At 34.2% G+C, this 72,089-nt stretch overlaps 3 protein-coding genes across 3 annotated transcripts; 1 reads left to right on the forward strand and 2 right to left on the reverse strand.

Annotated features, from left to right (window-relative positions):
* The first annotated feature begins 17,385 nt into the window (after positions 1–17,385).
* LOC114280021 (uncharacterized) lies at positions 17,386–18,408 on the forward strand. The gene has a single exon (XM_082923975.1). The coding sequence runs from the start codon at positions 17,386–17,388 to the stop codon at positions 18,406–18,408; it is 1,023 nt and encodes a 340-aa protein (XP_082780101.1).
* A 13,579-nt stretch (positions 18,409–31,987) lies between these two features.
* LOC114270345 (uncharacterized) lies at positions 31,988–37,159 on the reverse strand. Its single transcript, XM_028211815.2, has 6 exons — positions 36,695–37,159; positions 35,988–36,223; positions 35,636–35,894; positions 33,797–33,976; positions 33,567–33,722; positions 31,988–32,339 (listed from the first exon to the last, which is right to left on the reverse strand). The coding sequence occupies exons 1-6, from the start codon at positions 36,833–36,835 to the stop codon at positions 32,172–32,174; spliced, it is 1,140 nt and encodes a 379-aa protein (XP_028067616.2). The 5' UTR covers positions 36,836–37,159; the 3' UTR covers positions 31,988–32,171.
* Positions 37,160–51,961: 14,802 nt separating this feature from the next.
* On the reverse strand, positions 51,962–54,999 carry LOC114270343 (pentatricopeptide repeat-containing protein At4g35130, chloroplastic). The gene is made up of 2 exons (XM_028211814.2): positions 52,936–54,999; positions 51,962–52,464 (listed from the first exon to the last, which is right to left on the reverse strand). The coding sequence occupies exon 1, from the start codon at positions 54,863–54,865 to the stop codon at positions 52,946–52,948; it is 1,920 nt and encodes a 639-aa protein (XP_028067615.1). The 5' UTR covers positions 54,866–54,999; the 3' UTR covers positions 51,962–52,464; positions 52,936–52,945.
* Positions 55,000–72,089: the final 17,090 nt, after the last annotated feature.

Consider the following 72,089-nt stretch of genomic DNA (forward strand, 5'->3'; position numbering starts at 1 on the left):
CAGTGAATTTGTTCTCCAATAGATCTTATCAGAAAAAAATTTCATAAAAAAAAAGTTACTAATTATAAATTTTAGGGATAATTTATAAAAATCATGACAAAAAAAAGTCATTAATTGTCAATTTTTAGTGAAATATATAAAAAATTATCACAAAAAAATTATTTTTAGTGACAATTTTACCAAGACTTATTTCCAATAGTACTTGATGAGAATTAAATCCAATCATTAAGACCTATTAATAATTTACCCAAAAATCTTTCCCGTTGCATTCAAACCCCAACTGTCCAATATCTATTCCATTCTTTTGATATTTTATTATTATTATTATTATTGGATATCTGACCAAAATTCTCTCATAATAAAATTTTAATACATTAAGAACAAATATAAAAAGTTTCGGTAATGCTACATACATCAATTAGTCTACTAACTAGTGTACCAACACTAGTTATGACATTATTATTGACCTCACTCATTAATAACATTACAAATATAAAAAATCTCTTAAATTATGTTACATCATCAATTGATACACTAATTGATGCATTCTTTGAAAAGTCTAACAAATATCACTATTATAAAAAATATTAAACTTTAAAATAATATAACTTTTGATTTAGATGTTATTTTTTAATAAAATTAATATTTTTAGAATTCTTTCATCAAGATCTATTAAATAAGATCTATATTGATTATAAATTTTTTTTAAAAATGTATATATTTTTTACCGTTAAAATTAGTAGCATGTTACTATATTTAACAATTATTTTATTGACAATAACATACTACTCTAATGCACAATAATATGTTACTCTGACAATATTATCTAAAAAAATATATATATATTATAATTTGCCTTTACTCGAGTTTATGAAAAAAATAAATCAAACTGTCCTATTTACTAAATAAAAGTCCAATAAAAAAGTTTTAAAATTTCCCTGGAGATGGAGGATTTTGTTGGGAATACCCATCTAAAAACTCTAATATTACCTACTGAGGAGAATGCTTTCATGTGTCAGCGGATGCATGTTCAAAATGAATTTTGCATAAAACACATACACAAAAGATAAATATACAACATGAGATAAAAAAATATAACCCAGGAGGTTGTAGCATTGTGGTAAGGCTTTGGGGTTTAAGCCCCAAGGTCACAAGTTCAATTCTTTTCTTGGGCCAATTTTTTAGGTGAAACACTGTTGGTTAGGAGGTTGGACCTCAAGTTGTCTAATCAGCACTTGGTGTGCGAGTTGGGAGGTCTGGATAAAAAAATGTTGAACCTCAAGTTGGTCTGGATAAAAAAATGTTGAACCTCAAGTTGTCTGGTTAGGAGGTTGGATCTCAAGTTGTCTAATCAGCACTTGGTGTGCGAGTTGGGAGGTCTGGATAAAAAAATGTTGAACCTCAAGTTGTCTAGTCAGCACTTGGTGTGCGAGTTGGGAGGTCTGGATAAAAAAATGTTGAACCTCAAGTTGTCTGGTTAGGAGGTTGGACCTCAAGTTGTCTAATCAGCAATCAGCACTTGGTGTGCGAGTTGGGAGGTCTGGATAAAAAAATGTTGAACCTCAAGTTGTCTAGTCAGCACTTGGTGTGCGAGTTGGGAGGTCTGGATAAAAAAATGTTGAACCTCAAGTTGTCTAGTCAGCACTTGGTGCGAGTTGGGAGGTCTGCGAAAAAAAAAAAGAGATAAAAAAATACCCAACATTCGATACCATACCAATACCTAAGAGCCCTGCCCAAAGTTAATTGAGTTTTTGAACTCCAAATTCTAGTCTTTTTTTTGCCGTAGTATTTTTATATGCACAATGATACATTCTCTAATTTTAGAGCTTTAATTGAGTTCTACCGATATGGCAGAGGAAAAAAAAAATCACATCAATGAGGGTGCCTATCCCTAAAGTTCCTTTTAGAGCTTTTATTTTAAATCTCTCAAATATTTTTGTTTTTATATATCTCACACCACTCTTCTCTATTACACACCCTTCACAACTCTCCTCATTGGCCTCTTACATCAATCTCACATTCAACAAATCTCACACATTTATTTATATATATATATATATATATACGTGAAAAAGTTGAATAGAAAAATTTAATAGATCCTAGCCCAAAAATAGAGGCCAATATCACAAATTATTTTTAATCATCCATTTATATTTATATGAGATCAAATAAACACTACGCAAATGAATAATTCAGAATGATTTATAAGTAAGAGCTCTAGCTAGCTGGTTAACATCGAGAAGGTTGCAAAAATACAACAAATGGAGGACTTCATGACTGTCTGGATTTCTAGTTGGAAAGCAGATAGTCTGACTCAGACTGAGTGAAAAATATATAATCTTGTTTACATGTGTGAATGTTCTCAGTGGACAACACAAATAAATACCTACTTTTATTCATATATATATATATATATATATATGTTCAATATAAGAATATTCTGTGCCAGTTTCATAAATACCTCTATGTGCAGTTTCCCGCTGGAACTCTGCTACACTGTTATTTGTTTTTTCCTTTTAAAAATTAGAAAATATATATTAAGTTTGACAAATTTTGCATAATTACAATGGTCAATCTTAATTTACATAAAACATAACCTCAATTAAAAATTCGTTATTCATATGAATGAGAAAATGTTGTTATTTGTTTAACACTAAAATGTTTATTTTATCTTATTTATCTTATTTTATCTAAATTTAAGAAGTTAGTGTAATTTACCCATTTCAACAATATTCTTATAAACTCATTCTTATCAACTCAGAATTTATCCAGAAAAAGAAATCAATACCTCAGATTCATTTCATATGTGAACTCCATATTTCATCAATTTAATTTTCACCATACAAACACATTTAGAACAAATTTGGGATCCATAAGGATGGGTTCGTACCATTTTTTCCCATTTCAATAAGGTATGATGACTTCATTTTGTACCATTTCATACATCAAGATTACATTAGAAATTGGTAGCACCCAAATCAATACAGTTATAAATGAGTTGATAAATAAAAAATAATGCTAAATCTCCTAATTTATCATCCCTAATGATGTGACATTGAATTTAGATCTCATATGATAAAATATTTAACAAATCAAAATTTGATACAGATACATCACTAGGTAGTTTTTAGGAGTGCTAAGTGATATCTTAAGAAAATATAAGCATCACAATACTTTTTTGATAGTTTTAGGGATGGGCTTTTGCGAGTTGTTGTTGGGTTTTGTGGGGCTCATATTCCCTTTTGACAATCTGAATTGTTCATTTTATTCTCTTTTGACAATCTGAATTGTTTATTTTGTTCGACTATGAGTATAGATCATCTACAAAAATAAATATAAAAATTAGATTGATCTAATTTTCAAAGCCCATCGTTTTACTCAAATTTGTTTGCAAAAAAAAATAAAAATAAATGAATGGTTGCTATTCTTAAAATTATTTTTCGGTTCATTTTTTTTTAAAAAAGAAAAATATCATCAAAACACATTATTATTATTATTATTATTATTATTATTATTATTATTATTCTTTCTATTTTCATGCCTAGAGATACCTACTTGTTAGTGTATCACAAAGAATCTCCAACTTGTGAGGATCTAAAGCCCCACATGACTTTTTCAGCTCTATAAATAGCCATAGAGATGGAGGGACTCAGTCACCCCTCTCTCTCTCTCTCTCTCTCTCTCTCTCTCTCCATGGCTCAAATTAAGTTATCATCTTCTGCTAGTATTTTACTTATATTCATTTTGTTCCAATGTATTCAATCCAGTGAAGGAAGGAATTTGAAGTTAATAAGAAAAAATGAATCCCCAAAACTCACATCTCACAGTATAATCTTCAACAAGGAAACAAACAAGATAGCTGCTATGAACAACAAATTCCATGGTGAGACCACAAATACAGCACAATATACAGATAAGTCTGTAGCTATGGCTCCACTATTGTCACCACCGCCACCAAGCCAAGGCATAGATAGGGCTCCACTACCACCGCCAGCTCATGTCAACGACTTCAGGCCCACACCCCCTGGTAATAGCCCCGGTGTTGGCCATTCCATTCAAAACTAAAGCTAGGACAACTTTCTTGATCAGAGTTTAAAGTATCAATCGTTATCTATCGAGACTTTGGGCTTCTGATAACATTATTCATCAATATATCGGCCGTTACTGTTCAATATTGGTCGATATATTGTTTGAAACCAAGTCTTAATCATATATATTGTGCATGCCTTTATGTATTTTAGTGGAGTTAATGTTAGGACACAACCACCAAAGGACGCATATGTCTCACATGGAGTGGGGTTCACATGGTATGTGCCTACATGCGAGACTCACCTTATGTGAGACCTATGTGTCTTATTATTCTGTGTTTGGTGATTGTGTTCCTAGACTTATTGATTTTAGTGTGTGTTTATAGTAGTGTGAGTAGCATTCTAGGAATGAATTTGTTTATCTTTAAGTGTGATTATCTAGCTTGATCAAGTAATATTGGATTTCAATTAATGAGTATGTAGCTTTTGTATATATATGATCATTTATGAATGTAATATTCTCATGAAATTCAAGTTTATTATCCAATTTATTTTGCTCCTATAAATATATGGTGATGCATATTAATTTCAACAATAATGTTAGATACTCAGAGAGAAAATTAAAAAAAAAAATCAAAATTATGTTGGGCATGATAACTTTATTCGAAGATCAAATCTACAATATAAATTTAAAGTTATTTATTAATTCATGATACATGTGATAATACTATGTGATATAACTATTGTACCCTATATCTCGTGGAAAAAATAAAAAAGTGTTATCCCATCATTCTTTTGCTCGTTGTCCTAAAACACTTTATTTAATTTTGAGAGAATTTTAAAACATAATTCAACAGTTACAACTACTCTAAGACAAAAAATTGAAGAATTCTGAACAGAACATGCCATGCTCTATTACAACAGGACATGGAGCTTTGACTTCCATGGTAGTTCATTTATTTCCACACTTGTTTAGTATTTTTCTTTTATTTTATTTTCTATATTTTGCATCATTTCAGAATGAGAGTTCTATACACCTTATTTGGTTTTAGGAAATTGAGTTTTTTTTTTATATATATATTTTATTTTTAGTGAGAAAATTTAATATTTTAAGAATTTTTTTTTTAGATGCACCTAATTAACTATTCAAATACAACCTATAAATAAATTAAAAGATATAGAGAATAGTGGTATGAAGGGAACTATTCCTAAACTTACAAACATAGGTAATTTTCACAAAATGATTCACGTGAAATAAAATGTGAGATTTATATGCGAGTTTCACTATGTTTAGAATTACAATTTGTCACACATCTTTGTCTAATTTTATAAATTACCTGCGCACTTAGATCGAGGCCAGCCTTGAGATCATAGGGCCTTAGGCAAATTTTGAAATGGGGCTGCATACATATATTCTTTTTATAAAAAAAAAAAATTATGGATGGAATGATACGTATCAAAAAAACTTATATTTGTTATTAGTTTACTTGCTGATATAATTATTAAAATTATAAACAAAATTACTATAATATATATATATATATATGCACTTTGGCCCAACAACAACTATATATAATTTTGTTTTTTTATTGGGCCCAACACAATTCTTTTTTGGGGTCCTTTAGACTGGCCTCAATCAAAAAAAAAAAAAAAGAAGACCGGATCTCAACGTTAACTAGGCCTATTTGAATTTTTAACATATGCACTAATGAATTTGGAAAGTCTATTTTGGGCCAATTTCTGGGGGCCCAAGTCACAAGCCTAACTACCTTACCACTTGGCATCTCAGCCCGAAACCGTGTTGCGTGGCGTTGCTCAAAATTAAATCCCTACCATAACATAACAGAGAGGTCACGTAGAAATTTGAGAATTTAGATGACTTAATTGAATGCAAATTTTTAGTTTAGGTGGGATGGAATTATGAGTGGTTAGATTGGGTGATGAAGTTAATAGTGTGGTGGTAGGTATTAGATTGAATATATAACATAAAGTCATCAATACATAAGAGGTGGTCATTATTTATTTATTTTTATTTTTTTTTAGGGGGGTATAAAGTGGGGATAAATTGTGTTAGGCTTAGGTTTCCATGATATCAAAAAAAAAAAAAAAAAGTACCCGGATAATTTGTATAAACGTTTCTTCGAATTCCATGTAAGCATATAATATATCAAACTAGAATAAACTTAAAAGGAGATTAATGTTTTAAATATCTACCTGTATTTATCGATATGTATTGATATTTGAAACATTCGATACTTATTATTTATTGATATATGGTTCAATATTATTCGATACGGGCCGATATTTATCCGTATCATCAATATTAATAGGGTAAACTATACTGACACCCCCTGAGGTTTAAAATTTCATTACAGATTCCTTCCTGAGATTTATGTTTATTACAGTTTCCCCCCCTTACCTTTTAAAAATTACATCTCCCCCCCTGAGGTTTAAAATTACATTACAGATTCCTCCCTTCAGCAATTTAATTTTTTAAATACCACTTTTGCCATTATTGGGTAAATTACATTGACACCCCTCACATTTTAGAAATTATAATCTCCTCCCTAAGGTTTAAAGTAGCATTATCAATTACCCTATCGGTTAGTATTAGTTGGAAAAAAAATTATTTGAAACAAAATTAATAGAAAAAAAAATTTTTTAGTAAAGTTTTTAAATTTCTGTTTAAAAACTAACGTAAGCTCATTTTTTGAATTTACATTTTTTTTCTCAAATTTACAAACTAAGACAACTATTTATAAACCAAAAAAATTATCAAACAAGTTTTTATGACATTTTTTAAAATTTTTGTAAATATAAATTAAAAACTGAAAACGAAATGGTTACCAAACAGGCTTGATGGTAAAAATATCATAAAATTAACAAATAATTAAATAAATTAACAACGTAAAAAATGACTTATCAAATGATTCTTAAGCTATGTATGGTTTGATTTTTAGAAAAAAAAATTAAAAATTAAAAAGTAATTTGGTTAAGAAATAAAAAAATAAAAAATAATTATCATTTTTATATAATTTTTATCTTTCGAGTGGTTAGGAATAATTTTTTACAAATTAAATTGAAACAATCATACGTATGTACATAACCTGCCCAAAAGTTAAAATGATAATTATTTTTTACCCTTAAATGATAATTATTTTTTATTTTTTATTTCTTAACCAAATTAATTTTTAATTTTAAATTTTTTTTTTCTAAAAATCAAACAATACATAACCTAAGAATCTTTTGAAAAGTCATTTTTTACGTTGGTAACTTATTTAATTATTTGTTAATTTTACAACATTTTTACCATCGAGCCTGTTTGGTAACCATTTTGTTTTTAGTTTTCAATTTATATTTACAAAAATTAAAAAAATTATCATAAAAACTTGTTTGATAATTTTTTTTAGTTTATAAATGATTGTCTTAGTTTGTAAATTTGAAAAAAAAAACATAAATTTAAAAAATGAGCTTTCGTTGGTTTTTAAACAAAAACTTAAAAACTTTACTAACAAAAAAAATTTTCAAATAATTTTTTTTTCAATGAATTTTTTTTCCAACTAATACTAACCGAGGGGGCAATTGGTAATGCTACTTTAAAACTTAGGGAGGGGATTGTAATTTCTAAAATGTGAGGGGTGTCAATGTAATTTACTCAATAAGGGCAAAATTGGTATTTAAAAAAATTAAATTGCTGAAAGGGAATCTGTAATGAAACTTTAAACTTTAAGAGCAGATGTAATTTTTAAAAAATGAGGAAGGAAAGTATAATAAATATAAACCTTCAGAAAGTGTCATTGTAATTTACCCATATTAATACATTACTTGGTACTGTTATTTAAAACGATAAAAAGAGACCTGTATCAAAAGTTTTCAAACCCATAAATAAGCTACGTAACAATGGAACGTAACATAATTCAAGTACAATCAAAATACTTGCACTAAATTTTTTGTATTCAAACTCAAAGGTTAAAAATCTCACGATTTGCTGTCCTTGCCATTGTCGAAATAGTCAGAACCCCGTCATCTCCATCGCAAAATTATCGTGGATTTTATTGATAATTAACATAAAAACAAAAGTGATTGGTGCTTTAATCAAAACATGAGCAAAGACTAATCATAGAAATCACAAAAGCAATACATAAAAAGAAAAACAAAAAAAATGGCAAAGGCAACATCATCATCACCACCATCAGGGGGTTCGTCCTCCTTCATAATCTGGAATGGCATGACCAACTCCAGGACTAAAACTGGGTTGGTAATCATCAAATAACAGCCTTCGATAATGGCCACCGCGGTGCCTAAGTGCCCCTTTTCTCCGTCATCTTGTATGGGAATTGAATTAAATTCCTCTTTTTCCATGGCTTTTAGATTCCTTCCCTCTGCAAATAGATGAATTCCATTCAACAGAACAATGAGACATACACAGATGGTTCTATAGGCCACAACCAGAGAAGGGAAAAGAGGAATAGCTAGCTAGCTAGAGAGAGAGAGAGAGAGAGAGTGACTTGTGAACACTGATGAGTATTTGCTTGGATATTTATAGAGAAATAGCATTTCAGTGGGCTGACACGGTCGCCACGCCAACCGTTTGAATGTTGATTTGAGAAGAAAATAAGTATGATTCTATATTTTCTGTGTTATAATTTTTTTTTAAAAAATCATAATTAAATATAAAAAAGTTATAATCAAATATCTCAAAATTATATCATAATTAAAAAAAAATTAGTCATAATTATAAATAAAAAAAATAACATAACTAAAAGGGCATACAGTAAGAATGCAGGGATGTAAAAATGGTTCGAGACTCGAAACTCTCCTGAGGCCCGAGGTGGGACCGGCCCTTTTCGACCCATGCCTGAGCCCAATCCAGTACCTTGGGACTAGGCCTTCCATTTGAAGCTCAGCCCATTAACCCAGCCCGACCCCAAAAAAATTTAGGCCTCGGCCTAGCCCTCTTAAGCCAATGCTCACGTTTTAAAAAAATAAATAGATAAAAGGCAAGTTACGACAGTTAAATAATTAAAAAAATAAATTAAATAAAATAAAAGGTCGGTCTTGCAAAAATAAATAAATAAATAAATAAATAAAAACAACGGCCATTTCTTTACCATGAATGAAAAACAAAATAAAATAAAATAATAATTCTGCACCTATGCTAGATTGCTGCCCCCGCCCACCTACCCCTACCCCCTTGCATGCATCACATCACTCTTTACTCACATCAAGTTTCAATCAAAGAAAAAAAAATAAAAAATAAAAATTATGCACCTCGCCCCTACCAGCCTTAGATGTATCTAGGCGTGTGTGGGTCGGTGCGGTTTGAGAGAAAAATAAAAAGTGTATGGTGGGTGGTAAATTGATAAAAGTGTCACTAGAATTTGTCATTTTTTTTATTAAAAATCGGCGATTCAATTGGCAAATAATGGCGGATTTACCTTGACGGTTCGGGCGGATTGGAGGTTTATAAAAAATATAATTCAAATTACAAAACTTAAATCAAAGAGTAAAAAAAAGACGAGAGATACCGTGATGTTAAGCATCTTGCGAAACTTTCTTCTGATGCAATAAGTGTAGCAACAACATGATAATATCAACGACTATGCCATCAGTTCATTACAAGCATCTGTGGAAGCTACAATGATCAAATACAATACATAAAATTAATATTATTCAAGTTTACAATATATTGAAAATGGTTACTGTTGAAAAATATTTAAATTAAAAAGTGAGCTGATGCAAGTTTGCAACATGGCCAGAAAAAAAAAAAAAAGATTGAAAAGTGAATTGGAATCCAACTTTATTTTGGATTACTGACATCTTGAATTCCCCTCGAGCAGTAATGTAATACTATATTCTAAGATATAGAACAATAAGCAAACTTAAATAAAAAAGAATTTTTAGAATCTTATAAAACATGATTTAATAGCGGTGCGGTGCGGGTCGGTGCGATTTGGAAGAAAAATAGAAACCGGCGAATTGATAAAAGTGTCACTAGAATTTGCCATTTTTCTGACCAAAAACCGGCGGTTTGATTGGCAAATAATAACGAATTTGCCTTGGCGGTGCGGTTCAGTGCGGTTTTGGCAATTTCGACGGTATTAAGCACACCCCTATATATATCACATCACTTTTCACTTACATCAAGTCGCAATGAAAAAAAAAAAATATATATATATATATATATGCCTGCACCTTTGCAGACTTTAAAAAAAAAAAAAAATTTAATGGTCATACTACCGTTTAACACAACGGTAATTTTTTTATTTATAAATTTATTTCAATCTTTCAAACTATTGTAAATATTCCTCTTTTTTCAAAATAAATCTCACAAATAATTCTCTCTCTTAAACTCTCTCAATCTTTCTTAAACTCTTAAACTCTCAATCACTCTTAAACTCTCAATCTCTCTCAATTCTCAATTAATTTTGAAGTGTCATCCCTAAGTGGCAATTGTAATTGTGCAACAAAAATTTTTTATCAGAATAAGCTAATTTCTGTATCGCATTTACCAGTTGGTAACATTAATTAGTTTAATTAAATTTATTAGCTACTCATTTTTTTCCATTCATTATTTGTAAACATATATTAATTATTATTTTTACTCATTCTATTTACACATTATTTAAATTAATTGTTAGTTCTTATATATTATTTTACTTACATTACTATGGATCATAATATTCTTAATGTTTATGTCGATATTAATACATATACTACACAACATGAATCTGTTGATTCTCCTTCTAATATCCATTTTTCAACAGTTAGATCATCATCTAAGGGCACAACTAGTAGTGCATGGGAATATTTTGAAAAAATATTTATAAATAATCTTATGGTACAATTACATTTAAAATAAAATGTAAATATTGTACACATTTACTTAGTGTTGCATCTACCGGGGGTACTAGTCATCTAAAAAGACATGTTAGCAAATATTTACAAAATCAACAACCTGATATTAGAAGTCAAATGCAATTAAGGGTTTCATCAACAGGTAATTTGCAAACATTTTCATATGATCCTATACTTACACAAAATTCTGTAGTTGATTATATTATTAAAAAAAAAATCTTTTACTACTAGTGAATGTCTCGATTTTAGCAAAATAATTCACAAAAGTTTTACACCGCTATATCAAAGTTTTTCAAGAAATACTATTGGAAACAAAATTTTAAAAAAATTTAAAGATGTTAAAAGTGAATTATTTGATATTTTTAAAAATTTAAATGGAAGAGTTTATTTAACATCGAATCTGTGGTCAAATAATGGTTTAGAATATCACTGCACATTTTGTTGATAATGATTGGAAATTAAATAAAAGAATTATTTCATTTAAATTAGTTGAACTTCTATACACTGGTCATTTACTTGGTGTAGAAATAAGAAATGTATTATAAGAGTGGGCTTTACAAAATAAAATATTTACAATTAATTTAGGTAATACAGCATATATAATCACATTGTAGCCTATTTAAAACCAACTTTATAATTACTTGTTGATGGTGATTTATTTCATATTCGTTGTTCTACTTATATTTTAAATTTGATTGTTAAAGAAGCTATACATGTATATTCTGTACTTGTAATAAAAAAATAGAATTGTTACTATTATGTCTTCTGCAAGTCAAATTTCGGAATATAGAAAAATTTATCAACAAAAAAGTATGCCATTTAAAAAATTAATTTTAGATATAGATAGTAAGTGAAATTCAACGTATGTGCAATAGATTTTTTTTTTTTTTTTTTGCAACAACATCAATAGGATAATTCTGACTCCCACAGAACTTAATTGGCGCCAAGTAACCTTGTATAAAGATTTTTTTTTAATTTTTGATACTTTAACAAAATTATATATATATATATATATTCTTACTTCACCATTTATTTTACATATGCTAATAGAAATAATTAAAGTTTTCATAAAATATATGAGTAATGAATATTATGTAATCATTATTACTTCAATAAAAGCAAAATTTGATAAATATTTTGATCATTTGCCTCATCTTTTAGGTTTAGCCATAATAATTGATCCTAGGTGTAAACAAATTGGTTTATAAGAATTTTTAGAACGTATTTTCGTTGATCAAACATAGTTTGTCCTATTATGTAAACATGCAATAGATTATTTGAAGAATACAGGATAGTTGCATGTGTAAATGCACCTATACACACTACACTAGCAGTCTCATCTTGAGGCAGGAGATTAAATATTTTTTCAGTAATAAAAAGTAGAAGAATATCTTAACATACAAGCGTAAGTAGTTCTGAATTACAACGTTATTTGAAAAGCCCGTCAATGAATGATATCGATGATTTTGACATTTTAAAATAGTGGAAACAGAATGAAACTATGGGGTGTTTTGGAAAGATGGTTAAAAGCTATTTTTTAACTTTTTTTTGACTTTTTTGTGAGAAAGGGAAGTGGGTTAAAAGCTGGGAAGTGGCTTTTAACCCACTTCGCAAAATAGCCCTATGTAGCATGTGGTTTCATAGATGGCCCGTGATATGCTAACCGTTCATATTTCTACAGTTCATTTGGAAACAACTTTTAGTGCAGGTAGACGGGTGCTGAGCGATTACTGTAGCAGGTTTTCACCCCAAATGGTTGAGGTACTGATGATATCCAGAAATCATATGAATGCGCTTACGAGAAAATAAAATTATAGTGAAAATGAGCAAATTCAAAATGATTTGGATGACATATCCTCGAGCAACGAGATTGAATTTTTATTTTTATTTTTTTTTAAATTATTGAGATGGAGTATAATACAAATGATTGGTAGGCTAATAGGTGTTAACCTAATTGGGATATACTTGACCAATAGTGATGCAATTGTTCTACCATTATCAATAATCTACACCTATTTTATTTAATGATATAAATTTTTACAATATTTTATTTCCTTTTGAAATAAAAATTATTCATTCAATAAATATTATATAATTAATTTAATATTATAATATTGAAAGTTTCATTTTCATATATATAAAATTATTCATTTTAAAAGAAAAAAATTACATAATTACATACTTTTTTAGTTATAAGTTCATAATTAAAAAACACAAGTCATATATAATTAAATTTAAATACCACCATAAAACATAACCAAACAAAACATCTCATTAATCTTAACTAAAATACTCTAGTATAATTGTTCTTTTATTTTTATCGCTAATAAATAATCTACATAGATAATGTATTTATCGTTCATTTTTTTACCCAAAAAAAAAAAGGCCCACCTAGGCCTGGCCCCTTTTTTGACCCATGGGCCAGGCTAGACTGCTAAAAAAGCGAGAGCCTACGAAATCCGCTTAAACTGACCCAAGCCAATGCTCGGATGGGTCGGGCCATTATTAAATCCCAATGAGGATGTATATAATAAAAATATCCTTAACCACTATCTATTACTATAAAGATGTATATAATAAAACAACCGCGCTGCATACTCCCAGTGGGGGTCGCGCCCCCAGTGACGTGGCGCGCCCCCACTGGCTGAAAACTTTAAAAAAAATATAATAATAATAATAATTTTTTTTTTTGGACCAATTCGGGGCCGACACCTCACTGGGGGTCGACCCCCAGTGGGGGTAGGAAGCATTAATCATAATAAAAATATCCTTAACCAATATCTATTAATATTAATAAATTGCTGATGAAATCCGTCCTCTTAGTTTGTTTATTTTTTTGTTTTTTGTTTTTTTTGGGCCCTAAAGCCACGAGTTTGATTATACAATATTAACAAATGTGAAAATGAAGTTCAAATGGCATACATTGAAAAGCCGCTGGTGGCGGAAAATTTATCGAAAAATTTGCCAGAAAGTCATTGGCAACTAATGGTGGCAGCTGCTGGTAATTAAGTGCATAAATAGGTGACATTAAATAAATAAATAAATAAATAGGTGACACGTGTAAATAGTTAGACATTTGAACATATAGTTGGATAAATAAATGATATTTGAACATATAAACAAATTGATAAGCTTTCGATAGTTATCTTGTTAGACATGTAATGTCTTTTTGATCCAAAAAGATTTAAATATGGACTTATTGGTCCAATAGTTTTAAAATTAGACCTCTGACTTGAGTTCTCAATGATAAAGCCTACCGTTAGAGTTTGATTTTGCTCACACTATTAAAACATATTTTTTGATTAGTGAAGAATTAATGGTGGGATCTATGTGATCAATATATTTTTTGGTACAAATGACTCATATTCTCTATCAATTATAAAGTGTGTTTTACTTACAAATATTAGAAGTATGTAAATAAACATGTGAAATTCATACTCAAAATGTAATGACCTCCCTCAAAATAATAAAAAAATTCACCTTTTTGGTAATGCCACTCACTAAAACGATGATTATGTCCGTAGAATTGAATTTGCATGGCAGGAGTTTTTTTTAGGACATGGCATTAACAACATAAATTTATTCACACGCCAGTACACAAAAACATAATTGTCCTAGATACTTGTATAACTAATTTTGTTTAAATATATTTAATAAATATGGAATGAAGAGAAATTATCATCTCAGCGCCACTACTCTCACCACTGCTTGTCATGAAAAAATTAGTTTAGTTGTTTGTAATAATCAACTAGTTGAAGTTAAAAACTATGACAATGACGTTTATGAATGCGACAGAAAAGTTAACGAATCTCTCCACAGTGGTCTTAGACATGAAACCAAATATTGATTATACCCACTTACATATGGTTGTTTATCAATCATAACAATAAGATTATATACAGCGTTGCATATTTAACAAAATTCAAGATGCAAAAGTGAAGGGAAAAAAAAAAAAAAAAAACAAAGACAAAAGAAATTAATAAAATAGTCATTCTCAAACACACCTTGAATAGGTTAGAACTTAGGCCCCGTTTGTTTTGATATGTAGAAGGAGGGATGGGATTAGGAGAGATAGGGTCCATTTAATAGTTTGTTTTTTTGTTTGCAGATTTGGAGAACGGATTGATAAGCCGAAGAGCTTAAGAAGAGCCTTGCATAACAGGATTCATAGTCTGCGCCAACACTTGGTATTGAAAATTTAGTCCGTTAGCATTAGGGAAATGATTACTTATTTACCCATCGTTGCCCTAGCTCATCCTTGGAAGAAGCAGTAGCAGCAGGAAGGAGAGGCAAAGAGAAGCTCTCATCTTCTTCAGATTTTCAATTTGGAAGATTCCAGTCTGCCCTACTCATCCTTGGAAGCAACAGCAGCAAGAAAGAGAGGCAAAAAGTTCTCTCTTAAAATTTCACTTTCTCGGAAAATACTCCCCAGATGCACTCTCTCCTTCTTAGAACTTGGGAAGGTATTGCGCAGTCTCGAAGGTAATAGGATAGCTTCTGAGATGGAGAGAAAAGGGTGGAATCCGGTGATTCGTAGAAAAATGGTAGGCTTGCAAGGAAATCGATCATTGAAGGAAGGTTTGTTTACACTATTTGTGGATGATCTACCAAACTCTATGGATCCTAAGAGCTTGTATTCTTTGTTTGGAAAGTTCGGAGTTGTCAAGGATGTATTCATTCCGTCAAAGCGAAGGAAAAGTTCGGGAACACGATTTGGTTTTGTGAGGTACGATTGTAAGGTCGCCGCTGATATGGCGATTCAAAAGGCGAATGGCCTGTGGTGTAATAACAAGGCATTAAGGGTGAAGCAAGCAAATGTCCAGAAATTAGAGCGAATGGGGGGGAAGGAGCGTCTTATAGGGGATAAGAGGATGATGAGTGGGGTTCAGAAGGTATCTCCTAAAATAGAAATGCAAAGCCATCGGTGGCGATCCTATGCAGAAGTTGTGATGCAGGGTTCTAACTTTTGGAAGGAAAAGTTGGTAGTTCAAGCAAGAGAGGCTGGTAATGGATGGTTGTATGAAAGCCTGTTGGTTAGTCTTAGAGCAATCGTGTCATTTCACGAATTTGAAACAGAGGTTAAGGAGCGCATGAAAGGAGTTAGAGTCAGAAATGGAGGTGGTAAGTTAGCTATCTTAACATTCTCTTCAAAGCAACAAATGAATGAGGAAAGAGCTCGTGTGGATACGTGGATTTCTCGGTGGAGTGACTCTATAACAGAGTGGGGGAAAAGAAAATCCATTTCAACCGACCGATGTGTTTGGATTTCTTGCATGGGTGTACCAATCAATCTATGGAGTACTAATACTTTTCGTGATATTGGCAGCATTTGGGGTGAAGTGGTGCAACTAGAAGAAGACATTAACGATCCTTGCTCCTTTGAGTATGGTAGGGTGAAGATTATTACTTCTTCATTGGAGGTTATTAATACAGTGGTGTTTTTGGAGTGCAATGAATGCAAGTTTCCTATTCGAGTTTGTGAAGATCATCCATTGTTTGATTTGTCCAAAAATTGCAGAAGGGAGGTGAATTCCGAGGTTCTTGCCTCAAGTTCTCTGAGTGTTACCTGTGAACAGAAGTTAATCAATGGTGAAGGAAGCAAAGAAGATGGGGACGATGGGTTTGATAGTTCTAAGGAGGTGGCAAAAGATTTAGCGGATGTGGCAGATAATGATGTGGTGGCAAATTCAGTAGAAGACACGGTGGATAGAGAACATGTGCAAATGGATGGAGTTAATGAGGCGTTGGCAGATACGGTGGTCAATGCAATAGAGCATGGTCTGGGAAGTATACAACGTAATGAAGGTGGTAATGTGGAAGGTCTAGAGCTGGTGATGAGCTCAAGAAATGAGGCGCCAATTGAATTTCAAAAAGAGGTGGGTCGTGTTTGCTCAACTGAATTTGTAAAAAGTGTTAGTGAATCTGATCGTGCTAGGCCCAATATTAATCTCCAAGTTGTTTTAAGTGGAATTCAGTCTAAGGCAGCAGTTGCAGGACCCATTGGGGTAGATTCAAATTTAAGTGAGAGTGCAGCCCAACATCAAATTGGGCCATCTCTTTGTCCAAAACTAGTCCTAGCTCAAACAAAGAATAAGGATATTGTGCCCAGGAAGGGTGCTACTGATAATAAAGGGAAGAAGCAAGGTTCTCAATTGAGAAGAAAAGTCAAGCATCATTGAAGTTTTACGTTACAAAGAGGGGTTCTGCCCAGCCCAAGTCTTAGGAATGGTGCTATTTTTCGAGTTGCTGTGTCTACAATTTCAGCTTCAATTTCACACAGTAATGCTTCAAGAAGGAGGAGGGAGATTCGGGAGGAGGCTCTTGCTACCTTACAAGTTGGGAAGGTTCTTGGGATGGATTGTAAAGATAAGGAGCAGGAGGCTGTCAACCGAATTGTAATGCTGGAACTGAAGGATAGGGAGAGGGTGGAGGAGGCTGAAGGGGCTGTTTAGATTGCTCGATAGGCTGTGGGGGTTTGGTGAGTGTCTGATATTTGTAAATGAAGATTGTTACATGGAATGTTAGGGGATTGGGCAAACTAGAGAAGAGAATGAGCATTAAGAAGCTAGTTAATGATCGAAGGATTGGGGTGTTGCTACTTCAGGAAACTAAGAAAAACAGTGTTGATGTTAGGTTCATCAAGTCTTTGTGGCCAGCAGAGGATGTGGGCTTTTTGGAGGTGGGTGCCGAAGGTAGTGCATGTGGTCTTCTATGCTTATGGAATCCTGAGGTATTTGAGCTTAAAGAGTGTTGTTGCAATAAAAGTTTTGCGTTGTTGGCAGGAATACTTAATCACTCGTTTGAATGTGTAATTGTTAATGTGTATACACCAAACGATGTTAGTGGCCGGAGGATTTTATGGGAATCATTGTCCAAATTGAGAGTAGCATTTTCAAGGCCTTGGTGCATTGGGGGTGACTTCAATGAGATAAGGTTTATGAGTGAGAGGAAAGGGTGCGTAAGAAGAGATAGGGAGATGAAGGACTTTAATGGCTTTATTGACACTATGGAGTTGATGGACTTGCCAATGCTTGGAAGATCATTTACATGGTGCAATGATGTGGAGGGTGAGAGGTGGAGCAGGTTAGATAGATTTCTTCTGGACGTTGGCTGGCTTGAGAAATTCTCCTTTAAGCAGTGGGGATTAAATAGAAGTATTTCTTATCATTGTCTAGTCATCATTATGACTGATGAGAGGGATTGGGGCCCAAAACCATTCAAGTGTATTAATGCTTGGAGCTTACATCCTAATTTTGTGGTTGCAATTAAGACTGCATGGGACAGTTGTCAAGTAAGTAGGTGGGCTAGTTATAGGATTATGAAAAAGTTGGGGCACTTGCAAGGTCAATTACGAAGATGGAATAGTGAAGTGTTTGGTAATGTGGATGAAAATCTGAAAAAAGCTGAGGATGAACTGCATGAGTGGGACCTAAAGGCTGAGTCTAGAGATTTGCAGGAGTTTGAGAAAAGTCGCAGAAGAGAGGTGCTAAGTTCAATTTGGGACCTGAAGAGAAAAAAATAGAACATGTGGCAGCAAAAATCCAGTTTACTTTGGGCTGCAAATGGTGATAAGAATTCAAGGTCTTTTTCACATGATGGCTAGCAGAAGACAGAGGAAAATTTTACTTGATTTTGTGGCAGTGAATGGGTCTTTGGTGGTTCAGCCAGACTTGGTTAAGCAGGCAGTGGTGGATTTTTTCGAGAAGTTGTTTTCAGAGGAGTGAGAGAGTAGGCCTATATTAGTTGGTGTAAGTACTAAAATAAGTGAACAAGCAATAGCTATGTTGGAATCTGAATTTACAGAGGAAGAAATCTGGGTTGCTGTGAAAGAATGTGATGGAAATAAGGCTCCGGGGCCGGACAGGTTCAATCTGGCTTGTTTCCAAAGGTGTTGGTCCATAATGAAGGATGATGTTATTCAGGTGTAGAAGGAATTCCACTTAAATGGGAAGCTGGCTAAAGGTGTAAATAGTTCGTTTATTTCACTCATTCCGAAGAAGGACTGTCCTGTTGGGTTGGCTGATTTTAGGCCTATAAGTTTGGTCAACTCAGTATATAAAATTCTTGCAAAGGTTTTATCTAGACGATTGAGGCAAGTTCTTCCATAGATTATTAGTGAAGCGCAGTCCGATTTTTTGAGTAGTCGATATATTTTTGATGGAATTTTAATTGCTAATGAGGTGGTGCACTGGTGGAAAAAATCCAGAAGAAAGGAGGTGTTCTTAAATTAGATTTCGAGAAGGCATATGACTCAGTGAATTGGGGGTTCTTGTGTTCCATGATGTTTAATTTTGGTTTTGGTGAAAAGTGGGTGGGTTGGATAAAGGCATGTATATCATCAGCTACAGTGTCTGTGTTAGTTAATGGGTCCCTAACTTCAGAATTTTCGCCTCACAAAGGTCTAAGGCAAGGTGATCCTCTCTCACATTTTCTCTTCAACTTGGTGGTGGAAGGTCTGAATATCTTATTAGAAAGAGCAAAAGAGTTTGGCCTCATCAAAGGAGCTTCAGTGGGTTATAGTCAGTTTAAGGTGTCTCATCTTCAATTTGCGGATGATACAATTATTTTTTGTGAGGCAAGTTGGAAGGAAATCCTTACGATGAAGAGAATATTGAGATGCTTTGAAGTAATGTCTAGGTTTAAGATTAATTTTCATAAGAGTAAAGTTTGTGGGATTGGTGTTGAAGATGAATTGGTGCAGGCATTTTCCAAAAAGCTGAATTGTCCTTGAATTACCTTGGTATGCCTCTAGGTGCAAATCCCAGGTGTAAGAGAATGTGGCAACCAGTAGTTGTCAAATTCAAGAAGAAGCTAGCACTATGAAAAATGAGATGCCTATCATTTGCAGGTAGATTAACCTTGATCAAGTCTGTATTATCTGGACTGCCTGTGTATTTTCTGTCTTTATTTAAAATGCCTGTGGGCATTGCTAACAAGTTGGACATAATTTAGTCTACTTTTCTGTGGGGAGGTGATGAGGTGAAGAGAAAAGTACATCTTGTTAAGTGGGAGGAGGTGTGTAAAAATAAGTATCAATGTGGGCTTGGCGTGAGGAAGCGTAGTGAATTTAATAAGTGCTTGTTGATCAAATGGTGATGGAAATTTGGAGTGGAAGACAAGGCCTTATGGAAAAAAGTGTTGTGCAGCAAGTATGGTCAGCATGAAGGAAGGTGGAATCCACTGTCAGTAGAGTTAGGGGGGGTTTCTGTTTTATGGAAGGATATTCTATTCTTAGCTGCTCGAAATCCATCTTTAAGGGAGTTCTTTTTCTCTAGTTTTAAGATTGTGATTGGAAATGGCATTAGGACAAATTTTTGGGTGGATGTGTGGTGTAATAACCAGAGCCTTTCTCTTGTTTTCCCTAGACTTTTTTCCTTATCAATTCATAAAGATAGTTCAGTATCTGATTTTGTGCAAAGGAAAAATGAGGGTGATGATTGGAATCTTATGTTTAGAAGGCAACTGTTTGCTTGGGAAGAGGAGGATCTGGCTGACTTGTGTGAGTACCTTCGTGTTGTACCCAGCTTAAGGAGTAATATGGAGGATCAGTGCACTTGACTGGCTAATCCATCTGGTGTTTTCTCTGTTGCCTCTGTATGGGATTGGATGGCTTCGCATAAAGGGTGTAATCTCAGATTCGTGATGAATATCTGGAAAAATATAGCACCTCCTAGGGTACAATTCATGACTTGGTTAGCCTGGAGAGGTAAGATGAAGTCTGCTACTTTTATGCAAAGGGTTGGGGTGCTTAAGTCTAATGCAAATATTCTTTGTGTTTTTTGCAAGTCAGAGGTGAAGGCTCAGAGTCATGTCTTGCTGTATTGTAGTCGTATTTGGAAAGTGTGGTCTGGGATTATTGATTGGTGGTTTGTGTTAGGCCATTCCTGAATCAGTTCAGTCTTTGTTTAGTTTGTAGGCTGGTTTTAAGGTGAAAAAGAATGTAAAGATGTTGTGGAGAATTGTTCTTATGGCTGTGCTATGGTCAGTTTGGGAATTAAGAAATGCTTGTTTGTTTAATAATGAGCAGCCTCATTTTGCGAATTTAGAGGAGTTGGTGAAGGTTAGAGTGGCATTGTGGGCAAAGTCCAGGTTGAAGGATCTGCATTATTCTGTGCATAACATTATCTCAAATTTATGGCAGATTTGTTATTCAGTGTAATGGGGGTGCTACTGGTGTATTGACTGCAAGCTGAGGCTCTGTTAGTAGGTTAGGTGTTTGGCTGCGGTTATGGTCTGTTTTGTGGCTGTCGCTGCGATTAAGCTTTAGTGCCTTCTGTTGCTGTTGAGAACAAATTTCGCTTCTGTTGTTGCTGATACTCAGCTAAGGTGTCCGCTGCAACCTGATTGATAAAGAGCATATAGGTGTGGAGTCTGATTTAGCATCAGTGTTAGTATGTTTTGGCTATCTGCTAAGAGATAAGTGAAGGTCTATGCAATTCTAAAAAAGGGTTCATTAGGGTGGTCTTGGAAAATATATTGCAGTTGGAGCCTCATTGATTTGGAGATGCCTTAGGCATTGGTTTGCTGTGTAGGTGTATGCTCTTCTGCCTTGGGCTCTGATCTGGAGTGCTGAATGATTGAGTGGTTGCTGGTTGTCTTTGAGGTTTACTGATTGGTGCTCAGGTCTACAGAATGATGTGTAGCTACTAGTTATTGGCTGCTCAGTTCTGCTTCAGGGGAGCTGGTGCAGTTTGCAGTATTGGCTGCAGATGGTCTGAACTGGTATTCAATTTGTTAAGTGCTGCTGTTGTGATGGACTCTTCTGTTATGTGGGTGTTATGCTTCTGTGCTGTGTAGTGCTGTGATGGACTCTTTTGTTATGTGGGTCTTCTGCTGCTGCTATGTTGGTCTTTTCTGTGGTATGTAGCTGGTGTATTTGTTGTGTGGGTGTTCTATTTCCTGTTGCTGATGTTTTTTTATTTGAATTGTCTTGATGTAGTGTTGTTTGCTAGTTTTGGTTTGTCTGGTGAGGTTGTTTGGGTGTTTGTGGTTGGTTCCTCACCAACCCTTGATGGTGTGCTGGCATATGATTGGGCAGTCTTATTGGTGTCAACCTAGTTGGGATTGATATAGCTCGCTATGATGCTTTTTGCACTCATCATCTTTTTCCGTTATCTCCTTTATTGATGAAGATCAATAAAGTTTATTTTCTTTGCTGATCAAAAAACAAAAGAAGTTCTCTCTTTTTCACAGTGTGCCCTAGCTCTCTCTCATCTTCAGATTTTCGATCTTCAGATTTAGTTAAGCATCTACTGCATCAGTAATTTTTTTTTTTTTTTTGTCAAGCAAGTTATTATTTTTTATTACAAGATTTTATTGATAACATATCCCACACCAACTCTTCTCTGTTCAGATTTGTGCTTCATCATTATTTTCTTCTTCTTCTTCTTCTTCTTCTTCTTCTTCTTCTTCTTCTTCTTCTTCTTCTTCTTCTTCTTCTTATTATTATTATTATTATTATTATTATTCTATGGGGGGTATATGTTGTGAAAAAAAAAAATAAATGAAAGAGAAGAAGTAGAAATTATGTTATGTTTTGGCCATTTATGCTATTATGGAGTGGAAGAGAGATGTCTACCAAAGTTTGATCTTTCAACTGCTTGTATCTGGATTCTATTTTTCAAGGTAACCAATCAAGATCGAAATTAGTTTCAATTTGTTTGTAATAATTTCTCATTGAAAGATAAGCATATAAAACAAACAACAAAACAATTGTTTCCAAATCAACTATCTTTTTATTGAATGCATAAAAGAGGAATTTAACAGAATGTCAATAATCAATACAATTTCTTGGTAAAAAAAGAAGAAGTTAGATTACTCAAAAAATGGTAAATGGCATTGATTTTTATATACAATGTGATTAGAATATCACTCAATAAAGGGGGAGTTAAATTCCCCTTATATGAAGATAAGAAGAAAACAACAGCTTTCTATGCTGCAGGTGCATCAAAGAACAGGTTTTGGTGTTACAGAATTCAAATAATTCAAAAATTTTAATTAAAAAAAAAAAGAGTTGTAGTTAACAACTAACAAAGTTAGTTCTGAGAAGTAATTATTCCCTTTTCTATTCCTATTATTGAGTCAAACACACAAGATTTTATAAAACAAGTCACTACCAAACGAACTGAAAGGAAATGATTCTTAATCCTTTTCCTTTCCTTATAATTATTTTTTGTAATCATTTCTTTTCCTTTCCTTTCTGCCCAAAATCTTCCCTGCCAAATACACTTTAACAGAAAAAGGCATCTAAACATTTAATTGTTCTCTCTTGGGGTAAAGTCACAACATAGAGCTTTCACATTTTGATGTGCACAGGTACCTGGTGATTTATGATAAAATGAAGGGGTGAGAAGTCTGTTTTATATATTTATTTATCTACTTACCCAGCTCAGAAAATATAATGCTGCTCTCTGCTAATACTCAAAGGCCATGTTTGATTTACAAGACTAATAGTGAGGTATTAATAATTCTATCAAATTAGTGTGGTATTCACTATCCAATTGGATTAATAGGATAAACTATCCATTGGATTAATAGGATAAATTATCCATTGGATTAATAATCTCACCCCTATCCCATTACTAATAATCCTACAAATTTGTTGGATTAATTATCCATTGGATTAATAATTCTAAACCAAAATGTTAAAACAAACATAGGATAATTGGATCCACAAATAAATAATCTCAATCCAATACTCTAATTCATCCAATCAAACATGCCCAAAGGTACTGTTTTTAGTTTCACTGTTTTTCTTTATCCTGGTAAGTATTTCCCAATTTAACATTTTAAAGTTGTTAAAGTTCATGCATTTTCATTCTCCTGCCACCCAGTTTTCACTTCTCAATTTCTGTTTCGGATCCATAAATTATTTTAATCCATTCCTGTGGCTTTGGCTTTGGTTTTGGTTTTGGTTTCGGTTTCAGTGAAGGGGTGCACTCGCACATCCCTACTTGACATCACTACATGACATCAGTGATGAACCTATTTGTATGACTCCTTTCAGCTTTGACTTTGAGCAGCACGCCCTGTCTGAGGAACAGATGAAGGAGCTGATTTACAGAGAGGCACTTGCATTTAACCCAAAGCATCAGCAGATCATGTGAAAGAGCCACAATATGCTATTGTAATTCTGACCAGTGTGGGTGTCCCATGTTTTTATATAATTTAGCAAGTTACATCTTCATGTATATATATTGTTCCATCCAAAATATGGATAGCTCTCAAACTGAAATTTGTGATTATGGGCTTACCGCATACTGTCTGTCAGTTCTGGAAGTCTGAAACAACTGATATGCTATTTGTATGGGGTATTTTTATTTTTATTTTTATTTTTATTAGTTGAACCGCTGATGATTGGATCTTGCCCTCTTTGGGGTGCGGGTGTGTGTCGGGATATTATTTTTGCTTCCCGTTAATAATAGTGTTTGTAAGTTCTAATTAATTATTTTGCATATGTATATTGAACACTTGGAAAACAGAATCTAAAGTGTTTTAGGGATGATAAAAAGATATTATAATGAAGCTCGGTACAATCCTCATGTAGAGGCTCCACCGAATCTGATTCCAAAATAATTCTGTCAAGCCTTTCCTGTTGCTCATTAGCTAATAAGCACAATGCTTTCCAGATTGTCAGTAGTAGCTCTAAAATTAACGTTTTACAGCAACCAACCATAACCTCAAAATGTTGATCTTGAGCAAAGGACTTCCTCCATGCTATTCTAAGATACAGTACAGAAAAATATTCTTTTTATGGGGAAAAAAATAACAGTAACATAATCAGAGCTTATCAATGTTGGAGCAAAGAAACTGCAAGAACAAAAGCCAAAGGTGATTTAAGAAAAAAACCACCACTTCATCTTGCATTTTTGGGAGGAGGGAGGGCTGAAAAGTACAACTGCCATCAAGAAAACATCAACTCTTGAGTTCCAATGAACTGCTGCTAACAAATATAATTGAATTCCAATGAACTGCTGCTAACAAATACAATTGAATTCCAAACATGTCATTTTTAGTTCATTAAGTCATAGTAACAAATACAATTGAATTCCAAATATTTGTTGTATTTATAGTGATAAATCCGAAATGGTACACCAAAATGCACCTCTACCTGTATGTACCATACCGATAGTAGAAACAGCACACTAGCTGGTAAGGGATTGACAACATTGCCTGTGATAGAACAGCCTAAATCTTATCTCACCTAAAAAACAATTGCATCTCAATCCTAGTAGGGACAGACTGTCTTGACCAAACTGTGGGTTCATCGCATCCCCTAGTCTGCTGACGATGAGATTACTTCATTTCAACTGGAGGTTCACAAAACCATTCACAACAAAGATACTAATAAAACAAATTAATTTTAGGTTACTGGGTGCCCTTTTTTATATGTTTCCTAGAATAGAAAAGGCTAGGAAAACAAAATCTAAATTGCACAAGGATTTGAATGCACCTTGTATGAATTTTGGCCACCACATAACTTGAAATCGAAGTAAAAAGAGTATGGTACACTTGTCAGAGCTAGCAAAATGACCAATTATACTGACAGCAACAACTATAAGAAACCATTCCTCATCACATGTACTTCAAAATCACTTCTTCAAAAATCTTTGAGGTGAAATTGGACATTCCATCAAGATATTTGAGCCAACAAACTCAAGATTTGCAGAGATTTTATTTTTATTTTTAAAGGGTTTGTAAATTTGAGTACAAGTTTATTGATAGTTGGATTATTTAATATTTACAACAAAAAAGAAAAAAGAAAAAAGAAAAAAAAAGAAGAGAGAATAACATTGACTACAAATTTATTGATAGTTGGATTCATTAATATTAAAAAAATAAATAAATAACATTGACTAAATTTTTTTTGATAATTGAATTTTTTAATATTTGAAAAAATAAAAAAAGAAGAAGAATAACATTAAGTAAAAATTTATTTATTCTTTAGTTGGTATAAGTCCAAATTTTATAATAATGCAAAAAGAGTATTTGTGAAATTTCACATGGCTAATCTCATCTCTATCTCTCAAAACAAACATAAACTATTATTAGTCCATTGGTTATCAAACAAACACAATTTTTCTTCCATTCTACCTTTGAAAATAAATGAGTCGTTAAGGCTATTAGATTTGAATTTTCTTTCCAATGAATAATCTCCCCTCCCTGTTCATTAGCGGTCATTTTCATCAGTAGTTCTTTGCATATCGAAGAGCATCAACAGCAACTTAGCCAAAACACCCATTTCAATTACTTTGGATAGCATCAAACAACAAAGGCAACTCCAACAGCCTCAGTAAAGGCCTGCTACCTTGGCAAAAATGCTACAATGACTCGATGTAGCCGGCAAGCTACTTTAGTGGCAATTTATCTGGACTGTTAATATAATTGTTATAATTGTTAATTGAATAGCTTTAGCTTTAGTATATAAATTGTATAGCTTTAGCTTTATTCCTTTTTTTTGCTTTCGGTGATAGTGGGTCTTTGTTCGGTATCCAATGTTCCATTCTTCTCTCTATAAAGAGAGAGTTCCTTCTCTTTGTAATTATTATATACAATACAGAAACAACACAACAATCTTGTAACAACATCAATCAATAATATACATCAATTTGTTTTACATGGTATCAGAGCAAGGTTAAAGATCTTGGTGTTCTTCGCCTTTCGGCGGGCGGCAACCTTGCCTTGACCGCCCGCCGGATCTCAACCAATTCAAACCTCCCTCTCCCTCTCGGCACCTCACTGTTGCCATCACTCCCTGATGACACACAGATACATGCATACACTAGCTCTCTCTCTTCTCTTCCTCTCGGAAAACACACAGACAACCTCACCACCCCAGCTCCGCCGAATACTCTAGCCCCAAACCAAACCACCACGTCCACTCGTCTCAACCAAATTGTTATACCAAAACCCATGAAACAACAGATTACTTTAGCACCAGAAATTCCACATGTCAGCACAAGAAAAGTGATAGAGCAACCGATTATCCGGCGGCAGCCTCGCCGGACCAACCCGGTGGTGTGGTGTGGAGCAATCCTCTGTATGATTTTCAGCATCCTCCTCATCTTCTTCGGAGTTGCAACTTTGGTAGTCGTCCTCTCGCCCTCTCTTAATGTCTGGTCTCAAGTAGTTGGTCCACCTCAGTCTGCAACTTTTTTCACATCTCAATAGGCCAGCTTGCTTAGGAAGAGCACGCCAGTTTCCATGGCCGTGTTGTCGTATGAAAGCGATCAAAAGTTGATCTTCTTCAGCTGTCCATGGCCCTTTCTTCAGTCCCATCTTCTCACAACAAGGAGCTCTCCCCATCCTAGTTTGTTCTTTCTGGGACTCACTCTGCTGATCTGCCTCTCTCTCTCTGATGTACCTGGAAAAAGAGGTTCTAAACTGAAAAGCTCTGCAAAGACACCTGCTGGAATGATGGATTCACATCCTCCGCCGGAAGAAGCTGCCGTCGCCACCGTCCCTCCGTCGCAATCCCCGCCTTCTTCCGCCTCCCCTTCCCGCTCCCGATCTGCATCGTCCTCTCGCCGATCTGCATCGTCCGTCTACGGATGGCTCTGTCAAAGGACCTCTTGAGAACCTTCCCCCGTCGTCAAGCTCCAGCAGTTTACCTGGAACAGGGAGCGCAATATCCTTTTCTGGAGTGATGGATTCACAGTAGATGCTGGTCCCAGAAGTATTCCCATGGAGGGTACCTCTCTCATAATCACCCCACATGCCCCAAGCTCTTTCACTTAAAGCAACCAAACAAAAAAAAAAAAAAAAAAAAAAAAAAACAAAAAAAAAACAAAATCATTTTCCACTCTGCACTCACTTCCCTCTTTTATTTCTTTATTTAAAACACTTTTCCACTTTCCAACCCACCATTCTTTTTTTTAATCACCCCACTTTGCATCCACCGCCCAAAATTAATTGGTGCACTCCCTTGTTCCCCACTTCCTTTATTTTGTATATATATATATATATATATATCTTTTTATTATATATTAAAAAAAAAAAAAAAAAAAAACAAAAAAAAAAAAAAAAAACATCATCTCTCCTCCGTTTGATTTCAATCTCTATTATTTTTATTTATTTTCTCCAAACCACTCTCCTTATTTCCCCCATCTTTCATTTTTTATTTCACATATATTTTTATTATTTCTTTTCTTTATTTTTCTTTCACATTATTTTTAATCTTTTTCCAATTCCATTCATCCCATATAACTTTGCACACCAACCATATTTTATTCATCTCCGGGATCAACCCCGATCACAATTTTACACCAAAAAAAAAAACAAAAAAAAAAAAAACAAAAAAAAAAAACAAAAAAAAAAAAAACCAAAACCAACACCAATCGGAACAGTGGGATTTTTCTTCTCTACTCTGCCGCCGGTCTTTTCTTTTTGCCTCCGTCCTGGGCGGTCCTTGACGGTGCTGCCTCCGTGTTTTCCACGCCGCCGAGCACGTTCACTCCCCCATACTCCTCCACTGCAGCATATGGCGGACCTCCAAATCGGAACATCACGGTGGCCTTCCGTTTCAGCTCCTTGTTTTCTGCCCTTAGCACGCTTATCTCTGCTCGCGCATCCTTATACATGCGTTGGAGCAGAGCCAGTTGGGCGTTTAATTGCTGCACCTCATTTGTCCTACTCTGCAGCCGGTTCGACAAATTTGTGACCGCCGTCATGCTTTCCACACATGCCTTCAGAGTATACTGATTGGCCTCCACATCTGACAGCACTGCCATTCTTTGCTCCACAGACCGCATCGGAAAGTTCAACGGAGTATACCCAGCGGTACTTGGTTGAGGTTCCAGTGCCCCCGCACCAGTTCTCTCTCCTGTTGACTCGTTGAGGTCGGGAAAGAGAGTGAGCAGACTCCGGGAAGACGAGGCCATTTTCTGGGCACAAAAGTATTACAGACTATCTCTCGCAACAGAGTGTTACAGAATCTCTCTCAGCACTCTCTCTCAGAATATCTCTCGCAGCTTTTCTCTGCCTCAGCCTCAGCCTCCGTTTTCTCTGCCTCAGCCTCAGCCTCTGTCTTATAGCCGAGGCAGCCACGCGCATCGCGCGCCTCTTCTCGCCGACAAACTGGCACGCCTTTTCATGGCTCGCCTTTTGATGGCACGCCTTTTGAGGGTGCGGGCACACCTTTTGAGGGCACGACTTTTGAGGGCTCGATATCTACATCCATGTCTATCTTTTGGGCAGCCTATATACACACTCATACAGTGTCTTCTCCACCGGTCAGCATTATAAATCCCTTTTCAACCTCCAATAGGTTTCTATCTTCACACCTATTTGAGTTTGAGGGGGGGTTATACACAGTATCATGTTCAAGCCACCTCATGGCGCACTCCCTAAGTCGCCCCCTTGGTGCACCACCACAATCTTCTACAACGGTCCGACATGACCCCGTAAACTGTCCTGCTACATCGGTCCGACATGACCCCGTAAACTGTCTTCTACAACGGTCCGACATGACCCCATAAACTGTCCCGACATTGATTCCGGTCCGACATGACCCCGTAAACTGTTCTGCTACATCGGTCCGACATGACCCCGTAAACTGTCTTCTACAACGGTCCGACATGACCCCATAAACTGTCCCGACATTGATTCCGGTCAGCTGCTACATCGGTCCGACATGACCCCGTAAATTGTCTTCTACAACGGTCCGACATGACCCCGTAAACTGTCCTGCTACACCGGTCCGACATGACCCCATAAACTGTCTTCTATATCGGTCTGACACGACCACACAGTGTCTGCTACACCGGTCCGACATGACCCCGTAAACTGTCTGCTACAACGGTCCGACACGACCATATAGTGTCTCCTATCCCATTTTTTAATTGTCAGCTTATTTTTCTGTTTTGTTACTCTCTCCAAACTCAAGTTGGCTAGTACCTATCCTCCTTGAGTTTGAGGGGGGCTGTTAATATAATTGTTATAATTGTTAATTGAATAGCTTTAGCTTTAGTATATAAATTGTATAGCTTTAGCTTTATTCCTTTTTTTTGCTTTCGGTGATAGTGGGTCTTTGTTCGGTATCCAATGTTCCATTCTTCTCTCTATAAAGAGAGAGTTCCTTCTCTTTGTAATTATTATATACAATACAGAAACAACACAACAATCTTGTAACAACATCAATCAATAATATACATCAATTTGTTTTACATGGACATTTATTTATTATTTTTTTATAATTTTTCTTAATTTTAACTTGCTTGGCAAGAAATTGTTTATTGCGGTTGTTTCATAATCAACTTATGTTTCTCTGCTATTATAAATTCAATTACAAGTCTCTTTTAAAACTATTCATTGATCAATCATACATTGTGATAATGTCACCTAATATCACTATTACATTCAATATGACCTTGTTTGAAAACTACATATTTAAGTCAAAAAGTCACTATAAGTTATGACATTACTCTCTCTATTTTCTTATCCATCTTTTCGTAAAAAATCAAAAAATTATTAAAATAACATATTCCCAAACGATTTGGTTATAGTCTCAAAATATTTGCACATTAAATTGTATAAAAATCAGGAAAGATTTTGAGACAAGAAAGAAAAAGAATTTTGAATAGCGAATTTCATGCCATATCTACCCTGTACATTGGATGTTGAGCTTTGAATGTCATAGTATTCATTTATTTCCTAATTTATGCAATAGTATTCCTCTTTTATTTAATTTTCTAAATTCTGCATTTTTTAAAAATGAGATTTTGTTTTAGGTCCAACTCTTACGGATCAATAGGTCAAAGCATTCAATTGTGTTTACTTTGGTTCTGTGGGTCCTCAATCCCCATTTATGGTTTTTTTTTTTTATAAAAAAAAATAGGGGCATTCTATTTGAACCTAAAAAATATCTTGGTCCGCCCAATTTAAATTTATAAATTTTAATTCTTATTATATTTTAATGTGAATTTACTAATAAGGATAATCTATATTAAACCCTAAAATAAAATTTTTTTTTTCTCATTGTACACCCCAATCCATTATTCCAATTCAAATCTCTACATCTTCTTTCCCAAGAGATCAAAATTAGTTTGTCTTGTTCTTCTTTCGCACTTCAAAACTCCAATCCACCTTACCAAAACTCACCATTATTATTAACATCATTATTTTTTATTATTTTGAAATCATAAACCCTAGAAGAAAGTTTGAACAATCAAACAATGGAGGAAAGTGATAATCAAGATAATATTTTGAAGCAATCCATCAAAGAGAAGGTAAGCATTCATATAAAAATCAAAATATTTTCTTGATTATCACTTTCCTCCATTGTTTGATTGTTCAAACTTTCATCTAGGGTTTAGGATTTTAAAATAATAAAAAAAAACAATGATATTAATGATAATGGTGAGTATCAGTAAGGTGGATTGGAGTTTTGGAGTGAGAAAGAAGAAGAAAAAGAAGAAGAAGACAAACTGACTTTGATCTATTGGAGAAGAAGATGTAAAGATTTGAATAGAAACAATAGATTCGGGTGTACCATAAGGAAAAAAAGAAATTATTTTAGAATTTAATATGGATTGTCCTTATTAGTAAATTCACATTAATATATAATAAGAATTAAAATTTATAAATTTAAATTGGGCGTACTAAAATATTTTTTGGGTTCAAATAGAATGCCCAAAAAAATAGGGTTCGATTGAATTTAATACAACTTGGAGAAACAACCCAGCAACCCACTTAGGCCTAGTTTGGGAAGACTAAATAAGTGTACTTTTTGACTTTTTATGAAATATGGGTTGGGTTTGGGTTGGGTTTGAAGTGATGTGTTAGAGAGGTGATGTGACTTAAATAAGATGATGTGACTTAAATAGGATAGTGACTTTTTGTCTTTTTTGTCTCATGCCAAACTTGGCCTTAGTTTATAGAATTCTTTTTCTAACTGTGTGAACAAGCTTTAAATTGCTTTTCTATGTTTTCCAAGAATAACTTGGATTTTTACCAAAACAAATGTGAACTATAATTTGTTGCATGACTCTTTCTAATTTTTTACATATTTTTTCATAAAAAACTAAAAAATTATTAACATAGTCTGTTCCCATACCAGGCCTAAATATACGTGTTTCTATATGATCAATAAGAAAAGAGAGAGAAGAAGAAAAGAAAAGATAGGATTACACTGACTCTTAGCTGAAAGAAACAAATATATACCAGCATCATCCCTCTCCAAAGCCACAGCAAAAAATCTTGAACTGATCAGCGTTTGTGTCAATCTTCTATAACAAGAATTAGTTGGAAGTTGTTTAAACCATCCCACAAGTTAGCGACGAACTATAATTAATAGTCAGCACGAAGGAAGGTCTCGTAAGCTGTCCCTCTGAGCGTGTTGTTGACATCGTCCCAATTCTTAATGTGTTCTGACAATGGCCCTTTGTGTATCTTAACCTGACGGCTCGTTAAGTTCATCACCGGCAACCTCAAAAACTCTTGAACCTCCACTAGTTTCTGCGATGTAAACGTGAGTTATGGTAATTAATCAAAGATAGAAGCCAAAGCATGCCATTGTATATGGAGCATCTTTGTGCTTTGTCAAATGAAAGATAGATACATTCAAGGCATTAGGAAAATATATATGTTTAATCTAATTCGAAATTTGTCAAGAAAAAATGTGAGAATTATTATGACAGACAAAATAAGTTCAATTAGAATTCATGAGGACACGAGAAACACATAGTAAGGATAAATTAATACAAAGTTACGAATTTTTAATGTTCAAAAATTTTACAAAATATACAAAGTTCATTAAATGAAATTTTTTAACAACCAATTCATTCAAAAGTTTATGGTATTAGATAGTGTGCAACCTTATCATCGCAAGCAGCCAAACTATTCTGTCGGAGTGGGCCAAACACAGGCAAGTTTAATGATAATCTATAATGATTAGACTTTAACATTGGACCTTACCAGTTCTAGTGTAAACATCTTAAAGCTTGGCATTATGGAGGTCTTAGGGTTTTAAGGGCTCATTTGGGAACTTGGCTAGTTTAGTAGGCTTTTTGGCTTTCAACTATTTTAGTCTGGCTAAAAAAATTGAGTTTGGGATGATAATCAGCTTTTTATTGTAGTTGAATTGATGGTTGTAAGACAAGTGAAATGATTATAGTTTGGATGTGACATTTTATTTTATTAGCTATTTTCACCTATTTTGTCTTTATTGGCTATTTTACCCCTAAAAAACCTCCAACCCAAGTTCCCAAACACCCCCTAAGTCACTTGTTTGCACATTTGTTTCCCTTGTTTGGTCGCATTGTTTGTTCGAGTTCAAATTGTATATCTAGTTGGCTTTCCACGTGTAAGGTACGGTCGTACGAGAGGAGAGAATGTTATGCAGTTTGACACACATTGTTCAATCCATCTCCTAATAGCAACTAATCACCTAACACCGCGTTTAAGTTACTTTAGGAGGTCCTCGATTCATGTCCCCTCTACCTACCTGTTTGACTGTTTCTGTAAAAGTTTTGTCAGAATGGACTCTGTTTCGTGTGTGTTAGCATCTCTTCACAAGAATGAGTTTCACAAGAAGGATGATATGAGAGCTCCATACATACTGTTGAATCCATTTTTAAATAACTTGAACTCTTAGATGAAAGGGGTTGTTAGAAGGACTATTTCTAATAATTTGAGCGTTCCAAAAAAAGATATTAAAAAAAAAAAATTCGTTATAGTTCTTACAGTGCGGTTCCTGATTAGGTCTTCATAGTACAAAACCATGTGCCAGGTGCTGTGAAAGTATTCCAAAGCCTTGGTGGCTGTCACCTCCATTTCCTTCAGATCACGGGTCAGTGATGTGGAATTAATTGTTGGCTTGTATTTTGACAATGTTTCTGCCTGTAAGAAGTAACTAACTATGAGATCACACATACAAACACATAAGAGAGGGAGAGCGAGTCAGAGAGAGAGACCTCTTCTGGTGAGTGCACATGAGATTTGTGGGTTCCATTCAATAGCTTAGCATGTTGATCATAAGAATTTGCAAGCATGGAAACCATCCGACGCAATAGATTTTTTCGGAACAGGAATATTGCAGAAACACCTCTACTGTTGAAGTACTCCACAATTTCATTATGGTGTTCCATCAGTCCCTGGCATTAGACACAACAAATTACTCTTAATCTACTGCTCTTCAAACAAAAGCCAAAGAACATTAAAATTTTATTAGCGCTGAATAACCACACAAGAAAAATACTAATGGGAGTTTGGGAATCTAGAAATCTGCTAGCTGGTTACTTTGGTACAAAATGCACAAAACCTGATCTATATGAGACAAAAAAACATTTGGAATTATAGATCCAAGGCACTAGGAGATCACTTCCCAGCAAGTATTTCAGTGAAGAAAAGGGGCATTCTTTTCTACCATGCAAACGATGATAACATAGACCCAAAATGTAACATAGCACAGATATCACATAGACACAGTTCTTTTAAAAAAGGCAAGCCAGTGCACAAGACTCTCGCTAAAGTGGGGTTTGGGAAGGGCAAGATATACGCAACCCTAGCCCCATTTCTGGAGAGGTTGTTTCTGTGACTCGCACCTGTGCCACCAAGTCTTACCATTGGACCAAGACACCCTTCTAATTCTATTTAGTTCAAACAAAACAGCAGGAAATCCACCTCCCAACCAAAACATGCAAGTTGAAGGCATGCATCTTTCATAACCTATAAAGCACTACCACCACTTTTATGACCTTGAAAAGTTACCCGACTTCAGTAGTTAAACATGTGCGTCAGGTTCATTAAAAGACACCCTTCTAATTCTATTTAGTTCAAACAAAACAGCAGGAAATCCACCTCCCAACCAAAACATGCAAGTTGAAGGCATGCATCTTTCATAACCTATAAAGCACTACCACCACTTTTATGACCTTGAAAAGTTACCCGACTTCAGTAGTTAAACATGTGCGTCAGGTTCATTAAAAGATAGTCCAGGCTGATATCATGTAAACCACAAAGTTTTCCACTGCTTTTTGTCACAATTTCATAGTTTTTTGTCTCTGAGTACTGTTATATGTTTAAAAAGTAGCAGAACCAAGCTTGGTACATTCTAATCCTTCCTACATTATCTCACTCATATAGAAATCTAAGGCTCTCCTTACCATTGACTTTGCAATTATCTCTTTCACTTGAAGGTAAATGAAGAATTTAAAAAGAAAAATTTAACAACCCTAGAAAGAGTAAGTTTCTCTATTTGTAATTGAAAAGTAAAAAAATAAAAAAATAAAAATGAAACAAGAATCCTACTCTAAATTATGTAGAGATGAAGCTCTGGGCAATATATTTATCAGTAGATTCAAAAGTTCAGAGTTATAATCCTAGCATTGATGCTATCATAGATATCATTACAACTGTCCGTTTTTTCTCTGTATACTTTGCACCTTCTGTAATGTCCAAAAAGTTAATTGAATACAGTTAAAAATTTGATAATCACAAAGAAATTCTCTGCTTCAATGTTTCAATAAATATCGGCCAAAACAAACTGATAACATGTTATTTTGGGCTACGAAGCAAAAGTGTATATATCTCTATAAGAAAAGGACATTCCAAGGTGCAATGTGGAGAAGGGATGTCATAATTTGGGGTTCTGAATAACCTTTATGCCAGCCTCTTTGGCAAAAAATAATCTGACTTCATATGTGCAGTAAACATTTAACCAAAATCAAAATACTCCAACAAGCGTTATTTATTAACCACCAAGTAGAAAAATAAAAATAATCATAGCTTAAAAGATTTTAGACGTTCTTTACCTGATTAAGCATCCATTTGAAGCCAACTGCAGCCGAGCAATGATTCTTCGAGGCACTGGTAAACCAGTCCAAATTGTAAACTCGATCCAAATTCTCCACAATAGAAGATATATTATCCCACCTATTGTTAACCAAAAATATCTCTCCATTGGAACTCACATTAATATGACTATTTAGTAGCGTTTCAAACCATCCACTCCCAGATCTCTGCATTGAGATAATGACAAAGAATTGTACGGGATTACAAGCACATTCAGCCCTGGAAACAAATCAAACCATAACTTAGTCAAACCCTAAATCTAAATGAAACCCAAATTCAAAACCAACAACAACAACAATAATTCACACTTACCTGTTAAAGGTTTTGGGTTTTGGGTAATGCAAGTAGGGAATTTGGGATTTATCGATGCCATATTCACAACAAGGCCTCTCGATGACTTCGATGTTAGCAAATTCAGTCTCGGTGTGGGTTTCTGATTGTTTTACACAGATTGAGCAGATATAAACACCGCATACCATTGTGATTACTAAAACTATCAACCTTAGCAATACTGGAGATTTCTTGGGAGTCTTTATGATGAGAGTATCCTGTGATCGAAAAGCACGGCTCGATGTCAATTACTTTGAAAGGTAACATTGATACAGCAAAATTACTCATTAAACATGAGAGAAATTAGGGTTTGCTTCCTACTCTAACCTGAGCTACCCAACTTACAAAATAGTGCTACTTACTACATACTATCAAAACATAACCAATTAAACATTAATTAGGTACAGAGAAGATAGAATTAGTAAATTCCATCAATAGATTATCTGTCAGCAAAAGATTTTCAAAATTACAGCTTGGATACAGAAGGAAACAAGACAAATTTTCATCCCAATCACTGAACACATACACCCATATCCAAAATTAAAAAAATAAATAAAAATAAAAACACTTCTAGACAACCAGAAAATACCACAATCAAATAACAACCCATCACATAAAAAAAAAAAAAAAAAAAAAAAAAGGAAGAAGAAGAAAAAGAAGTGATTAATTAGTAAATGAAACAGAGTTACCTTATGAAAAAAACAGAGATCTTCGGCCATTAAAAAACGAGAGAAGAAAAGGGTTTTTTGTGCAGAGCTCAGATTTTTGTTGTGTTCATTCATCCCCTTTTTTGTTGCACATTCAGCTGCCGACTTCTCAAGCATGGACATTATATGTATATATACATATAAAATATGTATGTATGTGTATAGAAGTCTCAGCCAAACATCGTGAAGAACAAAGCCATGAATAATCTTTTGTACTAGTTCTTCAATAGAGACTAAGAGCCAACCTCTCTCTCGTCTTGCTGGTCTCTTTCAGATCCTAAATTATTGTAGTGCAAATAGTATAAGAAATACCTACCGTGAACATAGTATTGGAATATATAGACCACCAAACGCAAAGACCAACTGAGCTCTCTCTCTCTCTATCTCTCTCTCTCTCTCTCTGAAGAATCACAATAAAATAAACACAAAGGTCACGGCTGCCGTACCAATTGTAAAGACGACCACGACTTGAAGACTTTTGTTTGTTTTTTTTTTTTTTTTTTTTTTTTTTTTTTGGGGAATTTAAAAAAAAAATATGTGTTTGGTTTGAGTTTTTTGAAAATTTAATTTTTTATTTTTTTATTTTATTTTTGTTTTAGTGAATAGTTTTAAAATTTTAAGTATTTTTTTTAGAGTCCTTGGTATTACTATTTTATAGCATAAAGGACATACAATATTTTTATAAAGTCTAAGGTCCCTTAACATGGATCCAGAGAAAATTTAATCCAGATAAATTCTCTCCAGAAAAATTCTGGGAATTTCCAGAGAAATTCTATGCATTTCCCAGAGAAATTTTGGAAATTGCCCAAGAATTTCTCTATGATTATTTGTTTACTTTTGTAGAATCCTTTCTCTATGAAACCAGAGAAAATTCAGAACCTTTACCAGAGAAATTCAAAATCCTGTATCAGAGAAATTTCCAAATTATGTGAAGAACTAACAGCTATGGGTTTTAACTCAAAAAAAAAAAAAAAGCAGAGAAATTTCTCTAGAAATTCTCTGAGATTTTGACCACTGTGTAAATTTTCTCTAAGAAATTCTCTGAGAGGTTCCAGAGAAATTTCCAGAATTTCTCTGGACAAAAAATTCTTTGGTCATGTTTGCCACTTACCAAAGTGCTCTAATGGTATGAAGCTTTTAAAAAATTATATAATTTAAAACACTTTTTGTCTATTGAATTGGTGGCTTGGTGTTGTTTTTTTTGGTTTTTTATGTACTTATGGCCCTGTTTGGTAGAGCTGTGGGAAAGTGCTTATAGCTTATGCCTAAACAGCTTATAGCTTATAACTTTCAGCTTAAGCTGATTTCCAGCTTATTCTTAAAGCATCTCCTGCCCCACTCAAAGAATAAGCTGTTTTCTGACTTCCACAAAGCTATAAGTTATAAGCTATAAGCTAAACCAAACACATCAAAATAGCTTAAATTAAGCTGAAAGCTGAAATAAGCTGAATTTAAGCTGTACCAAACAGGGCCAATGTCATGTATATTTGCTACAGGCAAGGGTGAGTCCTAGTGTTGTGGTCTATGCTCAACTTTCAAAGCTTGATGGAGTTCTGGGAAGGTTCTATGCCTTATACTGCTTGGAAATGTATGGGGTGGCAAAATGGTTCTTCCACTGGTATGTATTAATGTGTTTCATGGAATTTCATATTGAATGTTCTGAGCTATGATATTGTTACAGAAAATGTGTCGGTGGAAGGATCTGAAAAGGTTTCATTGCTAACAATTTCTTGGGATTGTAAAGTTCAGTTTGTAAAATTGTTCCGACACTCGATCGCTCGCGATTTTGTTTCTCCATTCTTGATTCGCCAAAGCTTCGCCGCCGGTTAATCGGAGGAAATCGTTGTTCTGGTCGATGTTTAGGACGCATAAGAGCAAGGAATGCGAAGAAGAGAGAGAAAACAAAAAATCGAAGATTGAGATCGATGCGAAGGAGAATTATGCACACTAGATGATGATGATGAGATCGAGATCTGTAAGCGTTCCGATAACGTCGAATTCCAGCGCCGGAAACATGAGATCTTCGTCGGTGAAAAGCAGGGGATTATATTTTCCTAGCCCGACCAAGTTTTTTCGGTAATCGAAGATGTCGAAAGTCGTTCAGGAACGGTCTCCTTTGTACAAAGGTTGATAAATTTTTGTATTGATGATCAAGAACTTTACAGCTGCACTACTAGATCAAATTTTCTGAGAATGGAGAGAGATTTTGCTCTAAAGAAAGATTTGGAGAGGAATCAATTTCATATAGAGTGAACTTTGCGTTCAGCTGTTCAACGAGAGAGAGAGAGAAAAGCAGCATGAGAGAGATAAAGAGCATGAGATATATCAAATTTCTCTGTAATAAATAGGTGTGGGTTAAGCGACCTTAGACATTAAAAAATAATATTGTGGATCTCTTCCATTACTAAAAATGGGAGAGGGACCTTAGACTAATTTTTCCTTTTTATTTTTATTTTTTTAGATATATCTTACTTAGATGTATCTAAAAACTAAAAAAATTTGTAAAAAAATATTTAAAAAAATTAACAAATACATAAAAATACGAAAAACATATTAAATTTTCATATTTTTTTTATATTTTTGGTATTTATTGAATTTTTAAAAGATTTTTTCACAAAAATTATACGTTTTATGTGTATTTATGTTAAGTGTATCTAAAAAATTTTAAAAAAAAATTTACTTAAAATATTAAAAAAATTCAATAAAAACAAAAAAAATATGAAAAACAAGAAAGTAGATTTTCTAAAAACTGTTTTCAGAAAAACAAAACCAAACAAGCTGAATAATGTGTGTGTTTGATTTTTGTTTTCTGAATTCAATTTATTGAAAATTGATTTTTTATTTTTTGTGTTTTTTATTTTTTTTTGTGAATTTTTTTTTAAAATTTTAAGTAATTTTTTTTACTTTTTTAGATGCACCTCTAAATAATAAAATATTTGTGAAAAAAATGTTTTAAAAAATTAATAAATACACAAAAAATATGAAAAAAATATACTGAATTTTTGTTTTTTTTAGTATATTTTTTAAAGATTTTTTTTCACAAATATTATACTTTTTAAGTGTATTTATGTTAGGTGTGTCTAAAAATTAAAAAAATACTTAAAATATTTAAAAAAATTCATTGAAAACATTAAAATACGAAAAATAAAAAAAATAAAATTTTCTAAAAACCACAACCAAACAAACTTAATTTTAATTCTTACTAGATTAAAAAATCCTTCAAAAAGGCAGAGATTTCTCTCTAGTTTATCGTGTGGACTGAAACATATTATTAAATTTGTGAAACTTATCATAGGTTATGTTTTGATTATCCAAATAGTTTAATAGATAGAACTTGTCGAGTACTTCACACTTGCAAAAAATCACGTCGATCGGATATCAGTAGCCTCTTGATCGAAACATATATTTATTAACAATTTAATTTTAAAATCATATTTACCATTGACGAAAATATATTCTGATCAAAGGGTTATCAATATTCAATCGACGTAACTTTTTGCAAACATAAAGTACTCAACAAATTCTATATATTCAATAGTTCAAATTATTAAAACGAAATCCGTGATAGACCAAACATGGTCAAAAACAAAGCCATGAATAATCTTTTGTACCAGTTCTTCAATGGAGAAAGAGCCAATCTCTCTGTCGTCTTGCTGGTCTCTTTCAGATCCTAAATTATTATAGTATAAATTGTATAAGAAATGCATACCGTGAACATAGTAATGGAATATATAGACCACCAAACAGATACGAATTGGATAAGGAGGGATTGAAATCTAGCGGGTTGTTAATTCTGAGATACATTGCCCTCAGACTATTTGGTTGGAGTAAATTTGTATCTCATAATCTTATATTTGTTTGAGATATTATGGAGAATGATAAATGCTTAAATGACTATTTTACCATTTTCAATTATTTACTAAGTAACAATAATATTAAACATATTTTTAATATTTTAATTATTTTTAACTAGATTAAATAAAACTTTATTTTATTTTATTTTTACACAATTAAATAAATTTATTTTAAAAAAATTAAATAAATAAAATATCAATAAAAATATATGTTATTTTTTAATTAAAATTTTATATAAATTTATTTTAAAAAATAATAACAATTAAATAATGAAATTAAATAAAACATCTATTAAAATTTAAATATGGGACTAAATGGAGCATAAGAAAACTTTTAGGACTAAATGGTTCAAGTTTTCAGAAACTAGGACTTATGAGTAAATTTTTCTTAAATAAAATATAAACAAAATTTTAAAATAAAACATCAATAAAAAATCTATAAAAAATTATTTTAAAAAATTAAATAAACAAAATATCAATAAAAATTAAATAAAATTATTTTATTTTTAAATTGAGACATTTAAATTTTATTAAATTTTACTAAATATAATACATAATTAAATAGTAGAGGGTCGAAATAGTCCTTTCATCCCTTATCCCATATCCCCCTTATCCTCTATTTGTGTCCCACTCTTCCCATAAGACACAATAATCCTACATATTTGAGACAAATAGTCCAAAAAAACTATTAATCCGAAACAAAATAGACTATTAATCCGGATTGATTATTAGTCTAATCCCACGACTTCATCCCTCCTAAACAAACACCACCAAAGACCAACTGAGTCTGTCTCTGCCCGTCTCTGTCTCTCTCTCGAGAATCACAATAAAACACAAAGGTCGCGGCTGCCGTACGAATTGGTAAAGACGACCACGACTTGAAGACTTTTGTTTGGTTTCAATCTACCCTCTTTTTCTTTTCTTTCTTTTTTTTTTTTTTTTTTTTGGGGGGGGGGCGGGGAATTTAAAAAAATAATAATAATGTGTGTGTTTAGTTTCAATTTTTTTAATTTAATTTTTTAATAATTAAATTTTTTATTTTTCGTATTTTTTTGAATTTTTAGTGAATATTTTTTAAATTGTAAATAATTTTTGTACTTTTTTAGATGTACCTCTAAATAATAAAATATTTGTGAAAAAAAAATTATTTTAAAAAATTAATAAATACACAAAAATATGAAAAATATACTAAATTTTTGTATTTTTTTTAAAAAAAAATTCACAAATATTATACTTTTTAAGTATATTTATGTTAGATGTGTCTAAAAATTAAAAAAAAAAATTTGCTTAAAATTCATTAAAAATATTAAAATACGAAAAATAAAAAAAAATAGAATTTTTTGAAAACAACAACCAAACAAGCTTAATTTTAATTCTTACTAGATTAAAAAATCCTTCAAAAAGGGAGAGATTTCTCTCTAGTTCACCGTGTGGACTGAAACATTTTATTAAATCTGTGAAACTTATCACAGGTTCTGTTTCGATTATCCAAATCGTTAATGGGTAGAACTCGTCAAGTATTTCACGCCTGCAAAAAATCACGTTGATTGGATATCAGTAGCCTCTTGATCGGAACACATTTTTATTAAAAATTTAATTTTAAAATCATATTTATCATTGACAAAAATGTATTTTGATCAAAGGGTTATCAATATTCGATCGACGTAATTTTTTGCAGGCATAAAATACTCAAACGAGTTCTACACATCAAATAGTTCGAATTATCAAAACGGGACCCGTGATAGACCCCACGAGCCTAACAATACACTCCAATCCATACAGTGGATTGGCGAGATATATCTCCCTTCAAAAAAATCTACTTAAAAAAAAAAAGAGAAACAAAAATTACTATTTTTTGGGTTGGGCTTCCCTTATTTTCACCACATCTCAATATGAGAGAACTTAAGAGGTACATCACGAGTCTCGTTTTGATAATTCAAACAATTTATTTTATAGAGCTCTCAATATATATTATCTATGAAAAAATTATATTAATCCAGTAACATTTATCATGGTTTTCTCTAAAAAATAGATGGCCTATTTTCAAAAATGTATTTTTTTTTTGATGGATTTTCATAAATGTATTTGTTATCCACTTTTTCAGAGACAAATATATTAAAATGAAAATGTTACGATTATTGGATTAACCAATTTTTTTCATAAATTATATGCATTGAGAGCTCTACACAATGAAATTAAAATGAAAATGTTACGATTATTGGACGAACCAATTTTTTTCATAGATTATATGCATTGAGAGCTTTACACAATGAACGGTTTGGATCATTAAAATTAGGACAGACCTCTCAAATTATCTTATGTTGAGATGTAAATATGAGAAAAGTCAAACCCTTTTCTAAAAATATAAAATAAAATAAGAAAAACTTAGGTCATGTTTAGTTTGGTTTTCATAAAGTTGTTTTAGATTTTTTTTCTAAAAAATTAAAAATTAGTTTTGTGAAAAAAAAATATAAAAAATCAAAAGAACTTATCATTTTTATATAGTTTTATCTTTTTGTAGGGAAAAAATAATTTTAAAAAAATTCAAAAATATATTTTGATATTTATTTTTGTCAAATTAGTTTTTATATTTTCAAAAAAATTCAGAGAATAGTTTTTAGAAAATCAAACCAAAAGTGTTTGATTAGTGTAATAAATTCAGTCATGAGATTTTAATTTCTTCAATTTCCACTTTAATCATCTCAATTGGTTTCAATCGGAGTCATTTATGCAATTTCGTTAACTGAACTGATGAAAAATGGGTATTTTAGTCAATTCATCACTTCTTCCAATTTTAATTTCTATTGCAGGTACATATTCTATAACTACTTTCTTCACCACCATCACAACCACAGCCGCCACTATCTTCCTACTACAACTCCCTTTCCACCCCATTTTGTTGCCCCAACAACCCCCCCCCCCCCCCCCCCCCCCCCCCCACACCACAAAAACCCTCCAAAACCCTACAACCCCTCACTAGGTCCAGTCCTGAGACTTTTGAGGTCTAAAATCGATAATCAACTGATAAATTTCTAGGGCCCTTCACATTTTTTTTTTCATTAAATGAAAATAAATAAATAAATTGAAGGTAAAAGATAAAATATTTGTGTCAAAATTACAAAAAATACTTAACATTACATTACAACAACTAATAAGTATCGCTTGATTCTCGCTCTTCTTACATTTTTAGAAGCAAGTAAATCAATCATACTTACATAACATAGTTTTTTTGCAAAATCATTTTTCATGAATAACAATGCTAATTATTTTAAATGAGTCTTTCAATTTTTTTAATGAGCCAATTTATTTAAAGTTAGTTTGGGCCTTCCTTAATTTTTTTGGACTTAAAAGATACCGAATATATTACACTAAATTATAATAGGAGGAGACCCCTTTTTTGGGTCTATTGTCAATAGATAACAATGTTAATTTTTTTAAATGGACCTTTCAATTTTGGAATGGGTTAATTTATTTTAAATTAGTTTGAACCTTCTTTAATTTTGTTTGAACTTAAAATATACCTAATATATTATACTAAATTATAATAAAAGGAGGACTTTTTTAGTCTATTTTGAGGGGCCTTAAGCCATGACCTGGTGGGCCTATGCCCAGGGCCGGCCCTACCCCTCACCACCGTCATCTAACCACCCAATCCCTTTTCTGCTACCACCATGACACTATTCAATGTTCTTTCAACCACCATCACACCACTGTGCCTACCATCCAGCTATCTAACCCCTCTCTACCATCACGCCATTCCCTAGTCCCTTTCGAGCCCCATTGTACCACCCCCGCCACCATTCAACCGATTAGCCCTTTCTCCAGCACCATCTAGCCACTCAACCCTTCCCTCCACCACCACACTACTTCCCAATCCCTAACCCTGCTTCAAAATTCTAAATTAAAAAATATACTGAAGCAAAAAAAAAATAATTGACTCCTTTTATTTTTTTTATTTGTTACATTTAAATTTTTTTTTTTTTGAAGTTTTATGGTCTAATAAAAACTAAAAACTAAAAAAATCTAGAAGTACCAAAAGAAAATATATTTGTCCAACTCTCACTCAATGAAATGCCATGATTCTAACCAATTGGAAGAGTCCGATATTTTAAAAAAAATTGTTTTGTTCTGTGTGTTGCCAACAAGATTCCTTGCCCATAACAAATAGGAAAATGGAAAATGTCTCGTAGTTCAAATTTTGTGGCTCAAAAGTGGCTCAAATGGCCAAAACGACGTCGTTTTGAGTACAGAACAACATAACATTTGAGCCACTTTTGAGTCACAAAATTTGAGTTACGTAGTATTGTCGTAGCAAAATATACTACCAACCCCACTAGGTAGCTCGGGAAAACACCGGCTCAAATGGCTCGAGGTGACGTCGTTTTGGCACTATTTTATATTTTTTTTTCTCTGTTTTTGGTCTCGCCTCTCTCTTTTTCTTTCAGTAATCTAACATCTGGGTCAAGATTTGCCTTCATGTCCATGAGTGATCTGAGCTTGGTATTTTTAAAAACAGGTTGAGGGTGAGCCAGTGTGAAGAAAAGAAGGAGAGAACAGTAATGGTGGGTCTTTATTACAGAGACAAGTTTGGGCCTTCATTACAGAAATGGCGGGTCTTTTTCATTACAGAGAAATGGTGGGTTTTCATTCTCCTATACTGGTTTTCATCTTGCTTAGTGTTCTCTCTCTCTCTTTTTCTGGGTTTTCATTACAGAGAAATGGTTTTTTTTTTTTTGGTTCATAGAGTTCTGCAAATGGTTTTTTTTTTTTGGAACAGACAAAGTGGGTTTGATTCATGAAGTTGAAGAAGAAGAAGAAGAAGAAGAAGAAGAAGAGATTCATCAAACCCAGCAAGAAAAAAAAAAACTAGTTTCAGAGAAGGAAAAAAAAAATCAAAATCAAAATAGAATAATAAAAAATCCCACAACCACAGCCACAAATCATTTACCAATTGCTAGGACTTTCATAGTTCAATGAGGTTCCAATCAACTCAGATCTTTATTTTTCTTTGTCAAAAAATGGATGAGTCCACACAAAATCAAACCCAAATTAGAGAGAGGGATGAGAGGTGAGAGTGTTGAGACGGTTTGAATAGAGAAAGAGAGGAGAGGAGATAAAAAGGAGGGAGAAGAGAGAGAAAATGTTCGGCCACTCGAGCCAAAAAGTTTCGAGCTACAAAGCTTTTTCCATGTACAACATAATGTAAATGAGAAATTACAAAAACAACAATGCTAGGTAGCTCAAAATTTCGTGGCTCAAATGGCTCAAATCACTCAAAACGACGTCGTTTTGACAAATTTAAGCCATTTGAGTCACAAAATTTTGAGTTACCAAACATTTTCCTTACAAAAAAATGCATGAATGGATGTGGTTGCAATGAGTACCAATAATGAAGTATGAATGCACAAGTCAAGTTTTGTCCATTTTAAAATGTATTTTTCGTTTATGGAAATGGATGTGGTTGCAATGAATGAGTACTAATAATGAAGAATGAAGCACAAGTCAAGTTTGTACAGATAAATGTATTTTTTGTTTATGGTTTTTGGTTTTGTTGTGGAAAAAAAAAAAAATCAAATCAGTGAGAGTTTTAAAAATAATTACAAATTAATGATAAATTTAATAAATATCAATAATTAAAATTATAAAAAAGAATTAAGAATCTATAATTGTTTTTTGAAAGATACATTGATGTGTAATTTTTTTTTCAAAAAATCTTAGACATAATTATTTTTATGTCAATTTTTATGACCTGACTTTTTTAAAAAATTAAAAATAAGAAAAATGTTGGAATCAAACTAACCATTTAGCATAAAAATCTAAATCAGTTTCTTTGAAAGGGAAATTACCTGATACTGGGATCAAAAAATAATAATTACAAAAAAATAAAAAAATATTATAAATATTAATAACTAAATTATAAAAATTTTCATTAATTTATAATTAATTTTTACTACCTCTAGCTCTACTGCACTGTAAATGTTTCTTCCTTAACTATTGTACAACACTATTCTACTTTTAATAAATTTGATAAGACTCTTCTTCGTTCTTATGCATGGCCACAAATTGTTTTATACATTATATATGGAGCTAATGTGAAGTTGAGATATACAAAAATAGATCCCATGGACAATTCACATCAGACCTTGTAAAAAATAGCCCATTAAAAAGCACGTGAGAGGTCCCTAGTGGCCTTATTTGTTAGGAAAAAAATGAACAAAGATTCCCTTAACCATAATAGATTTACAATTATTATAAAATAAAAGTACTTCATGTATGATAAATTATCGATATTCATGTAGATTAGTGGTATTTGATTAGTTGATTTTTATTTTTTATTTTTTATTTTAGTTCTTGAAATTTTGAGTTCTACTCTCCGTAAGTTATGTGACTTTGTGATTATATGATACTGAATTTTCTTATGTAATTAAATGTCCAACTTATCATAATTTTAATGAAATATTATAATCATACTGATTAGGGAAAAAAAAGAGTTGATGAGTAAATCATATATCAATAAACTAATCTTTGTATTGATGCTATCCAAGCATTTCAAGAGTACTTCACAATTCATATTGTGAATTCTAATTCTATGAGATCATTAATTTGTATATTTGATTGAACAATTGATTAAAATTTTGGAATAGAAAAAGAAACACATAACTAATCCATAGATTAGTCTTGTGTACTTAACATGGAGTTACATATGGTGTCCCCCATGTACCAAATGAGTTTGTTAACTTGTGAATTTACAAAACTAATTAATTACACTATCTTACAAGTACTTAATCTTGTGACTACTTTCTTCATCATTTGAAGGAAATTAATATATAAAGCATGCCTTCACTAGCAAAACTTTAAAGCTGATGAGACATAATGATTGCTTATATAGTTCAGTTGCTTCTAGTGGAAATAAAAATTTGAAAAAAATAGGAGAAAAAACCTCACTGGTTTTTCCATACAAACATGTCACTATAATTTTTTTATTTTTATTTTTTGTGTGTGTGTGGTTAGTTACCAATGTACCAGGTTATTATGTAAGGGATGGTATGGTTCTGTTTGGATTTTTAGATTTATAGAGATTTGTAAGCCAAAATCTTGAATAAAATAATAGAGATGCTAAAAAAAAAAAAGGACTTTTCAGGCATTTATAAATTCTAGTAAAAGCCACAAAAATGTTGAAAAATCTTGATAAGCAATGAAAATTTTTACTTTGATAAATATGGAAAATAGAGTTTATGGTGTTGGAGGTGGTAGGCACCACCCCACCATAGTAAAATATTTTTGGGGTTGAATATTGGAACATACAATTTAAACATTTGAAAATAATCAAATTTTTAAGGAGAGTTTTAAAAAAATAAAAATAAAAATAAAAATTAGTTATAATAGGAAAAATATTTGATATCCTAAAAAAAATACTCACAATTCTATCCACAATAATGTAGCAGGATATATGTTAACTTTTGATTTGTTACACACTTAATGATGGTGGGCCCAACTCCCATGTCACATCACTGTGGTTGAATTTATAAGTATAAATGTGTGGGTCTATAGTATTATTCTTTATTATATTATATTATCATCCAAGAACAAAATTTTGAAGTTGTATGAGAGGGTTCAAGAACGTTGTTGGAAAATTTGAAGATCTTTGAAGAAAATTCAAATTCTCTAGAAATGATGATAGGCTTAGATTCTTCAATAGTTACAACTAAGAACACAAAAACAAAGAGATGATAAAGATAAGAGATTAGGTGAATAAGAAGGCAAAGTAGTTAGAGACAGAATAATGGCAAGGCTCTTACATGGATCTCTCACTTTCACTCTCAAGGTTGATAATAGAGAAGGGAAATCAGTTCTTTCTCAAGAGTTGTCTCTCCAAAATCCATCTCTTGTAAAACTATGGGTGGGTGCTACTTATAGGCACCTCATGATGTAGGATAAAGCCTATGTGTAAGGCATATAGAGAATATTCTTTCTAACCATCTTGTCTGAGGAGATGACCTCTCCGAGGATGAGGAAAACCCTAAAGAGGAGATCAACCTCTCGGCGAATCTTTCTTCTTAGCCACACCTAACTAATGATCCCCAATCATCTCACCAAAGGGTTAGGGCTAGTCCTAGAAGACCTCCCGCCACTAAATATTGCTGAGTCTCATGTACCCCTTGGGGTCGTGCCACCTCGACCCGAATATAGGCCAAATTAATCGACGAGTGAATTCATCTCCGCCCATCGTCCTCGGGACTCGAGCCCTTTGTTTGGGCTCTAACCTCACTCATGATTCTGGTAGGTTGATCTCGGAATGCTCCAAGTCCACAAATGTTCTGGATCTCACCAATGGAGCGGCTTCTAGATTGTGATCGAATCTATTCGAAACCCGAGTGCCTCATCTCTAGGCTTGCTCAATACACTTTAGAGTCCGGGCCTGAGTAAGTCTCTAAGTTCATGGATCCGAACTCTTTCGAGGCTTAGAGCGATCTGGCCTGTTTGATGGTGATAAATCTGGGCCCACCAATCTTGGACTTTTTAATTGGGCCTAATTAATTTAGTGGGCTCAAGTTAACTCCTCTTACAGAAGCTAAGTTTTGAGTAGTTTCTACCATCAGTATCCCAATGAGATGTTTGTAGTCAAACAAACTTATAGTTGTACTTTGCTTAAATAAAACATTTAATTTTGTTTAATTTTATTATAAGTTTTGTTTGGATCATCAATTTGAGTCTATTAAGAGGAAAGGCATGAGCTGGACCACGGATTTAATTTTGTCATATTTCTGTCCCATTTATTTTCCCTCCACAAATCAACCACTTAATTGATAATGACATAAAAAATTTATTAATAATAATGAGATTAACAATCCAACTTAAAAATTGAGTTTGACTTCTCTCATATTCACATCTCAACATGAGAGAATTTGAAAAGCCTGTAGAGCTCATCATGGGTGCCGTGTCGATTATTTGAATAATTCATTTTTAAGATCCTCAATATATATCATTCATAAAAAAAAATTATTTCGATCTGATAATCATAATCTTTTAATATTTTTAATTTGTCTCCGAAAAAATAGTTGACAAATATCTTTTTTAAAAATATATAATTCATTTTTTTAGAGACAAACACATTAAAATAAAAATATTACAATTATTAGATCAACATAATTTTTTTGTGAATATGTATTGAGGATCCTAAAAAATAAACAATTTAAATAATCAAAACAAAACTCGTAATGAGTTTTATGAACCTTCAAATTTTTCATGTTGAGATGTTAGGATATAAAAAACTGAATCTTAAATTTTTTGTTAACATAAGGACTAGGCTTGCATGTCCCTGTCAAGTATCAATGACCTGGTCCTTACTCTCTACTTCTGCTAATGATATTATGACACACTGATTTTCACAGTTAAAAGTAAATAAATTCATTTCCAAATGGTCCCCAATAGCTAAAAGTGGCTAATATGGAAAGTAGCTCAAAAAAGTTTATCGGTCACCAATACTGCAATGAAATGATCAATATATAGACACATTAACTGCAATGATATAGACTTCATACAACAAAACAAAATATCAAGGCAACCAATGGCCCAAGAATTAGCTCAATGCAGTGAAAACATCAAAACATGTAAATCTTTATTGAGTGTGGATTTAAAGGGTGCCGGCCAAAGCAATTTTCACGTGAATACATTATATACCAAGGAATATTGATAATGACATTTTTATCATTTCACATTGTATGATAGGATTCAAGAACGTCGTTGAAAAATTCGAAAATTTTCGAAGATTCTTGAAGAAAAATTCAAATTCTCTAGATAATGATAAGAGGCTTAGATTTTCAATAGTCACAACTAAGAGCACAAAAGCAAAAAGATGATGGAGATAAGAGATTGGGTGAAGAAGAAGACAAAATAGTTAGAGAGAGAATAATGGCAAGGCTCTCTCATGAATCTCTCACTTTCACTCTCAAGATTGATAATGGAGAAGGGAAATTAGTTCTTTCCCAAGAGTTGTCTTTTCAAAATCTATTCCTTGTAAAACTATGGGTGGGTGCTATTTATAAACACCTCATGATGTAGGATGGAGCCCATGTGCAAGATACATGGGGAATATTCTTTCTAACCACCTTATCCGAGGAGGTGATCTCTTCGAGGATAAGGAAAATTCTCGAAGAGCAGATCAACCTCTCGGCAAAACCATTCTTCTTTGCCACACTTAATCAATGATTCCCAATCATCCCAAAGGGTCAGGGGTATCCCAGAGGACACCCTGCCATAGAAGGGTCAAGGGTAGTTCAAGAAAACGCCTTGCCGCAAATATTACCGAGTCTCAGGGACCCCCTACATCGTGCCACCTCGACCCGGGTACAGGTTAGTGTAACTGAAGAGTGAATTTATCTCCACTCGTCGTCCTCGAGATCGGGTCCTTTGTTCGGACTCTATTACGCCCATGGTTCTGGTACGTAGATCCCGGAAAGCTCCGATTCCGCAAGTGTTTTGGGACTCATTAATGGAGCGGTTTTTAGATTGCGTCTGAATCTGTTCGAAGCCAAGTGCCTTGGATCTCTAGGTTCGTATATCCGAACCCTTTCGAGTCGGGGCCCGAGTAAGTGTCTAGATTTGTGGATCCAAACCCTTTCAAGGCTTAGAGCGATTCAACCCATTTGATGACGATAAATTTGGACCCACCAATCTTGGACTTGCGATAAGTTCGGGTCCACCAACCTTGGACTATTGGGCTTAATTAATTTAATGAGCTCAAATTAGCTCCTCTTACACATATAAAACTTAATCAGGCAAAATATAATTTATAACTATGTTACTACCACATCATCCTAAAAATTGATTCTATTTAATAATGCTAGTGATAGATCATTTTCCTTCGTAACTTTTTGGAAGGGAGGTGGGTGTGAAAAAAAATGTAATTGTGGGTATATATCACGACACCCACAAAAGATAGAATTGTCCTAGTAATTAGGCCAAGAAAGAAAAAGGAAAGATCAAACTGCCCTTGGTAAAATTACATAGCCTGAAAGGTGCACAAAACAAGCCTCAACTACCAACCCAGACACCGTCAAAAATATTTTTTGGGAGGACACAGTCTAATGTCTCAATGTATATCCATTCTGGCTTCAAATTGAAGTTTCTGTTAATTTTTAGGGCAAAGACCAAGTGGATAGAGACCACCAAAAAATAAATAAATAAATAATTGTCATTAAATTTAAGGTTTCTCTCAATGTGCCCCTCATGGTGATCTATTTGTTGCTCTCGATACCATTTTCTGCGGTTTAACTTACCATATTGATTTATCACTATCTATATATTCTTATTCTGAATTTCCCAATAACATTTTGCTTTCTTGGGGGTTGACAAAAGCAATTTGAGGTCAATTGATGACTAGTATCCTAGGGCATACAAGAAGAAGTCAAAAATTTATAAACATGAGACTTTTTAGTCAATGGTGATACATTAGAAGCTATCCAAAATTTGATACTGAAATTTAACTTTCTTCCAATAACAGACTTTACATCTACCATCTTTCCCAACAGCACTCTGATAATGTTTATAGCTTCATTTCTTTTTTGATTGAAAGTTCACTTATTTCTGTCCCTCCAAATGTGGTACACTGCAACAGCCAAAGAGAGCTTTTAAACACAGATGAAAAAGTTATCCTCATTACGGTTATGGATTCCCTCATCACCCCATCTTTGTGGGGATCTTCAGACAACAGTTTTTCCCTTCACATCTTTCCAAATGAGTGAAGAGTTGGTACATTCAAAAACATAGGTGCTGGTGAGATTTCCCATTCCATAAGTTCATCTTTTTTTGCCAATCTTTCCTTGCATAAAAGCATGTTTGGGGATATTTTGTGGAAACCAAACAGTTCTGTGCCACTCTACCATAAGAAGCATTTATCTGCATTAGAAAAAAATAGTAATATAATAAGAAGAAAAGGAGAATACAATTATTCCCCATTCCATAAGCGCATTTTGTTTTTATCAAAACGCATTATTAATCATTTATATGAAAGGCAAAAAATATATAATACAATTATAATAAGATGTTTCTGCTATTAAGTTTATATGTGTCTTCAACCTTATTGTGGGAATAAAATCAAGATTAGGATTTTACATCACCAGAGATGCTTATGACATAATCATCCATATAAATCTTGTGTTTTCTTGCATATGCCACTACTAAATTTGGTTAGTCAGATTTTATTGAAGCTTTCTGGAGTGAATGTGAGAAAATTTGAAACTTGTCAGCATATTGTTATCTTGAGTCATTTTATTTTCTATAGCAAGTTCACAAGAAAAACACAGAATAATACCCCTCACCTCTTTCGCTATAAAGAATCTTAAAAAGTTTATTAGAAGCTCATTTCACCTTCATTTGATCAGTTTCCACTTTCAATACAACTATATCCCGAAGGCTTCACCAATCCTCTGCTCTCCATTAATTTTCTCACTCTTACAGCGTCATCCCATCTTCCTGCTCTAGCATATGTATTTGCCAATGTCACGTAATGTCCAGCATATTCAGGTTCCAGATGGACTAAATGTTCTGAAGCAAGCATTGCCACACCAATGCTTTGGTGGGCTTGAGAAGCAGCAAGCAAAGCCCCCCAAATACACTTATCAGCCTTTAGAGGCATTCTCTTAATAAAGCCGACAGCATCCTCAAGCCGACCAGCACGTGCCAGTAAATCAACAACACAAGCAAAATGTTCCATTCCGGGCTTGAAGCCAAAGTCTTTTGTCATTCTGTGGAAGACTTCAAGCCCCTCATCAAGAAGACCTGAGTGGCTACAGGCCGATAACACTGAAGTAAAAGTCACTGAGTTGGGACAAAGGCCAGAACGATTCATCTCATTCAGAAGTTGGAGAGCGGATTTGCCAAACCCGTGCTTTCCAAACCCTCCAATCATTGTGTTCCATGATACTAAATCTCTACTTACCATGTTAGAAAACACAGAATATGCTGTTCCAATGCATCCACATCTGGAGTACATATGGATCAACGCATTCCAAACCGGAATTGACAGACCAAAACTGCTTTTCTTAATGTAGGCATGTATTTGTTTCCCGGATTTTAGATCACACATAGACAAAACAGTGGAAATTGTGGTTTGATCGATCTGTAACCTCATTCTTGGCATTTTTCTGAAACATTCAAGTGCCATATTTTCCATTCCAAGATCAATAAAACTAAGAATCATGGCATTCCATGTAACGACATCAGATTTTTCCATCAAATTGAATACATTTGTTGCATCATTTAGTCTTCTACACCTACCGTACATTGTCAACAATGCAGGTCCAGCTGACTTGTAAAATGCAAACCCCTTTTCAACTTTAATCCCGTAAGCATGAATTTCTCGTCCACATATTAAAGCACCAAGATGCCGGCACGAAACAAGGACACCAGAAATACAATCCAAATCTGGGAAAACTACATTTTTACTCACCATATCCCTAAAGATCGCTAATGTTACTTCATGCTTCCCAATCCTTGAATAACCTGATATCAAAGTGGTCCATGAAATTATATTTGGTTCATTAATCTGTTCAAAAATCTTCCAAGCCTCATTACATTGACCCATTCTGCAATAAGCATCCATTGCAGTATTCCAAGTGACTAAATCAGGTTCAAAACCTTCCAACCTCATAGAATCCAACAAATCCACTGCTGATTCAAGAAACCCATTACACACGTACCCTGAAATCATTGAATTCCAAGACAACAAATCTCTTTCCACCATTCTTCCAAAAACCCGCATAGCATTCTCGATGTCCCCACATTTTGAATACATATCAATCAAAGAATTGCAAACTTGTACATTCAAGTCAGCACCACCAGTGATCACATCTTTGTGCACTTGAATCCCCATTTCAAAGTACCCAGATTGTGCACATGATCGTAATACCTTAGGAAACACATACTTATCGGGAAAAACACCCCTCAATTTCATTAAACCATAAAAACCCAAACACTGATTTGACATTCCGTTACGCGAATAAAACGACAGCATTGCAGTCCATGCAAAAACATTTGGTTGGGACAATCTGTCGAACAAATGGTGGGCAGTTTTCGAATCCTCGAAACCTGCATACATTTGAACTAATTTGGTGATTATGAAAGGGTCTCTGTCTAACCCACGTAGAATGATCTGTTGATGGACTTGTCGTCCTGGGTCTATTGCTTTTGAATTGCTGCAAAGTTGAAGTAAATGGTTGAGTTCTAATGGGGACACGAATTTCGAAGAGGTTGTTGTGGATGGAGATGAGATTGTTCTGTGACAGTGACATATTCTCATCTCATTTGGAATTTTCCGAGAAAGTATTGTCCGAGAAAAAAAAACGAGCAGAGATGTAGATGGAAAATGGAGGCGAGTCTGTTATAGGGTTGTTTTAAGCGTTAACTGTTTTGGACCGGACAGGACTATATCCTGTGCTTTGGACCGTCCCGGTCCAGACGGTTCTCTTAATAAAACATTTTCAATAATTTATTTTTCAACCTTTACCAAAAAAAATTTGAAATCACCTTTATTTTCATTTGAAGACAATTATGGGGTACTTACGTGTAGGTCCTAATAGGTCCAATGAGAAAGATTTATCATAAAAAAAAAATCACTAATTGTAAGTTTTAATGACAATTTATAAAAGGGAAAATTGGTCTAAGGTCCCTCTCCCACTTTTCATAATGGAAGAGATCCACAAAATTATTTTTTGATATCTAAAGTCCCTAAACATATATCAGAGAAATTTGACTCTTTTGACTCTGCTCTACTCTCTCTCTCTCTTTAACAGGTCGCTGGGCAGCCACGCTTTGATACCCAGATCTTGAAGAAATTGCGAATTTTACAAGCTGCCAAGCATGCAATGGCTCCATTCGCAAGATCACAAACGACACCTTCATCCACATCTAGATCTCATCATTCATCTTCATCATCACGAACTTCTATATTGGGAACAATGTCTAACAATCATTCTCCAGATAGAAATAATGGTATCTTGAGTCGCAATGCTTCAGCAATATCATTTATGTGGGGTTTAGGTTCATATACCTCTTTGTTTTCCAGGACAGTGTACTCCAGTCATACTTTTTATTTTTCTTGATGATTTCTCAGATGTTAATTCTGGTTCTAATATTGAGAAGTCAATTGACACGTCCTCATCGAATCAGTCTTCAAGTTTGAGCAGTTTAGCTAGGCCAAGCTTGCCTATGAAAGGATCAGGACCACTTGTTGTGCTAGCACGCCCTGTGAGTAAATCTGAAGGTGGATGAAGAAGAAATTGCAGTCATCTCTTGAAGCACAGATCCGTTTTTCAATTAAGAAATTTCTCTGGCTGGGAATTTTCTCTGGGTTGTGGAGTCCAGAGAAATTCTCTGGATGGGAGAATCTCTGGAAATGTTTGTCTGAAAATTTCTTTGGGTTTGGGGAGTCCAGAGAAATTTTGAAACTTTTCACGTGTCTAGGGAAATTTTGAAATTTCTCTGGTTCAACCTTTGGACAGCAAAAGATGGCTCTGTTTCTCCAAAGCCAAGTTTTTTCCATGAGAATTACTGCAAAAAGCACAAAATCTGACTTGCTTGAAGGAGAAACTCGAAATATCAAGGATGGAGTGAGAATATGGTTGATCCAATCTAAGAATGATAGGTGAGAGAAATCATCTGTCCTAATACCCAACTTGGCAAACCAAATCATCTTGATGGGTTTGCAGGTAAATTTTAGACAGAATTGAATTTATTTGAATTGAATTTTCTCTGGTTTGGACCAGAGAATTTCTCTGGATGAAATTTCTCTGGTTGAATTTTCTCTGGACTGAAATTTCTCTGGATTGATGTTGAGGGACCTTAGACATCATGAAAATAATTGATGTCCTTTATACTATAAAATCATAATATCAGGGACCTTAAAAAAAATACCCCTTTATAAAAATCATAACAAAAAAAAGTCACTAATTGTCAATTTTTAGCGACAATTTTACTAAGACTTATTTTCAATAGGACTCTATGGGAATTAAGTCCAACTATTAGGACCTATTGATAATTTACCATAAATTTGAATATATATATATATATATATATTTTATTGAAACTTTGCATTTGAATTGAATTTTATGGTAACCAATGTCTTTAATATTGTTTCATAAAACTGAAAAAATAAAAAATAAAAAAATGAAATTCATCATTTACATCTAATTAAACTAGCATATTACCCATGCATAGGGTATAAATAAATAATCAAAATTTATTTTTTAAAATTAAATAATAATATAAAATTTAGGAAAATTTATTTATAAATCTCATATGAGAGGATGTTAATCTATTTAGTTCTAAGAGTTTTCTTATGAATCAATTAGTCCTTTTTATTTTGAAAAGTTGTATTTATTTGATTTGGTGTCATTTAAGTTAAGTGAATGCTTTTTTTATTTTTCTAATTTTCTGATTTATTTTTTGGAATGAGATTGGAAAGGTGAGGTGTAGAAGATTCTTTTTGGAGAGATTAGTGGCTAAAGTGTTGGTTGTTGAGCGTGAAAATTTACATTTTTGTTAATGTGATTTTTTAGTTTTACATTAGAGTGTTACGTTTAGAGGGAAAAAAAATACACTAAGGAATTTTGGTGTTACATTGATTGGAGTATTATGTTTGGAAAAAATACACTAAAGAGTTTTTTTTGGAATGTTACGTTATTACGTTTGAGAAAAGTAGACTAAGAAGCTTTTTAGTGTGTTACTTTGGAATGTTACGTTTGAAAAAAGTACACTAAGGAGTTTTTTTGTGTTACATTGATTGAAGTATTACGTTTAAGAAAAGTATATTAAGAATTTTTTAGTGTTATATTAATTAGAGTGTTATATTTAGAAAAAGTATACCAAGAAATTTTTATGGAATGTTACGTAGTTATATTGAAAAAAATACATTGAAGAGTTTTTTTAGTATGTTACATTGAAGTGTTACGTTTGGAAAAATATACTAAGAAATTTTTTTGAAGTGTGATTTAGTAATTTCAACATTATGAGAAATTATACGTTTGTCTGTCAACACATAACACACGCGCGTTTATGCTTGACCCTTTATGTAATGTAATATCACACTATAATGAAACTTTTGGATTCATAAGAAAAAGGAGAGTGCCAAACATTTCATAAGATCATTATTTGGGATTTATTGGTGCTTCACCTTAAAATTTATCTAAAATATGCAGTAAAAATAATTTATAATCAATTAAATACATGTCATAATTTAATTAATAAAAATTAACTAATAAATTACAAAATTTATATTTATGAAAAAATATAAATACATTTTGTTTGATGAGCTTTGTAATTTTAGTTTACCATATGATAGTAGTAAATTACATTTGTTAATATACTCATGTTTAAGTATTTTAATTATTAAAAAAAATAAAATTAAAAATAAAAAAAGTTAGTTGAGAGTTTGAACATCAAAGAAACCTATTGAATTGTAATTATATATAATATAGATATAGATTATTTAAAATTAAAAAATATAAATATAAATTATTCAATCATTGCAATGGTCACGGTGAGAAAAAAAAAATATGTTGTAAAATTTTATTTATATAAATCATTTTATACTTTATGGTGAATAATTTAAAATATTTTAATAAAAAACATGTATGGTAAAATATTTTTTGAGGGTATGATTTATTAATAATTATTTTTTATTTATATAAATCATTTTATACTTTATGGTGAATAATTTAAAATATTTTAATAAAAAACATTTTATGGTAAAATATTTTTTAAGAGTATGATTTATTAATTATTATTTTTTACTTAGAAAAATCCTTGAGTGTATGATTTATTATTTTTTAATTGGAACACTCCTTACTTATTTGATTGGTGTGCTATAATTATCTAGTTTAATGTAATTTTCCTCATGTATAAATAATCTTTTATTGATTAATCGAAAAAAAAAACTATATTTTTGGTAGATTTTGGCATAATATTTTACGAGACTAGATTGAATTTTTAGAAGGCCATTATCTAAATTATTAAATTTTGAAGGATAACCCTTGGACAAAGTTTACATTTCAAAATTTTAAGAGAGGCAAATTGAAATTTGAGGAGCCTATTATGTAAGGTTCTAACAAATGTCATTCCCATGGGCTTATCTGATACAGTTTATATAGTTGTTTACATATATATATATATATGAAAATTTATTCTAGAAATTTTGTGTAATTTTTACTTATAATTTATGGAAAAAATAATAATTTAAATAAATTGATTATTAAAAAGCATTTTAAAAAAGTTCATTTAGCTTCTATTTTCTAATTATTAAGTTTCAACTTGTTAAAAATTACAACTAGATCTATGAACACCCCAATCAAAAAAAAAAAAAAAAAAATCTATGAACACCAATAAAATACAATAGACTTCAAATTTTTTATCAAATAAATAACTAATTATCTCAAATGAATGTGGAATTCCTAACATTACCTTATGCAGTTGAAAAAGGACAATACTACTATCATGCTCGCTCACCCGTTGTCATCAAGCTACCTCATGATCATGCTCACCCACCCATTGTCATCAAGCTACCTCATCTCTTCAAGGGATGTTTGACAAAGGTTTTTTTTTTGGTTTTTTGGACTAAAATTCACAAAATGATAAAATAAATTAAAATAATTAATAAGATAAAATGTCATATCAAATTCATAATCATTTTAATTTTTTCTTTTACAAACATCACATTCAATTATAAAAAAATATAACTATCTTCTTAAACATAAAAATTTTAACTTATTAAAATAATTAAAAATTAAAATAATAACTTTCCAAACGCCCACGGTATAAGCAACGTCACTAGTCCTCTTCTCATGCTCACTGGGCATCATTGTGATGATGACAACCACACCTCAACAATATTATTTTTTGTTTACTGTCAAAATCCTTGCTTCTCAAATCTTTTTAATCTCTGTCATCCATTCTCAATTATTCAGTTATATAAAAATCTCAATTTAATAATTAAAAAAATGCATTTTGAGACATATAAGAACCGAGAAATTATAAGGCAAATCAAGTAATTGACAATTGTCACACCTCCAATACCACTTGAATGATGAACTAACAATTCACATATAAGTCTTGTTTGAGAAGTTGGTTATAGGGCAAATTACACTAACAATCCCTATCGTTTGGAGTTTGTGTCACTTTGGTATTTGACTTTTCAATTATAACACATTTGATCATGAATTTTGAATTTTGTTTCAAATAAGGACAATTGAAATATCATTGCTTAATTTCAAGGACAAAATCGTCAGTTTGATAAAATATAAACTAAATTTGACAAAAATAAATGTCAAAAAATATTTTTGAATTTTTAAAAATTATTTCTATCCATTAAAAATAAAATTATGTAAAATTGATAAATCTTTTAGACATTTATTTATTTATTTATTTTTACCAAATTAATTTTTATGATATGTGTAGATGATGGTCATGTAATGAGTGGTTATTTTTATTTTCATTAAATTAGTTTCTATTGTTTCAAAAGTCAAATGTGGCGACAATTTTGATATAATTATTAAACTAATCCATTAAATTAAAAAATTCAAAACCAAAAATATCTTATATATTAAATATATAGATTACACATTAAAATCTTAACAACCATCCATTACATGATCATCATTCAAACACATAATAAAAATTAATTTAGTAAAATAAATAAATAAATGTCTAAAAGATTTATCAATTTCACATAATTTTATCTTTGGTGTGTAGAAATAATTTTTAAAAATTTAAAAATATTTTTTGGTATTTATTTTTGTCAAATTTAGTTTATATTTTATCAAATTGATGATTTTGCCCTTGAAATTAAGCAATGATATTTCAATTGTTTTTATTTAAAACAAGATTCAAAATTCAGGATCAAATGTGTTACAATTGAAAAGTCAGGGACCAAAGTGACATGAACCCCAAACTATAAGGACTATTAGTGTAATTTGCCCTTGGTTATATTAGTGGATTATTTTAATTTTTGGCTATTTTAGTAGACTAAAATATTTATATTTCAGAAGATAGTTTGATTTTTTTTTTTGTAATTAGATGTGATGTTTATGAAAGAAAAAATGAGATGATTATGGGTTTAATATGACATTTTGTTTTATTGACTATTTTAATCTATTTTATCTTTTAGGTTTTAGCACAAAAAACAAAACCCAAAAAAAAAAAAAAAAACCTTTGCCAAACAAGGCCATAATTATCAAATTCAACACACATTTTAATAATTATCAAATATTGTTTATAGTGAATTTATACAATTTATTTTAAAATGATGATACCACAATTCAATTTTAATGTGATTTCTTCATTCTACTACTACTACTACTACTACTATTATTATTATTCATGAAGCACCCAATGGCATAAGCTTTGGATGCCTTAAAAAGGTTCGTTTGGTTTAGTTTTAGAATTATGATTTGAGTATGAAATTATATTTTGAGTTTTAAATTTTCGAATCATGATTTGAAATGAGAAAATTTATGTGATTATGAGTTTGGAATAATTTGTATTTTTTTTTATTGATTGATGTATAGAATATAAGAGGAGAGATGAGAGACGAGAGAGAAAAAGCGATTGATTGATTGATTAATAATAAAAGTAATGATAGAGAGCTCTAGAGCTAGGGCTTTAAACTCAGCTCTAGTGACGTGAAAAGTTTCGTTAGAGCTCATGTTTTATAACTCTAAAATATTATTATAATAATGATAAAAAAAAAGAGAGAGAGGAGTTTTTAAAATAATTTTGAATTGTATTTTAAAAATATATTTAATTAATATGTTATATCCAAATCATAATTTAAAAATAGAGTTGAATTTTGAAAACTAAATCAAACATTACCTAAATTTTTATGTACTGTAATGTCCAAAACTTAAAATTTAAAAGCATCGCCCTAGTACTTGGGTTTTCAAGCTGTCGTTTTGACCAAAATGATCATGCTACGTAGCTCGAGTGTCGCGGCTCGAAACGCGGCTCGACACCAAAACGACGTCGTTTTGGTGTCGATTTTGTTTTTTTTTTTTTTCCCTAGTTTTGCAGAACGAAGAAGAAGAAGGGAGAAGAAGAGAAGGGAGGAGGAGGAGGAGGAGGAGGGAGGGGAGGGGGCCATAAAAACCGGTTTGAGGAGGAGAGGAGGCTGGGGCTGCGACGGAGGAGGAAGCAGAGGCGGCGGCGGGAGCTACGACGACGGCGGGAGCTGCGACGACGGCGGGGCGGGGAGCTGCGACGCCGACCTTCTTCCTCTCCCTCCCTTCTCTTTCTCCTCTCCCTCTCTTTCTCTCCCTCTCCCTCTCCCTCTCCCTCTCTTCCTCTCGAGCCATTTTCGAGCCTGGTAGCTTCGAGCTACCCGGCATTTTCCTTGACCAAAAAAACAAAATTGGTTTTAGAGTTGAAACTTTTTTATCTTGTGATTAAAAAGTTCATTTGAAAAGAATTTTTTAATTTTGTGAAGAAAAAAAATGAAATGATTATTATTTAAATGTGATATTTTATCTTATTAATTTATTTTATCTTATATATTTTTTTAATTTCAATTGATATAGCCAAACGAAACCTAAATGGCTTTGCATATCCAACAAAACAAGGGTACAAAGGAGAGCTAAAAGCCCTTCGCACAAGAGACGGAGGGTCCTAGTCAGTGTTACTCTAGGGTTTTTGGCTCCCTTAGGTCTAGCCTCAAAGGTACTATATATTTGAGCGAAGCTACCTTAGGCAGGGCACCGTCGCTGGTCCCTAATCTGTTTGTTTTGTTTTTTATTCTCTTTTTTTTTTTTTGTTGGTAAAGCTGAGAACTAACATAAATTAAACAGATAACAAGTGTCTGGGGTATGAAACCCCTCTAGCATCGTCATACAGTTGCTTCAAAACAAAAGGAGGAGCAGAATCAAAAACATGAAATCCGATAATGGCAAGACTGCCTTGATTTGCTAGGATATCCGCACACTTGTTGGCTTCTCGATAGATATGATCAACCATCACGATCCAAAGCTCCCTTATGAGGTACCTGCAATCAAGAATGAGATTACCGAAGTGATGATCTGAAGGAGGTTCTTGCAAAACAAGGTTGATTACAGCTTTAGTATCCGTTTCAACACAAATTCCAGATAAGCCTAAGTCCATGGCCAGCTTCAAACCGTCTCTCAGGGCCCAACATTCTGCCTCCATAGCTGAGGCTACACCTATGTTACGAACAAAACCTGCAACCCAACAACCCATCTAGTCTCGAATAACACCTCCTCCAGCAGCTAAACCCGTAGGGTGAGTAACTCCAACACCAGTGGCTGAACTAGGAGGACACTTAGCTGTACCATCAGTGTTGAGCTTGTAGGTCCCATAGAGAGGGGGTTTCCAACCAAAAGAGAGATTGCAAGAGGTTCTGATGAGACCGCCAAAATCGGTAATGTGTTGCCACTCTAAAGCTTTGGCAACCACTACTGGAGCCTTAAAAGGAGTGGGACTGGTGTGGAAGCAAAAAGAATTACGGTGTAACCAAATGGCCCAGTAGACAAAACGAAAAAGGATGGCCCAACTGACAGTAGAAGAGTGGACAACACGAGATTGACAATTTAGCTTGAACCAAGAATGAAGGTCAAGGGAAAATGAGGGGATGAATTCCGAGGGAATGTTGATACAAGACCAATAATGAGAGACAGAGGGACAGTCTCTAAACACGTGATCAATGGTTTCGATGAGGCATTTACAGACCGGACAGAGGTTGTCTGCAACAATCTGTCTATGGAATAGTTGAGCCTTAATGTTAAGCTTAAGATGAAGAACACGCCAAACAAAATGTAGGATACGGGGGGTAGCCCGAATAGCCCATACCCAACTCCAGTTGGTAATGGGAGGAGAGTTATGAAACTCCTTAGTCAGGAGGTAAGCAGAGTTACTACGGAACTTACCATCAGTTGAATGCTTCCATACCCGGATATCCTTACCAGTGTTGAACTAGGATAGAGAGGTGCTTTTAATACAATCCAGAATTTTAGAGGGAAAAACGAAGGATAGACGGGAAAAGTCCTAGTCATTAGCCACTGTAGACGTCCCCGAACGTCCCGGGAGGGAATCCCGTTCTGTTCATTTGGGCTCACTACAGTTCAGGACTCAAATTGTCACGGTTCTTAATCTGATCTCACAATGTGCGATGTGAGATTGATAAATCACCAAAGAGTCCAAATCCGGCAAATCGTTTTGAAAAATAGATTTTTTTTTGAAAGAAATGCCAAACATAGACTGCTTTGCCAGATACAGAGTCGCCACCTAAATGTTTTATTTTGGGGGAATTTAGAAAACCCTGACTCGTTGCCTAAGGCCACGTGTCCGTCATTACCAAAGTTACCTCGGCTCGGGAACTTGGGTACGATTGGGGAAGGTCAGCTATGAGCACCCTCGCTGGCTTGATCTGAAGATCGGCATGTACTAACCATGATATCTAGTTTTGAAAACATCATGCGTTCTTATTCCGGTTATTAGCCTAGATTTATTATGTGATGCGCACAACATACAAGTATAGACTGGATCGCCTAAATTGGAACAAAACATTTCATGTTTGTTTTGAAAACGGTTTGCTACTCGCAAGTAGGCTAAAATATGGATTTGCCACTCTCAAGTGGGCTTTAAAACTCACAGTCAATACATTATTCCAATTCTGATAATCCAACCTTCACCCACAAGCATTCAGGCAGTTATGTCATATAAGAATATAGCCTCATGGTAAGCATGCTGTCATGGCAACACTTACACTCATGCAAGGATGCTAAAGCGTAAATGCTTACCGAGTACTCCAAGCCAAAGAAAGAAGCTAATTAGAGATCATGCATGAGCCCTAACTATGCCGAAATGCCTAATGCAACACATGCAAAAATGCAACTACGATAGGCTCGACTATTCTAAACATGGCATATGGAATGCAACAGATAACATGTATTCAACTCGAAATTAAAATACAATGCAGTTGGTATGATGCGCCGAGCCCGGTGTATGCAGGACAGATGAATGGATGCAAACATGCGAGCATAAGTATGCTAATTGGAACATGCCCTAATCTAACCATCATAAGCTAGTAAATAAAAGGGAGAAAGACGTGGGGTTGCAAAACATACACGCACTCACGCACACTTATTACACAATTGCCCTCGCTTTGAGGGTCTGAAAGAATAATACAAATTTAATTAACTAACAAGCTAATTAAATATTACACAACCACTTAACTAATTAACAAATCAACTAGTCAACTAAAGCAGTAAAGAGGCCGCCACAGCTCCGCCTTGGAATACTTGGATGATGCATGCTCAATTCGCCTCGCTCGAAAACCCGTCGCCATGCCACTGTTGCCTCTGTTTACAGTGTTCTGCACCTTTGAAAACCATGAAACATTTGTGATGCTTCTGAAACACTCCCTGCACACTTTGGGATGCCACCGGCCAAGATAGAACATTACCGGCTAAGGAAATGTGGCCATCGGCCAAAGATTGGATCACCGGCTTGACATTGATGGTCGGTCGGCAGTAAAAGTGGCCGGCAGGCCATTTCTTTCTGCAGAATACTGGTTTTGCTGCAACAGAGGACAGACAGTGCATGGCATGGAATTTTCAAGACAGTGTATGCATAGCCACCCTCCCTATCATGCTATGATCTCAAGGGAGTATGGCCCTCGGTACTCGGGCCACCAATCACGCATTTCGACGCATGATGGCCAAAGGTACCAAGTTTGCAAATCAATGTAAATGCATGTAACAAAACAAATGGATGCTTCACGCCCTATTATGTTGAGATCAAGGGCATCGGAGACCGAGGAGTGAGACATGTTTCGTCACTTTAAGTACGAACACATCTCATTCCTCATGTTTGGTTTGACACCCCAAACCAAACAAAAATGTGATGCATGTATGGCAAATGCAATGCAAAAACATGTAATTGATGCAATGCAACATGAGCGATGCAACGTATGCAACTAATGTAATGAAACATGAGTATGCCAAATACCGTGCAATGCAACCTATCATGCAAACAACATGGCAATATGAGAAGTATACAACACTACAATGCAACCTAAATAAGCAACTATGCAAAGTGATAGGCATGCAACAATGCATTAACTACAAGGATGCAACAATCATACAATGTAATGAGCATGCAACAATATACAAATGCATGATCCATGGTCTTACACTATGGATGGACAGACCTCAGCCTTGTCCATAACAGTGGCCAATAATGATGTAACAAAAACACGAATGACACATACAAACATGCATGCACCAAGGCCCATCACCTAAGGCATAAAAGAGGAAATTCTAAGCATACTTAAAAGAGACAAACATGGGCATTTTACAAATATGCTGAGCTTTGAAATCATGATAGAAGGAGTGCCAAATCCAAACACACAAGTGGAACATAGCATGCAAAAGGGCCCAAAGCTGGAGACTAACCAGAGGGTTCAAACCATAGCCACATCAAACGAACCCCAAAGGGCCAAGAGGACTTAGGACAGTCCTAAGGGAGGCCAAAACAGGGCTGGAACATGCATGGAACATGGCCAAAACATGCTAAGAAATAGGCACTAAATGCAAAGGCATTCAAGACTACAAAGAGAGCACTCCATTACAACTATCACAACCAAGCAAGGCATGGACTAATCAATACAAAACAAAGTTACAACATGCCAAATAAGCCCCCAAAACCTACCTAAATAGCATCTAAATGGCCTAAGACTAAAGGCATACACAATGACCCAAACATGGAGTACAAAACAACAACCCTTCAAAGCATTGAGAGGATGGTAAATGCAAGTATATAAGCATGAAACATGGACTGAAATGGCATGATAAGTGATTCCAAATCACCGAAATAACCCAAGTAATGCATACTAAAGACTCACACACCCGAAGCCAACAAGCTAGAATGCAAAGAGGCTATACAAAGCATGAAAAGCATGACCAAATCAACACCCAACAGAGCTTAAACGTGATGAAACGTGACTAAAAGCTTCATGAAGTCAAGCTCAAACATGCAAGCATGGGGGGCTAAATGCATGGTGCATGTTGTGACAATAGAGGAGATTACAAAGCAAGTGTATGATGCATGCAATGGACTATTAATCCGACCAAAAATAGAGGTATAATATGACCAAATAACACCCAAAACCCTCTGAAATGGAACCAAAATTAACTAAGCATGCATGCTACCCATATGAGCCAAAAACACAAGCAAATGAGACACAAAGGGAGAGGGGTGTCCCTCCCCTATACAAGACCTCAAAACTCCTTCACCACCACTGAAAATCCTCTGGATTTCAGTGGTGAGAAGGCCAATACACGAAAGTTCTTAAAGCTCAAACAAAAAAGGCACGAAAAGGGCCAAACAAGGCCTAAGAGGAGGAGGACAACCCCAAACACCGAAATGACCTTAATGAAACATTTTAAACATGAAAAATCAGAACTTTTATTAGTTATACACTAAGCTTAAAACAGCATGCAAGATAGGCTAAAAGCAAGTGCAAAAATGGAGAATATAAAGCAATAGTGCTCACCCTTGAAGAACACTTGAAGAACAGCAACTCCAGCCCCCTCATTCTGATCAAAACCCACTCAAAACTCCAAGAACAAACTCTTAACACCTCCAAAACTGAGGTATGGTGTAACACTAGGTGTTTTAGTGCAAAACTAAGAACAAAACACCCTTTTGGACACTCTAACACACATAAATGAAGAAAGAGAGGGAGATATAGGGAGAGAGTGACATATATATCATATATATCTCTAATTTGCTGAACCCCGCTAATGGAAGGAGAGGCCTCCTTTTATAGAACAAAACAAGGACCAAAGCTTCTTAGAGAAGCTAAGGCAAAAGGGGTCAAGCTTCCTCAAGAAGCTAGACCAAAGGTCCAAGCTTCTTAGGGAAGCTAAGACAAAGGGTTCAACCTTCTGGAGGAAGCTAAGACAAAGGGTCTAAGCTTTTTCAAGAAGCTTAGAGCAAAAGGGTGCAAAGGGTGCAAGTCCTCCATACACGTGTATGGAGGACAAGTCCGTGCACTCCAGCTGGCACAGCTGGCATGCACAATGCCTGAAAAAGGCAAAAGGGAGGCACTGGCCAGAAAAAGAGACAATCGGCCAAATAAATGGCCGACCGACCAAATATCTGTGCCGACCGACCAAACAATTGGTCGGTAGACAGAAAGCAAAGCTGGTGGCATCATACCAAGGCCGGTGGGTTTAAGGGATGGCTAACAAGCCACTTCCTACCCTCAGGTGCAAAAACCACAAGTCCTTGGTCCACAACCAAGCACAAAACAGTCAAGTTGAGAGATCCTAAGGCAAGGCGCGTAGCCGAGTCCTTCGGGATCTCAAAATGAACACGAACATGGATGATTACCGAGTGTTCAAACGATGACGTCCAAGTCTTGAGGACGGTCAAAAATGGGGTGTCTACAGTTGCCCCTCTTTGATAGAACTCAAAAGTTATAACAATGACGGGAGTGAATGTTAAAGCCCAGAGACGACCTATTTTTGACAAGGCCGAAGACTTAGACAAGCATACAAGCTACAAACAAAGATATGCGCCGGGCAAAATGCAAAACAATGCACAAAGCCGAGCATAACTTATGATCATGCAAAGAAAGCTGTAATGAAGCATAACATGCGACAGTTTTAAGCTAGCACAAACCAAACTACACTACAATGCAGAAAGGATGTAAGAGAATTATGTAATTTTCGCTATGTTTGACGCGGAGAATACAGTACCTGTGAGGTTCGTCTGGTCGTGCCAGCTTCAAATGAACCGTACATACAATATCATTCCTGTCCGGTTCCTCTAGTCGTGCCAGCCTCAAATAAACCATACATACAATATCGTGCCTGGAAAAGAAAGAGAACTTAACAAGTACAATATCGTTAGATACACGCATAGCAATGCAAGTGAAAAGTGCGTGACAATGCAAGTGAGAGGGTGTATGACAATGCAGGTGGAAAGGGTGCATAACAACGCAACTCGAGTGTGCGCATAACAATGTGATTTGAAACAAGCATAACAATGCTATGAAGGCACAAACACATATAAGCAAAGTACACGTGACAACATGTACAATGTGTGGAGGTGAGGAAGAGTATACAGATATAAGTAAGCCACATGCGACAACATGTACAATGTGTAAAGTGAAGAATAAAATGTACACATGTAAGTAAAGCACATACGACAATATGTACAATGTGTATAGCAGGAATGAAATGTACACATGTAAGTAAGGCACATGCGACAACATGCACAATGTGTGAAAATAAAGGAACTTGAACACATATAAGTAAAGCATGACGTGACAACGCATGTAATGTGTATAGGAACTTGAACACATATAAGTAAAGCACGACGCGACAACGCATACAATGTGTATAGAAACTTGAACACATATAAGTAAAGCACGACGCGACAACGCATGCAATGTGTATAGGAACTTGAACACATATAAGTAAAGCATAACGCGACAACGCATGCAATGTGTATAGGAACTTGAACAAATATAAGTAAAGCATAACGCGACAACGCATGCAATGTGTATAGGAACTTGAACACATATAAGTAAAGCACGACGCGACAACGCATGCAATGTGTATAGGAATTTGAACACATACAAGTAAAGCATAATGCGAAAACGCATGCAATGTGTATATGAACTTGAACACATATAAGTAAAGCACGACGCGACAACGCATGCAATGTGTATAACAATGCGAAGATGGGAGAAAGGTGCATAAACACATGTAGGCAAAGCACACACGGAAACGCATGCAATGTGTGTAATAATGCGAGAAGGAGAGAAATGTGCAATTCAACTGAAGCATGGTAAAGGCATGTTATTCATGATGTTGAAATGCAACTCCAAAACGAGGCATCGTTCAACGCATGACGCGTAACGAGCGTGTTTTGTCGAAAGTCAAAACGAAGCAATGTAATAACACATAATTGAAGCGATTTGTGGAATTCGCAAGATACCAAAAGGATGCTAGAAAGGATACTCCCCGCACGCACCAAGCATCGCTCATAGAAGACACGGCTCAAAGTCAACACGAAGGCCTACTAGGGTTCAAAAGTGCACTTTCTTGCACTGTCCTGAGTAATGAAGGTGCCAGACCACACGATTGACCCGAACAAGGGCATGTGAGGTGTATCGACCACAAGGGGTGGCCACCGGCATTAATCCAGACACTCTGCTGCTCCTGTCCCTTTTCGCTTTACTTTTCTTTTTACTGGTAGTTTAAGCACATTGCACTGCCTCAGGCAGGTTTCACTTTCTCAAAACTATGTACTTTTTGCAAAGGACATGATGGAAATGAAACAGCTATTTCGTTCAAAAAGTGCTATATTTTATGCATCGCATCGCATCACATTACACAATAATGTAAAAGAGATTTGAACCTTTGTTTGAAAATTAAGCACTTGCAACGTAATAATCAGGTAGTGAACCGAGTAAGGACAAAAACAACTCGATAATCAAAACAAAAGCTCGATAAGCTAACCAACTGTAAATACAACTCGATAAGCAAAGCAAAGACTTAAAGGATGTAAAATACAACTCGATAAGCAGATGTACAACAACTCGATAAACAAGACGAAGTAACAGGTATTAGTTCGCAAAAACATCATCAGAAGGCATTGGAAGTGGTGTCAATTACCAGTTTTTCATCATGCTCAACATTTATTCGGCTTAGAGCACAATTAGAGGCCATCGGCCAAAGGGAGATATCACCGGCTGAAATTAATGGAAATCGGCCAATATTTTAGCCGATCGGCCAAAATAGATGGTCGGTCGGCACTACTTTTGGTTGACCGCCCAAAAATGGTAAGGACCTCCAGAATGTTGACACCTGTCTTCCACTCACCACCTTATCCTCTACAAAAGCCTTAGCCTCGTAGTTTTCTTCATTTCAACACTGGTTTACACCAAATGGAGGAGTTTCTTACCCAAAATCTCACAACTTGGATTGCCAACTTGGATGGCTCGAAAAAGCTGAATTTCTGGGGCTTTGGCGGAAATGCACTATTTACGCTGAGTCGCACTCCGCTGTACTTTCCGTTTCTCCATGCCGCGACAAGGTTTTGGAATCCGGTAACACATGTCTTTAGCTTTGGCGGGCAAGAGGTGTGTCCTACCTTCGAAGATTTCCAAGCTTTGATGGAATCCGTGTGCAACGAGGAAATCTTGCCCCAACTTCGTTTCGGCCACGCCCAAACCTTTGGGCGAATGTGTGGACTCACTATGCACGACGCTCGATCTTTGATTTGTGACGGAATGTTGGATATTTCGAGTTTGATTTGTCAGTTTTCCGATGTCGGTGACCGCGGTGACCATCATTGGCAAGGTTTTCGGTGACATGCCCTTTGTTTCTGCATGCTATCTCATTTCTTGCTTGCCTCAGGCTCTGGAGGATCTAGTGTCCGGTTGATCGAGGTTGCCCAAAGCTTAAGGGAAGGCAAAAGCTGCATTGCCATGTCTTTGGCCGAGACATTGATGGGCTTGGATGCTTTCCATCACCGGGAGACGACCAGGTTTGCGGGGAGTCCACTACTGTTACAGGTAATGTTTCCCACCCTTTTCTCACATACATATTGCTTACATCACTCGGCTCTCAGGCTCGGTTTTTCTCACAAAAACCCTTTTCTTACTTTTCTCTCATCGTACATCTCTCTATTCTTTATTCTCTCATTTTTCATCCCTCCCCAAGTGTGGTTGATGGATAAGTTACAGGTTGTGGACTCTTGCCCAGCATACTCAGCTCACGGCTACTTCTTCCGACGTCGTCTAGTTGACGCCCTAGATGAGGGATGGTGGTTCAACTGGATGTGCAATTTGTCCGCAGACCGCATTGCTTGGCGGTGTCCCTGGCTCAACCTACTAGCAATGAGCTACAGCATGTCCCGGCAGACCGGGATTCAGTTGATTGGCTTGACTCACTGTGTATTCTACTTCCCGTTCCGATTCCAGCGCCAATTCGGCCATGATCAGACTTGCCCGGCAGAGGGGATGGAGTATCTAGCCGCATTCTCGGTCTGAGGTGCGCAGCTTGCTCGGTATGCCACAGCATGGAGGACTAGAGAGCTCCTGGCCCCTGCTCTCACTTTCAGTTGCACTTTATCTAATAAGTGCATAGATTGACTTAATGAAGAGGTGTAGATTGGGCCCAGTTTGGCATCAGAAGCTTCGACCAGCTCTGGGAGGGGACGCAGGAACACCTGACTCATCTATGCCCCGGATTTATTTGCTTTAATCAGAACTTTCAAATTTTCTTTATGAATGTAATGAAAAACAACTTCAATTTGTATGCAAGAGCAGGAGAACTCTGTATTGAAATCAATAAAATTGAAGGTTGTGGGTACTGAAAATTTTTCGTTTGGTCCAAAAATGGTCTAAGTTGTAAAAGATTAATTTGAGCAAAATCAACTTTTATTAAACCTTTTCAAAACCATTTTCGATATGAATCAGAACTGGACATGCCTGAGATTTGTCACTG

This window comes from Camellia sinensis, chromosome 4 (assembly GCF_055761805.1).
Source record: "Camellia sinensis isolate YWXY chromosome 4, ASM5576180v1, whole genome shotgun sequence".
Lineage (NCBI taxonomy): Eukaryota > Viridiplantae > Streptophyta > Magnoliopsida > Ericales > Theaceae > Camellia > Camellia sinensis.

Bases quoted from the DNA above. Each gene is read 5' to 3' on its own strand.
- LOC114280021 (XM_082923975.1), top strand. From the start codon at position 17,386: ATGAAGATTGTTACATGGAATGTTAGGGGATTGGGCAAACTAGAGAAG.
- LOC114270345 (XM_028211815.2), bottom strand. From the start codon at position 36,835: ATGTCCATGCTTGAGAAGTCGGCAGCTGAATGTGCAACAAAAAAGGGG. The intron at 36,224-36,694 runs GTAACTCTGTTT...TTTCGATCACAG, and splicing joins ATCTCTGTTTTTTTCATAAG to GATACTCTCATCATAAAGAC. The intron at 33,723-33,796 runs GTCTCTCTCTCT...TACTTCTTACAG, and splicing joins ATGTGCACTCACCAGAAGAG to GCAGAAACATTGTCAAAATA.
- LOC114270343 (XM_028211814.2), bottom strand. From the start codon at position 54,865: ATGAGAATATGTCACTGTCACAGAACAATCTCATCTCCATCCACAACA.